Source organism: Polypterus senegalus, chromosome 3, assembly GCF_016835505.1.
Source record: "Polypterus senegalus isolate Bchr_013 chromosome 3, ASM1683550v1, whole genome shotgun sequence".
NCBI lineage: Eukaryota > Metazoa > Chordata > Cladistia > Polypteriformes > Polypteridae > Polypterus > Polypterus senegalus.
This window is the reverse complement of record NC_053156.1, coordinates 195,952,176-196,024,264: the sequence shown is the minus strand read 5'-3', so window position 1 is coordinate 196,024,264 and position 72,089 is coordinate 195,952,176.

Genomic DNA, 72,089 nt, shown 5'->3' with positions numbered 1-72,089 from the left:
CTTACAGTGTGAGATTTATTTCTTTTGTCCCGACACTTGGCATCTCTTGTTAGTAACCAATTTGGCAATATCAGACTTGAAATCTTGTGCAGCTGCAACTTTTATGAGGAATGAAAGGTGCTTGACAGTAAGTCTTGAGCGATGTGGGGTTTTGGTAGCTTTCATTAACGAAAACAATTGCTCACAAAGGTAAGTGCTTTCGAACATAGACAGTACTCTCGATGCCAGCTTACGGATATGCACATATGAGGGTGGAAGGTACGCATACAAGCCTGGCACACCAACTTCGTTGTATTTTGCCTTCAGAATAGAATCTGACTGCAGTTCAATCAATTCCATTTGGATATTTTCAGGCGCATTCTCAACATTGTAAGAGTATGGTGAAGTAAACAGCACAAAGTCCTGTTCGTGTGAACTGAAATCGTGAAAACGCTTACTGAATTCATTGCTCAGTAATACATGTTGGAAAACAAATCCTCCAAAAATAAAATTTTACTTTAATAAGTTTATTTCAAAGTTTATATTGTTAAATAAGCCGATATGCAAAAAGCCCCCTACACTAATTATACAAACTCAAAATCACAAAAATTTGTTAATAAACAACCTACCAATTTCTCGTGTCCACTTCAGATCTTCAGCTGTAGTCTGCACTAACTGTTCGTTACAATACTAGCACAAAATTACATAAAACTAGAGCAAAAAAAGTGAAAATATGCGAGCTATTACTACTCGTGATGGTCAGTTCTACCCAGTGGCCAGTCTCAGCAGCCTAGCCAGTAGTGTAGCCTAGTGGTCCGCAACCTTTTTGACACCAAGAACCGCTTTACTAGAAGCAAATTTTTCCAGGGACGGTGGGGTTGTTGGAGTTTGTGGGGTGATTATGGGAGGGTTCGTTGGGCAGTTTTACACACAGTTAATTTTCTATTATTGTTATAATATAGTAATCGAAATTATACAGCTTACCATAATGCAGAATCAAAGAGAGCCCTGAACTTGTTTTCCTGCAACCAGATGATCCCATCTGGGGAGGATGGAAGACAGTGACACGTGAAGTGTGTTGCTTATGTTCAGTCTACTCCGTAATGTCGTTTTGGTTGCTGTCACTGCAGAAAACGTGCATCACAAAGATAGGATTTTGAAAATGGAAGCAGCTTCAATAGCTTCTTTCGCGTTAGTTTAATCTTCTCCTATCTACAAGTTATGCTGACGAGAATTTTTCTTAGCATTTCCTTGCAATAATACACTTTCAGGGTGCGAATGATGCCCAAATCCAATGGCTGAAGCACTGTCGTGCAATTGGGTGGGAGGAATTCAACATGAACATTATCTAAATGCGGAAGCATGTTGTGGTCAGCACAGTTATCCTTTTCTTCATCTTCTTCATATTGTGAGGTTTCTGAACTCTTTTGGGATCTGGTATAAACGAAAACGGGTAAGACATGCTGAAGTGAGACCCGAAGCGCTATTGCCACATGTGAGATTGTTTGTCCGGGTCCCAAGAGAGTTTAAAAACCACATATTTTCTTGAATGAGTGCCGCATTAATAATAATGTTTCTTGAACAAGCATCACTGCAACCACATAAAAATGTTTTTTTCGGTGTCTTCAAATGCAGCAGTTCGCATACGTTTGCAACCCGAGATTTTTCTTCTTTTTTGCATATAGCAAGTATGCCGTTTCTATAGAAGGGTGACAATGAGTTAAATTCCAATGGATGTTTTTCAAATGTTGACGAGCAATAAGGAAAAGGTATCACTGAAAACCACACAAAACAAAAATTGCAAAAAAACAGTACGAGGAAAGTTCAAAGAAAGAACATTTTTTACAATGTTTCTGTTTGGGGATCGTTGTGCAAATGTCCACAACTGAGCTGTGACCACAGAACTAACTAATCTGTGGATGATTCATTCAAGCATTTCAAGGTCACTTTGTTGTAATAAAAGTATCTGCTGCTGAATGGACTTCGTAGTAACAAAATTTCTGTGGACTCGTGTCATATGGGATAACTGTCAGAAACATAAAAATACTTTGTTGTAATGCTCTCTCACCGCGCTGCTGCAAAGCCCCGTCCACCTAGCATTCTGAAAAGTGCCCTCAGTGAAGGGGGCAACCTTTTTGCTGTAGCCCTTCACTGAGTGAGTCTCCTTTGCTGGCAGTTTTCGCGGCTCGGTAGTGGGCAGAGACCGCAGCCTAACACTTCAGTTGTGACTTCGCAGCTGCAACTATACTAGCAGATGATGTTTCTGGTATTGTAATGCCATGGGAAAACGTGCTTTTGTCAGAAGGCAGAAGTAAGAAAAGTCAATAAGTAATGTCGAAGATGCAGAATGATTCAATTACAAACGATAGCAATCATTTTGTACAAGTTTAGTGCTAACTAGGATCTGTCATGCGGGCCGCACAGATTTCTGTTGTGGGCTGCATGCGGCCCGGGGGCCACGTGTTTGACATGCCTGTCTTACACCATTGAGAAAATGATCCAGATTCCAGGTGTAAACCAAATACTCAGGTAAGCCTTGAAAAGGTTATCATTTGATTTTTCCACTTTTGTAACATACAGTATTCCAGGCTGCTCATTAGTTCATTTCAATGCACAACAATATGGAAATTTAACACTCATGGACCCTATAAGAATTTCTTTATTTGATTCATAATCAAACCCTCAGGTAAACAAAGATAATCAAAACTGAGCCTTCAACAATAGCAAGAAAACTGATTTAGGAGGAAATACTGTGCATTTGGAGCATTACACAAAACATAATTTGAAAGAAAAAAACATGACAGCAGTCATAACATATTGTCATAACTCTCAGTTAGCACCACTAAACTATAACAGATGTCACCAACTTTCAAATTCTATTAACTTATCATATGACCTTTTTCTGCTGAAGGTGTCCTCAGATTAAGGCAAATGGTAACAATCGTAAAACATGCAGTTTCCAAGCAAGCTTAGTATTATTCATTAAAAATAACAAAATGACAAATTAATACAGTTACAGATAAACATAATTAAGGCATATGTGGCACCCCATCTTGTTATTCACAAAAGCCTGATTTCTAAAAGGTTATATAAACCATTGTTTGGATTAGAGAACTCAGGTTATTGGCCTTTGAGAAAAATGATTAACAGAGGTAGATCTTTCCACAAATAAACATGTGGCCATGCAAACCCATAACTGGGTTACTGTTAAGGATTTTGTAGCGTGCGCATTTATTTGCTTCGATTATGCTTTCAGCAGAATTGGTAGAAGCGTCCACAAAATAACATTTCCAGAGGCAAATGTTCAGGCGATCACATTATTTTTTCTCCTGTCTGAAATAATGTCTCAATATTTTAGAAATCGCTAAATTTATGATGATGATCTGAACGTACAGAGCTAGACTTGAGAGCAGTAGAGCAACATATTAAAAGTAATCTGTGTTAAGTAGTCCAATTACTCTATAAAGTAATGAGTAACCTACTGTAACACCTATCTTATTGAAGTAAAAATACCAATGTTATTATTCATGCAGCATTGAATATAAGGGAAGAAGCACACATAGTGTGTCCTTTACAGTGCTCAGTCTCACAGTCAAGCAGAAAAAAGTTTGCAGCATGCACTCCAGTAACAAACCTATAAATAAAGCATCAATTTGACTAAATATATTTATAAAAAAAAATTATCACAGACACCATGCTTATTTTTGGATCCACAGTGGTAAATGAGGATGTTTAACTCTTATATGCATAGTTTAATGACATTGGAGCATTTTGAGAGACAACCCCAAAAGATTACATGTGCATGTAAACGTGGATTATTAAGAAACAAGCTTTCTGCCTGGATTGTTCACTTAAACCGATTACGTGTGTGCATGTAAACTCACTCAGTGTAAGTTAGATTTTCAGATTCTTATTCTGTTTTCAAATTATACACTAAAAAATATCAAGAACTCACGACCCGCAAGACAAGACTTTGTGCCAAAAGATTTAACCACGCCCAGGGCCAGAAAAAAAAGACAAAGAGTAGGACAGCTGCTGTAGAGGTTTTTAAATGTTCGAAGATGCAGATCACATGGCACGTCAGGAGCAGCAAGCCAGCAGTTGATCGAGCAAAGAGGAGGTAAAAAAAAAAAAAAAACTGTTTCCCATTGTATCATTGTTTAAGAGGAGGTTTCGGAGGAGCAACCGCGTCCCCTAGTGGCGTGTTCAGCTTCCCTCATCACAACACAAGCGGCACAGATGCAAAGTGGCTGACACATAACACAGGCTTCTTGGTGAGCGAAGCGAGTAGGTGGAAACCCCCTAGTAAATAAGTAAATTTTAAATTTAGAAAATCCATTCAAATCAATTATGTAACTCATTTGAACAGATTATTTGTATTTTTTCTCTGACTCTTATTTCAGTAGTATGGAACCCCGTTCTATATTAATTTATTTGAACAGATTATTATTTTTGCCCCTTGCAGTCCAGTTCTTATTACAGAGCCCCGTACAGTTTCCCTGGCATACAGTTCAGTGACCCGTAACTGAACTGTAAAGTGTGTGTTAAAATCAGTGAACTAGTTGGAAATCCAGTGTGGTTGAAATGAGTCTGTTGAGGAGGCCTGAAATGAGTTTCAAACACAGGAGAAGTTATGATAATGGATTTATGGAAATTTCTCCAAGAATGTAATATTCCAGATTCAGTGGTGGAAACAGTAATAGAAGAAAGGATAAGTTTAAAATATTGTCGATAACGGCATTGAACAGTGTAAAATAGACTGAAACAATTGGCTGGATATACTCTACTGGTTCCAGTTCACTAAAATGCATACCAAGAAAAATAAATAGCTATGGCATGGAGCCCCATAGCTGTATAGGAAAAAAAAAAATCGAATTATGTAATTTATTCGAATGAGTTACATAATTTAGATTTTTTTTTTTGCCTGACACCTACAGGAATCCATAGAAAGCAGCTCACATCACGTGTGAAAAAAGCCAACAATGTTTATTTCAGGTGCAAAGTTGGCAATCAGAATAAAGTTTGGGCTCCTAAACTCACTTTTTTTTCTCTAAAATAGTGGGGTTTTTTTTTTTTCATTTTAAAGCTCACAGATTTTGATTTAGCACCCTCACATCTACAATTAACGTCTAAAATCTTTGAAAAAAAAAATCTGCAGAGCAGAACTACCTACATCTATACAAAATTAGGTTTTAAGGAACCAAATGACAGGAAACATTTTTGAAGATAGGTTTTGGCATGGAAGAGTGATTGTAGCCCCTATTTCAGACAGTGACCCAAACACTGATTTGGGGACTGATATCTTTAAATGAATCTTAGTGACCCTCCTGGTAGGACTTCCTAGCAACCTTCTTTTGACCATAGCTCCAGGTTTTGATGATAGTGCTTTCAGAATTAACATACCCATCCCATACTAATCCTTAGAGATGTAGAAGAAGGTGTAAATGTGAGATTTTAACTTAGAAAAAATAGGTAAATTTAGAAATTTAGGGAACATCCTTACTACTTGTTGAGCTCTCTTGATTCTTTCTTTACCAAGTACATAGAAAGTAGAATTTCATGTCAAGGAACTTTGCTACAAAGAACGATCTGTGCTCTAGAATGTTGTAATACTCTGCACACTTATTGAGTTATCACAGTAGTTGTAAAGAATCAGTATCTAATCAAGAAATCCATTAACAACCCATCATTCAGAATTTAATCATAAACTGTATTTCTCCCAGTCACAACCTTACAGTTGTCATTGCCATTCTTCATTATTGTTAAAGTTTACCAGTAGGATTGTTACTTTAAATTCCTGTTATGATTTGAGTGCCCTTCGATATCAAAGAGGATGTAAGGCCTCCTAAAAGTGTCCACAAGCTAGACTAGGCCTTCCTAAATAATAAACTTACTTCAAAGTTCAAAACAAAATATAAAGTCCAAAAATCTAAAATACACAAACGTGCCCTTCAATGTAAAGGAACCCCAAAACCTTTGGCTAGAAAGTAGTACATAGTCACAGAGTAGTAAAATATACAGCAAAGTAACACAAACATAAAGTATACATATAAAGTATGTGAAGTATAAAGTAAACAGCAATGTAATGTAAACAGTAAAGTATACACTCACAGAGCAGCATCTTTATAATTGAGAACACATTTTAATAAAACCTCAAAAAGAACAAAAAAGGCAAACATGAAGTTGCCTAAAAGTCAATCCTAGATGAACCTGTTTTGTCACAATTGTTCTAATGGTCAAAATGTTGGAGAAGATCATTGTTACCTGGAATAAGCCAAAAGATGTACAAACTTGACACAGACAGTGACAGTATCAGAACATACCAGCACCCTGTACAGATCTTTTTTTGCCTTGCATCGAATGCACCTTAACCTCCTACTTTGGGATAAGTAAGTAAAAAATAAATACAAGTGGAAAACTAAATGAAGAAATTTGCAATTCATCTATGTGGCAAATTCACATGGAGTTGGCATGGTGACCATCCTAGAATACAGAGGTTTTTAATGCATTTACAATACATTTGTTTAAGATATATTTTTTAATGCATACTTATTTAATTATCTTGACAAACAACCAAGGATATTTAAGCTTTCCTAAGCATTGCATGTCCACTACCTCTTATAATTGTGAAAAGTTAAAGTAGTTATAAACAGATCAGTTCTGTTCAGAGGAAAAAAAATGTGAATCGCTTCAATGATGAATACAGTCCAAACTTTGCCGCTTTGCATTTAATTAGGCTCTCCAGTCTGTTAATTCTTTCCTAAAAACAATGCAGTATTCATTCACTGGAAAAAATAATCTCACTGTGCTGGGTTGAGAACTGTGTGGCTGACACTATTATCATAACAGGTGTGCGGCAGAATTTTAATTTCCTTTCACTCTGCTCATCTAAACTCAAAGGCAGGTGTTCTTAAAGTGCACACTTAGCCAGTTCAACAAATGCTAATGGAGAAGGGGAATATAAATGTCATGTTTCTACTGATTCCAGACTAAATTTATATAAAAAAAAGACTTTCTTTCAACCAGCAGTGAATAATAATATTATACTTTTAACATTATGATAACTTTTATTTTTGCCCATTTAAAAATTTCATAAATAAACCACCTAGTTCAAGTATCTAGTTTCAGCACCACTTGACAAAGCTACTTATCAAACAGAACAGATGTTAATATCTGCTCAAAGAGAGCACCAGGAGAGTGTAATTAAAATGGTAATCAACTTAGAAATAATTTGGGATGAAATTTCTGAAAAGTATGGTGATGACACTGTTTTGGTTGCACATGCATTTTACCACATCTAAGTGCATTTAAATATTATGAGTCTTCATTTTCTTATAACAATATGCATGCTTTTAAACATTTGTAAGAAGCCATTTCATTATAAAGGACATAATGAATGTCATGATGTTGAGGTGTATGGACCCTACAGTGCTGTTTGCTATGTAGACAAAAGAATGTTATGTAAGAAAACAAAATATTGTGTAAGCTTCTGCGGCCTTTACAAACTTCAACTATGTCAATGTCGATATCAGTTTATTTATAGAGCGCATTTAAAACAACACCAGCAATGCTGTAGCCAAAGTGTTTTACAATAAAACTAGGGGGCTTCACCCCATGCTCGCTTCGCTGCCAACCCCTTTCCCCCCTGCCAGCAGCTGCTTCTCTGAAAACCCTGATACAATGGGAGACAAATACATTTTTTTAACTCCTAATTGCTCAAGCAGCTGCTGCCGTCACACGTGACCTGCAATTCGCTCGCCTACCCCTCCCCCCCCACCAGCAGTAGGCACCGTTGTGAAGAGGGGGACTGAAGGCGTCTTCTCCTCCGAAACCCCTCTTAAATGGTGATACATTGGTGTCTTTTTCACCTCCTCTTTGCCTGAGAAGCTGTTGGCTTGCTGTATGCCGCGTGATCTTCATTACGTTCAGTACTTTGAACGTTTAAAAGCTTATACAGCACCTGAATATTCAATCTCTTTTTGCTGTTCTGTTATGTCCTCGAGTAATATTTTCAGTTTGTTTGCACTAATGCGATCTTTGCTCTCATTTTTTGAGACTTTTGAATTTTCCTACTTCCATTATCTCTAACCTGCTCTACATGTGTATTACGGGACTTCCATCTGAAGGTTGTAAGTATGACGTGACTTGTCCATCTTGCGGGAAGTCAAAGTGTCTCTGCTTCTCTTCAAAAGATCATGTCTCGTCCCCAGGAAAAAGTCTTGTCTCGTTTTGTTTTTTTTTAATAATAGAGAGATATACAATAAACATAAACAAAATAAATACAATAAAACACAATACAAACCAGCAGTACATTGAAACAAAATGAATGATTAGGAGGAAGGAACCATAAGTATCACTGAAGAGTCATAGAAAGCTAGAGAAGAGAAATGTGCCTTCAATCTAGTTTATAACAGTTCATTGAAGGTGACTCCTTAATGTAATTGGGTAAAGAATTCCATAGAAGACAAGCATCAGCTGCAAAACCCTGCCCCTCTTAGTTTTACACTTAGTACAAGGGACAGCAAGAGATAAATGACTGGTAGGTATAAGCTCTTTGGATGGCTAGTGTATACCACACAATTCAGATACATAGGTAGGCACATATCCATGTATTGATTTAAATATCAGCAGCAAAATTTTTAAATCCATTCTGAAACTAGTAGGCAGCCAGTGTAAAGAGTCTAAAATTGGAGATACAGAATCAAACTTTCTTGCCCAGACCAAAAAACTGACGACAGAATTCTGGAACAGCTGTAATCTGTGTATTAGAGATTTGTTGATCCTAGAATACAAGATCTAATTCTACTGTTTTAAACATTTAAAGTTCAAGTCTGGACAGGAAAAATTTACCAGCAAAGTGGGCATGACTTCCGCATCAGCATCGGGAGCATCTGCATCTCCGAGGTGCACTCATCTCACTCAAACAAGTGAACACCAGTGTCTAGGATAAGAACAGGAGATGGATAAAACAAGGGTGGAGATTCAAATACAGGCCCATCAGAAGAAGAAAATGGAAAGGATAACATGCCAGAAAAGATATTAAATGAGAAACATGATCATAGGACAGTAGCTGCTGGGATATACTAACACATAAAAATTAAATTAAAACGTAAATTAATGAGACAAGCAGATGGCCTGTCACACCAGTCAGAGCCAACAGTCTACCTTTCTGTTTAATTTGCAGTTTTTCCAAAGATCCCCACAATGTATTTGACACACAATAGAATTATCTTACATGTGCAAGAAACATTTAGTGTATTGGTTAAGCAAGTGTTAGATATTGTTTAGAGGATAGCATGGTGACAAACTGGGATCTAGACTAACATCCAAGAAAAATTACTGTCTTTATATAGAGTGCTCATTCTCCTTATGTATGTTATAGTTTTTCTCCGAGTACGCTTTTTCATCATATTCCTATAGACTTGAGTATAATGATAATGTTGATTCTAAGTTGGTCATGTATGAGTGAATGTGGTTGTGTCTTGAACCAAAAATGATGCAGGCCTCTAAAAAGAAAAAGCCAAAGCTGCACTTACTCAGGGTTAACCCCAAAAGAGTATGTTACTTTTACTGAAAAGAAGATTACTTTGAATGACATAATCCTTTAAATTCTATTGTTTCAATTTTTATCAGTATTGAACAATTGAGTGGGGAGGTAAATATAAAATTATTCAAACGTGAGCGTCAGTATGCTTTGCACCCTAGGAATCCGTCAGTAGGCTTTGCACCCTAGGAATCAAGTTACCTAACTATTCTATAACATTTCAGTAATTATTTACCTCTCTGATGCTGATCTTTTTGATCATAAAATAGGTCACTGTGAGGGCAATTAACAAGAAGAATTCATAGTTAATTGCAGAATTAAGGTATTTGTCATAATTCTCAAGATATTATCAAAAATTAATTTGAGGGTTCCTCTAGAGTGTCTCCTTCTCTTGCGTTATTTAGTTCAAAAACTAATCAGCACATCGTCATCTCATAACAGGCTTAAGTTACGAGTTTGGTATTTTTCTTGTTGAACACATAACTAAAAAAAAAACGTTTTTCATATTTTAGTAATAATTGATAAAATGTAGACATAAAGTGTATAATGTGTGAAGACTGAAGTCCAAATATTAAATAAACACTTTCGCAAAAGGTACAAGTATAACAAAACAATTCAGTCAGTCCTCTACTTCTAACAGCAACAGATGCAAAAACAAGCAAAAACCTTACATTTAATTGTTTCCTCTTCCATGAGTTCAGCTCAATTCAGGTTATTGCGGTATAGTACTCTTCAGTGAGTGCAGATGCAGAAGATACAGTGTAGAGGCACACACAAATTTTACAAATTACTAATAACACAATGACCACAGCTAAAGACACTGATTTGTTTCATCAGATAGGAAAACCACTCCCTCCATGCCATTATAACTCACTATGAAATGAGGGGGCAGATTTCCAGTATTTAGTCAACAGCTCAGAACAAATAGTAATCTGCATTGATTTACATTTGTAAATGTTCAACAGGTGCGGATGATATTGACAAACGAATTGAGATGCCAAGTGAACAGTTTCCTGAAAGTTATGAAAGTTTTGTTCTAGAGTGTTCCAGTTGTTACAAGGGATATCCAGAAAAAAAGGTTATAACAGCTGTTAAAAATCGAAAAATGAATATATTTCAACCAAATTTACAGGGTATGTTCCAAAATATGTGTTTATTTCTCAACATAATCGCCGTCAACTTCGATGCACTTCTTCAGCTTGGGCACCAGCTTTTTTATACCCTCGTCGAATACGATCCGCTCCACCTCTGAAAGCCACTTCTCCATTGTCTCCTTCACCTCCTCATCGTTGGAAAAACGTTTCCCACCCAAGAATTCTTTCAGTTTGGTGAAAATCTGAGGGCGCAAGGTCCGGGGAATAGGGTGGGTGGGTAACAATATCCCATCCCAAGGACACAAGCAGGTCCTGAGTCACACGAGCGGTATGGGGTCTGGCGTTGTCATGAAGGAGGGACACACCACGAGTCAGCATTCCCCTCCTTTTGTCTTTAATCTTTTTTTTCAATTTTTTTAGGGTCTCACAATATATTTCAGCATTGATGGTGGTCCCTTTGGCCATGAAATCCACCAACAAAACCCCTTTTCTGTCCCAAAAGACAGATGCCATAATCTTCCGCTCTGAAAACTGAACTTTGAATTTTTTGGCTGATGGGGAATGGGTATGGCGCCATTGTTGGGACTGCCTTTTGGACTCAGGAGTATAGTGACATACCCAAGTTTTGTCTCCAGTCACAATAGAGTCAAGGAACGCCTCACCCTCGATTTCATAACGCTGAAGAAATTCACGTGCAGCCAAAATGCGATTTTGCTGATGTTCTGGAGTCAACATTTTTGGCACCCATCTTGCACTCAGCTTCCTGTAATCAAGTTTTTCTGAGACAATTTTACCCATGAGACTTTATGAGATGTGTGGGAACATTTCATGAAGGGTGTCAATTGTCACACGACGATCACTGCGAATTTTTTCATCAACTTGCTGCAGAAGCTCTTCTGAAACGAGAGACGGCCTCCCACTCCTTTCTTCATCATGAGTGTCAGTGCGACCTTCTTTGAACGACCTAACCCACTTGTAAACATGCTGACGTGACATTACCTCAGGTCCATAAGTTTCCACAAGCTGACGATGGATCTCAGCCACGGATTCACGACGCAAAGTGAGGAACTTGATGACTGAACGAATCTCGCATCGGCGGTAGGTGGAGCAAATGGCCTCAGCAGAGGTTGACAAACTTGCTTGCTGTGATGACATTTCACAACTGACTGACGCGGTCCCGGGCTTATTTTGACTGTTAGGACCCCCCTACACGCAGGTATGCCAACCTTCGAAAAAAAAAAATTCCCTGCACCTTCCAGGGCACTTGTAACCTTTTTTTCTGGATATCCCTCGTTTATGAAGATCTGTGTAAGTTAGGTGTGCTATCTGGATGAAGACGTTTACCAATACAGACAAAATCGCACAAGCAAACAGGCACAGGTCAGGCACATCAGTTGTATTCCAAAGGATTGGTGAGAAGGGTAGAAACAAATAAACACAATTGATTGTAATTCGTTCTGCATCTTTTTGGCTTCTTTTAAAAGAGAGCACAAAATTATTTTCCTTCCCAGTAACCATAGCCACTCTGAACATGCCCAATGGTTTAAAACTACTGGGGCTGCTGGAAGTTGTAGGAGATTTAAGTAGCACTACTACAATTTCACTTGCCCATGGAGGGCTCTGACCAATGTTCGCTATATTTTTATTGTTTGTTTTAGCTGATGAGCAGATGGCACTTACCGATTACCAACAGATTTATTCAATCCTTCTTTGAAATTGCAAGAGGCGCATCAACAGACAAATGACGAGTTGTTTTTGCATTACCAAAAGATGAAAGATATGAGAACAGCTGTGCTGCACAGCACTTCCAAACTGCTGCATGGGAGGGGAAAATGAGCATTGTGAGCCTAAAGTGCTGCAGCGCAGCTTAGAGGGAACTTAAGCTCTAATGCCCTGTTGGCAAATTGTCATCAACCATCATCACCCCCAGACCTGAGTCCATTACTCATTGTGATCTTTGCATATTCTCCGTGTATAGTACCTTTAAATTATAGCAGAGCCTCATAAGTGGAGACTAAAAGCCTGCGGTTGTTGCTGTTTAATAGCTAATGCAGGTATTCTGCTGGTGGAACTGTGCACAGACTTTATTTCATGCACACAATCAAACATTGTATTGAATCAATTACAGGTTATGTGTACAAGATGTATATGAAACAAATATAAATAAATTTTGTTTTTAGGCTTTGATTCCATCCCTATTATATTTCATCATGTATGTGCAAATATTCCAAATCCAAAAATATAAAACCGAAAAACTTCTGATCACAGGCATTTCAGATTAGGGATTCTCAGCCTGTAGTATATTGCTGTGTGAAAGAAATATATTGTTAAGACTTGTATGCATCATCTTCCTAGTAACAAAAATATTTGTTAGAATAAAAGATTATTTACCAATATAAGCAGATCGCCACAAAACTCTTGCAAGCTATACAAATTTAATGAAGGCTGCAACTGCTAATTGTGACAACCCGTCTTCTCCACATACCAGGCAATAGTTCAACTTGAGGCATCAAGTAGTCAAATCTAGGATTAACCAGAATGAGTGAGCAAGACACAGAAAACATGTGACAAAAATACATAGATCTTTACTTTAAAACAAGTAAAAATATGTTTGTGTGTCCAATTTGTTTACATAGTGAGAGAAAGACTCACATCCATAAGTCCAGTCATTTCCAGATTATATGTTAAGTGACACAGAAATAAAAGTAAACATAAAAGCAAATAAACACTAGAACTCTCGTCCATCTCATTTTTCCTTTCTTTAAATAGTGCAGAAGGGACTGCCCAGGAGTTTTAAGAGTCCCCAAAAACAATATGTGCACCAATTCAGACACTCTAAATCGGATCACTCTCAGGTAAGCAGCCTGTTCTAATTCATGGGCCCTCCTAGCTCACACAGAAAAGGTTTGTTTTTTTCCCTTTTCTTTGCAGCATGGCATCTGTTGCTTGGATGCCTTCACACATCCCGGCAAGGGATGAGTGGAGAAGCACTCCTCTAGTCGCACCCATATCACCAACATGGTTGTGTTTGCTTGTGGAGCTGCATCACCATTTTTCACTCCACCAAAGACCTCTAGGCACTACTTTTCATCCCCCAAAGTAAGCACAAACTCATGCAACTGTTTACCCCCTCATTTAGTTCTATAAACAGATCCACTTGCACTCATCATACAAATAGGCAAACACCGCCATGACAGTGCGTCTAATGACACTAATATGAAAGAGCACCCTAGTAAAGGAGGGTTGTGGGATGTTAAGTCCATAAAGGTTTATTGTTAGCTGTTAACAGAGAGCTTGGTCAGACAGAAAGTTAGGAAGGCTCAGACACCTCACTGTCCTTTTTCAGTTAAAGAGAGAAGCTACAAAAGTTGCAATACTTAAACTGAGTAGATGTTGTCACATGCATGGAAGAGTTAGCAAGTAATAAAACTGCTTACCCATCTTGAACTTATACCTAAGACAAGAAGACAGTAAATCAATCAACATTTATTTATATAGCACATATTCATACAAAAAAATGTAGCTCAAAGTGCTTTACAAAATGAATAGAGAAATAGAAGACACAATAAAAGATAAACATAAGTCAACATTAATTAACATAGAATAAGAGTAAGGTCCGATGGCCAGGGTGGACAGAAAAACAAAAAACTCCAAAGGCTGGAGAAAAAAATAAAATCTGTAGGGGTTCCAGACCAAGAGACCGCCCAGTCCCCTCTGGGCAATCTACCTAACATTAGTCAAACAGTCCTCTTTGTATTTAGGGTTTTCATGGAAGGACCTGATGATGATGGTCACGTAGACTTCTGGCTTTCAGTCCATCAATGTTGGTGCATCATGATGCTTTGAGTAGGCGCAGGCCGCCACCACAAAGAAACCGGAAAAAGAAACAAAAAAAAAAGCTGAAGAACCACCTCTTACAGTATTAAAAAAAGACTAGCAACAGAAAGTGAATGTCAGATAAACAGCATAACAGAGCAGAAGTCTCATCATGGGTGTCTATGTTTTCCATCTTTTCATTTTACCTTTTTTTAATGCATAGGAAGCAAGTAAACAAGGTTTCCTTGTTATCCCAACCCATTTTACTTCTCCCTTGTCGTTACACTGCATTTTATAACAATGTAAGGTAATCTTTGTAAGTTATATCATTTTATCCATTCTATTTCTCTAATTAATTTGATCCAAAAGAAACTTTACTTTCACATGACAAAAAGATTTTTTTGTTTATTTATAAAACTGTCAAGTTTTTTTTTTTAATTCTGTAATAAATTTGTTTGTCCTTCAAAACTCATTGATCAAGTAGAATGATTTCTCCAAGGAAGTCTGCAGCTTAACAATGCTGTCTATAAGTTAGTAATTGCCTCATTAGGTAAAATTAACTTGACATCTTAGCAAAATTAAATGCTAATTAGCTTTAGATGAAATGAAAATGTAGCTTGTTTGCAGACTGCTGATCTTCCTTCAAGCTATGGCATGTACACCTCAATGCTCAAATTAATTTGACAACTTCTGTATTTTTTAAATTGGTGTATTGTATAGTGTAGTGTATCAACAATAGAAAAGGTATTAGCTTGGAAAGTCTTACTGGACTTTAAGAATGCGGTCTTTGTTCTGTTTCAGCCATGTCTGAAATACTGTACTGTACTGCTATAATGGTTAACAGCTTCTCTCTAGTCAAACATACTCAGCAAGAAACACTGAAGTTAACTGTTACTTAAACCATGGAGTGACATGTCAAATAATGAATGGACATGATTACTGCAGTTTAGAAATGGGTAAAGAAGAAATCTGGAACTGAAAAAAATAAAATCTGTCTAATTAGCATCTGTTTAATATTCTAGTTTAATTTACATGTAATTATAACAGCAGGGGTGACTGTATAAAATATTTGTAATTAAATACGAAGCGATTCATAGAGTTCTGTTAAAATTACCACATGCAGTAAACCACTGGGAATTTACACTGCCTAATAAATAACCATTATTTGTTGGCAAACGTGAATATTTTCTGCCAGCTTGGTGCACACAACAGGCAGACATCTGGGATAGTAATGACAAACAATGTGCATCCAGTTGACAAAGACACAAAACAATACACTAGAGAAGACATTAAAAAGAAGGCATGAATTTGCAATAGCTGTACCATAAGCCATTAATGAGTCATTTAATGAGATTTTTTTATATTTTGATTGCATAAGGCATTTTTGAAGTTCCTGCATGCATATATGTAATGGAATTGTGCTCCATTTAAAAACAGTTGTGCACTGTTGTGCCAGTGGTACTGCATATGTTGCAGTCCTTCAAGACCTTATGCTGGGCCATGCATGGTTCTAAAAGCGATGTATGGTTACTTTTTGTATAATTGGCTTGCACTAATGAAAATGTGAACAGCGAAAGCTTTTGTTTTTGCTATCGTTTACCCCAATTTTTCAAATGTGAATGATTAACTATGGTGAATGTTGTCCATTCTGAATAACCAAACCAAAGCCATTCATTGGAATTCAGACCCAGCTAATAGGATGGCCAGTTACAAGAAGACAAATTTAGCAATTCCAGTCAAAAAATACCACACTACATTGTGCATTTTTCAGGATAGAGTACTGCCTTCATGACTGAATATGCATTTACAATGACACCAAAAGTATTGCACATGTTTGTTAACTTTCTGTTTTTAGGCTTTGCAAAACACTTACCAGATAGATCTGCATATTAGTCGGGTCTTAAAACCTGAAAAATCAATCATAAAATCAGACCTCGACTTATACGGCCATTCAAAAACACAAAAGAGTGCAAACGTCACTTCAGAATAGTTTGGGTATTACCACGTGGTCACGTAGGCACAATACATAGAAAAAAAGGCAGTGTGCAATGTGGGTATTCTCTCAGGTGGCCGTTAGCATGAGTCTTCCGCATTCGACTTATACGACTAACATTATAAAATACCGGAAATTATCCAGTAAAATCAAGCCCTGACTTATCTGTGGGAGAACTTAAACGTGACTATATATGGTAACTATTGTAAAATATATTTTTAAAAAATGGCACATATTTGGAAGACCTTATATCAACATTACTCTATGGAAAATAATATTCTGTAAAATCAATGTGTCGTTTATTCAAAACCAGATGTGTATCCCACAATTCTTCCATTTCTAAAAAAGTTGAGATGCGGTGTAATGTGTAAATAAGAACAGAGAGTGATGATTTGTCCTATATTTAATTCAAAGTAGTACAAAGACAATATATCAAATAATGGAACTGGGAAGTGTTGCTGTGTTTTGAAAAATACATGCTCATTTTCAATTTAATGCAAGTTTATAAGACATTAACAGAAATAAACTTTACCAAAGCAAAACCTTACATTTTTGTAAAAGCAAATGCTATCATTAACCTGCATGCTGTAACCAAGTGTGACATTGAAACCACAATGAAACAAATTGAAACAATTTTTTAGCATATCCTGTGTCACTGTTCTGAAATTAGTAAAAAAGGAATTACTTAAGGACATTGTTAGTAACTTTTATCACTTCTTGAAGATATTTAAACATCTTGGTAGACATTTATTCAAGTTAATTTTATGATGAGATTTTTAACTTTAAGACTTCATCCCAATGCTGTGTTATTCTTTGTAATAACTAGGGGGCTCTGCCCCCTGCTCGCCCACCCTCGGTTTTTGTTTACCGGATATACAATTAAAAAAGATTGTAACTTTAACGGGGAATTGTTAAATATGCATTATTTTCACTTTTATTTTAAAACTTTTGTAAAAACAATACTTTATTTCTGTCCCTGGGTGTGGTTACATCTCTTTCTTGCAGGACGTATAACGCTGCTCGCGTTGTGAAGGGGGTGCGGCTGAACGCACGCTAAGGAGATACTGTCAGATCATCTGCTGTCTTTCTGCTGCTGGCGAGCTGCCTGTTCTGCTTGTCTCACTGCTCATTTCAAAGCCTGTACAGCAGCTGTCCAATTTGCTGCCAATTTGCATCTTTGTCGCTCACGTTGTGATGGGGGTGGGGTGGGTTTAGCGAGGGTTAGTTTGGCTGAACGCACGCTAAGGAGAAGCATTCTGATCATCGGCAGGCTTTTTGATTTGTTTTAAGGGCTGGGAGCACATGAAGCATGTCCGTCAACAACAATCCAATAACTGCTAGGTTACATGTCCGTGGACTTGTTTTAAAAGATGTCTCACTGCCTTGTCTCCCGTGATATTTTAAACACAATACTTGTCCTTTATTTCCTACCCTGGGCATGTTTAAATCTCTTTCTCAGGACGTATAATGCTGCTCGTCTTGTCTAGGGGTAGGCGGCTGAACACATGCTAAGGAGGTGCCATCGCACTATCAGTCTTCTGTGCTGTACTCCGCCTTCCCTCAATCAGACCTAACAGTCACTTAAAACAAAATAGGCTTCAACCTGGCTGGGACGCTACAATACTTTCGAATATTACTGCTTTCATATTCTTTACCTTTCTCTGCATGTGTCTCGTGCCATCGTTTGTTTGAGCCTTTCGAATTCCACTGCTTTCATAATCTCTTATCTGCTTTTTTTCTCCAAGGCTTTTGGGTCTCTTTTCTCCACGCTGCTCTTTTTTCTACTTTCGTTGACGTTTCATCTAGAATGCATTGTCCTTATACGCTTTATATGTGCTGAGAGTACACGATCTGTGTGTGCTACGTGTCTTTACACGACCAAGTGTTATTTGATATTGTTTGCATCTCGCGGTCTTTTAAGTGTCTTCCGAGAAGATCACATATCGTTGCCCTGCTTTTCCTTTCCAGGATTTTTTTTTATAATAGAGAGATTTGAAATCTACACTGAATTAGCTCTGATTTATCTTTATAACATTATTGAATACTGGTACTGGTACTGTCTCATGGTAATATGTAGACCCTGCAGTGAACTGTATGACTCCCATCCCACCTCACTGTAGATGCTTTTCACTGTCCATAGATCCCATTATTCAACAGGCTCTCTAGTTTATTAATGAGGGACTAACACTAGAATTACCAGAGCATACAAAAAAACTCGTAATTCCGTCCCACCTTAAATCGCTTCTTAAATCCCTTCACACCTCTCCGCCAGCGCCCTTTGTCTTCTAAATGTGCTGATAAAGAGAAGCTAGGAGCAGCCGGCTATTCCATCCCCCCAACAATTTAGAACGTGCACGAACTTCTCTCAGCTCATGCCTTGATTGAGTATCTGGAAGTGAAGTGGAGTTGTAGAGTGGAAATAATAGATCGTTATTTGGAACACACGCATTTCATGTCTGTTCCGTTTCTACAGTAATCTGTGTCAACACATTGTTAAAACAGAAACGTTTTTTATATTCTAGTAGTAGATGACAAAATGTAGGCATAAACTATATAATGTATGAAGCCTGAAGTCCAAATAGCAAAGAAACATTTTCACAAGAATAACACAATTGCGCTTTTATTCAACATTCATACATTATATAGTTTATGCCTACATTTTGTCATCTACTACTAGAATATAAAAAACGTTTCTGTTTTAACAATGTGTTGACACAGATTACTGTAGAAACGGAACAGACATGAAATGCGTGTGTTCCAAACAACGATCTATTATTTCCACTCTAAAACTCCACTTCACTCCCAGATACTCAATCAAGGCATGAGCTGAGAGAAGTTCGTGCACGTTCTAAATTGGTGGGGGGATGGAATAGCCGGCTGCTCCTAGCTTCTCTTTATCAGCACATTTAGAAGACAAAGGGCGCTGGCGGAGAGGTGTGAAGGGATTTAAGAAGCAATTTAAGGTGGGACGGAATTACGAGTTTTTTCGTAGGCTCTGGTAATTCTAGTGTTAAACATCTATTAATGAAACAACACCAAACCAAGAAATAAACAAAGAAACATTGTTCATGGTTTCTACCCAGTAAGGAGTTAATCCAATTATGGAATCCAAGCATACAGAAAAAGAACAAATTTGTGACTCATGAGAGCAGAAAGGTTGTGTTGATGAGACATGTGCATTCAGCCAACAATAAAAAAAGGGTACATTTAAAAAAAAAAAACACAAATATATTTGCTTTCTTACCTTAACCCATTATAAAAATATACACAAGCCAACTGAATATGTTTTATTTTAGAGTGAACATTTGGAGCAGCCCATCCATTGATGAGTTGCTACAGGTACAGAAATAGCTGTACTAGCGGACACTCCAGTTTTCCCCAGTAAACCAAACACATGAAGGTTTTATTTTCTGGTGACTCTAAATAAGCCAATATGACTATGTGTTGATGTGAGGGACTATCAGCGTGGACCCTGATCTGGATAACCATGTTAGACAATGAATCGATAGTTGGACAGAAACTGTTGTCATGTTCATTACAATCAGATGATTGATGAACTGTTTCTTTCATTTGGCAGGGTTATGAATAGTGCTTTATTAAAAAGTGATTAATCTTTCCATCATTGTACTTCACTCATTCAAATGCGTACACTACAATTTAAAAATACTGCAACTTAAAGCTTAAAGGTCTTATCACTGCACTGTCAACAACATGAATGAATCATGCATTTTTGTTTCTCAGCTGCTTCTGAAATAGGATAAAAATGACAGTAACAAAGGCCATTTTTCCATTAAAAGAGCAATGGAAGTTTCCTGTTTAAGATACAACCATGTGATTTTTTTACAAAACAAGCACTTTTTCCTGAACCTTGCCCCATTAAGCATACATAATAAAACTACTTCATAGTAAAAAGTTAAAGGCATAATTATAAAAGCCTTGTTCAATGAAAAGACTTTCTCACAATCATACTACATTTACTTGTAGCCGAGAGTATTGTGCAGTGGTTAGCACTGAAGTTTAGGCATTAGGATTAGAGTCCCTGGCTGGGTCACTGTGTGGAGTTTGCATGTTCTCATTGTGTCTGAGTGGGGTTTTTTATGACCATTCCATTCCTTAATTTCCCCAAAAAATTGTACATTAGGTAAATTGCCAATTCCAAGTTATCCACAAGAGCGCCTGTGTGTTCATCAATGAAATGATGTCTCATACAATATTGTTTATTGCTTTGCCAGCATTTAAGATTAGCTAGGTTTGGAAAAAGAGATGGGAATTTATGTTGTTCTGGTACTTATTTGGTTTGTTATATCTTCAATACAAATGTTGAGGGTACCTTCTATTTTCACTTGGGCCTTCACACATGTTGATGCACCAACAGGAAACCCTTTGTGAATTTCTTTTTCTTTCTTATAAAAATAGCAGACTTTAACCTGTTTCACTATTTCATGTTATATCTAAGGCCCACAGAGTGGAATTTCATGCTTTTACAACATCTGCAAGTGATACTTTTTCTGCCAAAGTTATCACCTCCCTGGTGATTTTGGCTACATGCTCACTTGTACTTTAACTATTCACACAAGTAAGACCCATACTTACTGAAAGTTGTAAGTAACTGAACTGAAGAACAGTAGAAAATGATTTTAAAGAAAGTATATAGCAAATTATAAAGCAAAATAATTATATATTTATAAAAACTGCATTACTTACAATTTATTCGTACGAAAATATGATAGGGAAACGTCTAGACTTTTGCAGCCATCTACTAGAATACTTCACCACAGCCCGATCAATTTTCTATCAAACACATAAAGTACTTGGCACACAGAAATGGCGTTTGCAACAACTTAGACAATGATACACTAATGCCTCATGTCAGTCGCACAACCTGTTTAAGAACGTTAAAAATGTTTCTGGTTGGGAGTCAAGCATGTTAGAGTAGTGGAGGGGATAAATTATTGTCTGTTGGGTATATAGAACTAATACGTGCTTCGAAATCAGAAAGAGACAAAAAACATAGGAAAAAGATATCCTCATACTGATGGAGTGATGGACTGAGTATGAAAATGTTTTTTATTTACTTTTTAGTGCATTTAAGAATGGAAAACATTTAATTCTAAAATTTCGTAACATCAATTTGGCGCCCCCTGAATGCTGCGCTTGAGGTCAGATGTCCCCCCTTGCCCACTCCCAACCCAGCTACCCTACTGCACGAGACAAGACGTTTTGCCAATAGATTATGACAAGTCCCGTCCTCCTCTCAAACATTTACAACCATGGTCCAATCACTTCTCATTCGTGTGAATGCTATTGTCAGACATAGTTCCTGTGCTCTCAGCTCCATGCAGGGTCGGAAATAAAAGACAAATAGTAGAAGACAAAGTAGAGCGTTGTAAAGAGGTTCAAAAATGTTGGCACGATACACATGCAGAGTAGGTTAGAGATTCTGAAAGTACTAAAATTCGAAAGTCTCAAAAAACTGATAGTAAAGATCGCATTAGCGAAAACAAATGGAAATTATTAACCGGAGAAATAATGGAACAGCAAAAAGAGATAGAATATATGAACATAGGTGATATGACAGAAGTATGCAGTTATTATTCGGCTTTAAACTTTAAGTCGGAGACTTGTAGATCGTCTAATTTGTGTTGCCATCAGGGAAAAGTAGTGTTTCTTCTCAATGAAGAGGCGTATATGCAAGAATTAATAGATTTGTTGTTTGGTGAAAGTGAAATCCACCTACATGTGCAGCAGAGACGCAAAGTGACTGACACACCCACAGTTCACTCACTTCTAATTCGTGTGAATGCTATTGTCAGACAGTTCCTGCACTCTTGGCTCCAAGCGGGGTTGGAAATAAAAGATAAAGAGTAGAAGACAAAGTAGAATGTCCTAAAGAGGTTCAAAAACATAGGCGCGATACACATGCAGAGCAGCTTAGAGATTCTGAAAGTACTAAAATTCGAAAGTCTCAAAAAACTGATAGTAAAGATCATTATTACTCGGTGAAATAACGCAACAGCAAAAAGAGATTAAATATATGGGCATAGGTGATATCACAGAAGTATGTCGATATTGTTTGGCTTTAAACTTTAAATCGTAGACGTCCAATTCGTGTTGCCATCAAGGAAAGGTAGTGTTTCTTCCCAGTGAAGGGGCTTATCAACGAGAATTAAAAGATGTGTCGTTTGGTAAAAGTGAAATCCACATATGTGAGTGGCAGAGACGTGAAGTGGCTGGCTCGTAGTGCAGGCAGGGGGATTGGAGAGTGAAGCAAGCAGGGGGCAAAGCCCCCTAGTTCAATTGTAATAAATTATATTAATTAAATTATATACTAACATGCTGATAATTCATGTCATTTAATATTAACCTCTTTGAAAACATGAAGTTTGATAATAAAGTAAAATGCATAATTAAAATAATACACAAAACCTGACAAGTATAAGTTAGCAACAATTGTGTGATTCATTCATAGGTGATGATTTTGGTTGGTTTTGATTGAATACCTCATTCAAACCATGTGCTCATTTCCCACTGGTCCTTGTGCTCTCCTGCTGACAGATGGGAATGGAAATCATCTCTCAACAATACTGTCAAAGGACTTTCCTGTTCTTAAAGATGACAGTCAATGTCTCCAAATTAATATGAACTTGGAACAAGAAATGGGTAGCTTAGGCTTCTTAGTATTACTTTATCAGCAATCACTGTTATGCTCTTTATGATCACAGAATACAGGGAAGTTTTAATGTCTGTGTGGAGTGCTACTCAAATATCTCACTTCATTCTGTGAAGCACTTACATGTGTCTTTCAGTTCTGTACCAAGAAACACTTTTTAAAAGATAAATCTAACAGCTGGTTTACTTGAGTTTGAAAGTCACAACTCAGTTAGCAAAAATTCACAAGTTTGTTTTATGAATGGCATTTATGTGAGAAATACTAAGATTCAAATCCAGTGTTGCTGAATTTTGGTTTTAAAGAGCAAGATATCACCCAGTGGTCCATAATAACTTAACTTTATACATGTAGATATGACAGAGAGAGAGAGAGAGAGAGAGAGAGAGAGAAGCGACCACATCAAGCAAAGTGGAGCAGAAAGTCATGGAATTTATGTAAATGTTGTTACTGTCCACAAGAATGTTAGATGGTAGGCATTGTGCTGGTAGTTTGTCATGTATCAAAGTATAAAGTAACACTTTAGTTTAGGCACTGCAAAATTGCATCTATTACTCATTTACTATTATTTAACAAGACCTTAAGAAAGGCTTTTTGGGTCTTGGTAACATTTATAAAGCATCAGTAAAGATTCTATTCGTCTCTGTATTGTGATCTACTAACAAAACTTCACTTTGGAGTGAATAAGGTGGCTTAACTGAGACACATTTCTCTTGATGTTACACATTTATTATCAGACCTGTGGATCCTTCATATTGACAAATAAGTTTATCATCATGTCAATATGCCACACTGCACAGAGATGAATAACCCGTCTACTGATGTTTTATAAGTATTGAAGACCAAAAGAAGTCTCATTTAAGGTCTTGTTATGTAAGACAAAATGAGTAATAAATGCATTTTTGCATTACATAAACTAAAGTGTTACCAAGTATGTAGATTTAGTAGCACCAATATTGGCTAGCATTTATAATTGTTACAAAAAAGTAATTAACTGAGATCTGAGTGATTCAAACGTCAGTCTGCCTGATGACTTTCAGCTTGCAAAACACTTGACTCACACTTGGGAGTGACTGGTGAGTAGTGTTGAGGGTACCGTGTTAAACGTCACATGCATAACAGAGTCAGATTACTTTTTAAAGCAACAAGTAAGTTAATGTAATACTTATTTCATTTATTTTGTTGCTTAAAAAAAAGATTTACTACAGAAACGTGTTCCCATCACTCAAAAAACAAAAAAAATTGCATTATTTTGCAAAAGTATTGAGTTTTTTTAGCAAAGATGTTGCCTGGTGGTGTTCTGACTATGTGTGACAGCTAGTAGGAAGATGGTTAAGCACATATGTAGTGTGCAATCAAATGAAAAATACTGAACAACTTATAGCGATGCATTTAATCCTTGATGTTCTGAGAGGTAAATTTAGTCAGCCAAGTTTAGGGTCACAGGGAGCCAGTGATTATCACAGCAGCACTGAGTGTAAGGCAAGAAGCAAACATGGTGGATGGTATGCCGATGCTTTGTAGCTCTCAGTCACATTGTCAATCAGAAAGGAGTGTACTGTGTGCAATCCAGTACAGAAACCTATTAGTAAAGTGTCAGTTGAGTTTTAATCCAGCTATTGCATACTGATATGTTGAAACAGTGTGATCTAGCACAGTGACCAGTACTCATACGTTGAATCTTTGGGTGCTTGTGTTAGGGATGGAAAAAGAGTATGAATGTTATTTACTTTGTAGCACATGAAGAACTTAGCATATTAAATTTAAAACAAGCTTTATTGTAATTTATGTTCTGCTTTATCCAGTCAGAGAACTGACATATTAAGGAACAAAAAAAATTGCTTAAAATAAAGCACTAAAAATTGCATAATAAAAATAACAGCATTAAATCCTACATTATGTTATCTTGACCCAAAATTGTGCAGTAATGAATGTTTCAATATTCATTTTCTCTTTGTTTAAGGAAAGAGATTTATTTTGATTACAAGTGTGGGTTTCACATTTCTACTTTATGTAGATTAAGAATAAAACTAACTAAATAAAATGCAAGAAAAATATAAAATCTGTCTGTCTTTCTGGTCAGTTCTATGAAGGTTCATATATAGGCTTCGGATTTAATAACAAATGCTTGCCAATGAAATGTGGAGTTTTTCATACTAAAGAAGGAAAAGTAACTCAAAACTAATGCACAATTAGTCACACATTACATTTTGTAATAACTATATAAAATATTTAGTTACTTTTTATTGAGTAATGAGGAATGTAGCTACAGTATGTTACTTTTAAAAGTAGAATTGCCCAACACTGTTTGTCATGTTTGTTGGGAAGGGTAAAGTGCTTAATTATTGACCATTTCCATTTGTGGGCGGTTGTTGTGTTCAGATATGCATGCTTTGTAACGTTTGTCCTTCCTGAGCCGCCTTAGAGTGGGGCATTCCCGATGTAGGTAATGTATCTGCCACAAACACATACTGTACAGTGAAGTTCATCCTGCCTGTTTAATCCTATAGTAGCATAGCTGGTAAGTTTATATTTGTAAAATGTTACCGTTCTGTACTGCTACTTATAGTTTAAATCTATTATCAAACTGTTATTTGCATGCTAAATATTATATTTCTTTACTTGTAGTTTCACACCTGTTCTTTATTAATAAACTGGAGATTTGTACACCTCGTATCAAATCAGTCTCCGGGTCGTCATATTGATGAAGGGAGGAGTTTAGCTGCCTGAATATCTATTATCACGTAATATTGTTGGTGAGAGCCATTGCCCCACAGTGTGGTCTTTTTCCACTTTTCAGCCACAGCCCAACAAATGTCTACATAAATAACCTAATCCTGCTTCTTTCGTAGGAAAATCGTGCATTAAAAGAGATGGTGGCAAAGTTTATCGTATCTGTATTAAGAATGAGTGTTACACCTTTGCGCACATATTGCCAAGATGACGTAATTTTTCATCTACTAGGGAAAAGTATATTGAAAGAACAGAAATAGACTTGTATCTTTCAAGTCACCAGACAAACAAGCACACCCTACAATCACGTGGGACTAACGCTAGGTAGAAGAATAAAATGGCAATACACACCACATTAAAAGTTAATGCAGCTTAGGAAATAAATGTTACTGTATGGTAAGCTTGAATTACTTGATATTTCGACTCAGTAATGAAAGTGTTTCACTTGGTCTTGTCCCAGCAAAATCATTTGGATAATCATCGTGATCATTATCTGCACCTTCAAGTAATTCAGGAGTGTCAATGTTAACTCTGATAGACTTGGTTTAGATTGCTCAAATCTCTAAAGCTATTAATTAGTCAGTATTGTAAACTATATTTTTTATAATAGACAAATATTACAATAGAGAGTCTCTATTCATTGTGCCACTACTTCTGCAAGTTCCAGAAAGTTAAAGCAACTGCAAATGTTGCATGACAGTTTGGAGAAATGTTTTGAAAGTAAATTAAAGTATATAGTACATTCAAAAGCATGTTTTTTGACAAACCAACACTGAAAGTATAAGATGCCAAATAACCACAAAATTCTATTTTTGTATGTGAAAGAGTCATGTAAGATCTAGAAAAAACAACCTGAAATTCTGGGAGAAGTCAAGCACTTACTGCTTACAGATATGACAAAAGACTACTACTGGAAATACTGGTACAGGGCTTTCACAGTAGTTTTTGGACATATGTGAAAGGGAAGATGGGAGGCTTTTAAAGGTGTTATATCAATGGACTGAAAATTGCATTGATTTCCTGTAATTGTAATTAGCAAATTATCGCATTCATGTTTATGTTTATACCATTATATGACTAATATTTTTTCAAGCTTTGTAATTGCATCTATCTGTGAACGTGTTATTGCTCTCTAAACCTGCACTCAATGAAAACCACTATGCAAAAATGAACTAAAATTAACCAAAGTTTAAAAATGATTTATATACTGATGCTTATATTATTTATAATACAAATTAGCTGATCTTTATAGACTAAACTCTTACTGTATCTCAATATCATGTTTTAAAATGCAAAATTCGGTCTGGTTACTCTCCATGATTGAGGGGTATCTTTCATTGTGGTTGGCAGTGGTGGCCCTGAAAAATGAAAAGATCTCAGGCTTTGCCTGAAAATTATTATTTCATCCCAGTTGCAATCTCACCAGCATGTTGTTTTGAGCCTTTGAAACTGCTTTGGCTTTCATTTGTCAAAAAAGTGGAAGGTTTATTTCTTAATTACTAAATTTACATTCTTGTAAGGTATACATCTGCTTTTTAATATTTACTTTAGGGTGTCACTTAAGACTAAATTTGAAAGAACATGGGGAAAATTGACAAACTGTGTCTATGTTCTGACCATCGGGGGGATTGCAGCCTGCCACATTCCTGACACAAAGGCATAGACACAAGTCCCAATTAATACAAAGTCTTTAATTATTTAAATACCTTCACAATACAGGCTTCAAAAGGCACACAGCATGCATAATACACTTCTCAAAGCCTTTTTCTTTCCTTGTTTGGTTCCTCCCAACTTTGGCTAGCCTGGATGAAGGAGGCTGCTCCTTTTATGTAAAACTCGGGAGCACTTCCGGTGTCCCGATACTGTGGCTTGGGAGTACTTCCTTTTACAGAGCTTGTAAATCCCCTCAGCACCCTCTGGCAGCACCCATGGGACCCAATAGGGCTGGCCAAAAAGAACTACAATTCCCAGTATCCCCTGTGGGTCTCTGTAGCAGTACAAAGCCAAGGAAGGTTGCCAATTAGGGTGCTGAGGGAGACAATGCCATGAACAAATTGTCTTACGCTGTCCTTCCACGCTTTTGACATCACTGCCAGCTAAGGATCCTAGTTTTGCTCTGGCCAGGATGCCAGTCTTATCTTGATGTCTCTCAAGACATATCCCTTAATGGTACAACAGAATCACTTGCCATGGGTGCATAACTCAGGATTCCTTTTAAAATCTGTTGTCTAGCATGAGAAACAACTTTTCGATACCTTAGTAGGGAAACAATCTATTATGTTAGAATCCCTAACATGAATAATTTTTGAAAGTAACTGATAGAAAAGATGTTGTTAGAAATCAAAAGAGTTGAACACCGGGAGATCTAACACAGTGTTTCCAAAAAGAAAGACAAAAATCAAAATCAAAATGTCAAGCACAAGTCGAAACTAGGAAAAAGAAATGACTGAGAAAAGGTATGACCTTTTAACTTGCAACTTTGTTATTGGGAGTTCACGAACTCTGAGGACATGCCCGCTAGAAAAATGGAGCTGTTGTAACAACAGGATGGTAAAAATAGCTGCAGTGTACACTACCAAAATGGAAACAAAAATAGGTGAAATAAACTAATGACACCAAAAATGAGACTAATCACAAAAGTGAAGTTTCAGAATCAGAGGCAAAAAAACAAAAAACAAAAAGAGTGATCAGACTCACAAAAAGATGAAGAGAAACACAGAAACAAATTAAAGATCCTATTCTTAACATTTTCTTTGGTAGCTCAAGGCATATTTAGCAAGAGCGGTGCATAAAACATCTCCCAATTTTTTCCATAGATCTGTCAAGCAATTTACAGCATGAGGCCATTCTCAAACATGACAACGGATCATCAAAAATACCATGTAGCACAAACCATGGTGTTCTACAAAACTTCTTTAAGATAAACAACATAGTGAGGAGACCGAAATCAAAACATAGAACTTAGAAATTTCAACATGATGATAAATCTTTAAAATTAGCCCTATACATTGATGCATTTCTTAGAAATTTACTTTGTACATTTCTGTTAGACAGACATCACTTACTGTTAATTTGTGAAAGAGGTAAATTTTCACAACTCTTTTGGTGGTGTAAAAAGATGTTGTTCAGAGTGCACAAGCAGGATAAAGTTTTTTTCTTGGCAGATGGCATTGATGAACTAACTTTTCTTAAAAGTCTCTCAGAAATCACAAAGGTGATTTTTGTCCCAGAAAAAAAAACTGTCTAAAGATCAGCAGTAAGGAAAGAGTTCTTACAGGCTGGTAACAACAACATTTATTTATATAGCACATTTTCATACAAAAAAATGTAGCTCAAAGTGCTTTACATAATGAAGGATAGAAAAATAAAAGACACAGTAAGGAAATACAATAAGTCAACATTAATTAACATAGAATAAGAGTAAGGGCCGATGGCCAGGGTGGACAGAAAAAACACAAAAAAAAAACTCCAGACGGCTGGAGAAAAAAATAAAATCTGCAGGGATTCCAGACCATGAGACCGCCCAGTCCCCTCTGGGCATTCTACATAACATAAATGAAACAGTCCTGTAGGCTAACAAGGGGGCCTCTGCCTTAGTGCTTCTGGAGATTTTACCTGATAGGAAAATACACTTAAAATATGAGAGTTTTAAATAAATCTGATCTTAAACTAAGCAATGATTAATAAGTTCATGACAACTGGAAGCTGCTTTAGTATTTTATAAAATAACTATATTGTAGTACTGTTGTTTTTTTACTTAAGTGTCACTATGTATAGGATGAGAAATTAGTGTTGGTTGAGGATGATTGCTGTTGCCACAATATCATGCGATATTGCAATATATATAGTACATACATAAAAAGAATCAATAATCTTAACTGCATATCATCCAAAGGGCCTTTCCTAACTATATTCTGCAATATTTATACAAAATAGCACTCTGTCTGCTTTGGCTCCTGCATTACGTCTAATAGGTTCTGGCTTCCTATTAAGAGAGCCAAGAAGATGATTTGTGGAACAAATTCAATTAATACTCTGTAAACCTCATCTATTCACCCTAATTTAATTCTAAAAGCTTTATTATAAACATGATATACACTCACAGGTGTGGATGGTACAGATTTACCATGAGTCTTACCCCTCTATCATGCCAAAGACTTGAACATTAGGGTTTTTTTTGACAATCTAGATTGGCCAAGCCTACATTAATTGTGCTCCTTGAAAACATGTCACCCCATTCTACTCTAGATTCCTGCATTGTACTTAGTGTTGCCAAGGATAGTTTCTTACCCACAGCAGCTCAATTGGATTGATATGTTGCTATGCATGTTGGGGTATGCAAATGTCTGTGTTTTCAATCTGTTAAAGAAAGCCTGAGCTTGCAGGTGTTAAGTAATTGTCGAACATTATAGATTGGTAAATTGTCTACTTTTGAACGTTTCTGCATTTGGTTGTGGAGACAGCATCAATAGAGATATTCAGTAATGTTATAATAATGATTCAAACTTGATTTAAAATTGCTACAAACTACATCACTGTATTAGCATCAAATATGTAAAGACAAGAGTAAAAGGAGATATGGCGGAAGGTGGAGAGAGAAGGCTAAAGAAAAGGCATATGATGAGTTGTACGAGAAGTTGGACACTAAGGACGGAGAAAAGGACCTGTACCGATTGGCTAGACAGAAGAACCAAGCTGGGAAAGATGTGCAGCAGCTTAGGGTAATAAAGGATAAAGATGGAAATATACTCACAAGCGAGGAGAGTGTGTTGAGCAGATGGAAAGAGTACTTTGAGAGGCTGATAAATTAAGAGAAAGAGAGAGAGAAGAGGTTGGATGATGTGGAGGAAGTGCAACAAATTAGCAAGGAGGAAGTAAGGACAGCTATGAAGAGGATGAAGAATGGAAAAGCTGTTGGTCCAGATGACATACAGTACCTGTGGAAGCATGGAGGTGTTTAGGAGTGATGGCAGTGGAGTTTTTAACCAGATTGTTTAATGGAATATTGGAAAGTGATAGGATGCCTGAGGAGTGGAGAAGAAGTGTACTGGTGCCGATATTTAAAAATAAGGGGGATGTGCAGAATTGTAGTAACTACAGGGGGATAAAATTGATGAGGCACAGCATGAAGTTATGGGAAAGAGTAGTGGAAGCTAGGTTAAGAAGTGAGGTGATGATTAGTGATCAGCAGTATGGTTTCAAGCCAAGAAAGAGCACCACAGATGCGATGTTTGCTCTAAGGGTATTGATGGAGAAGTATAGAGAAGGCCAGAAGGAGCTGTATTGCGTCTTTGTGGACCTGGGGAAAGCATATGACAGGGTGCCTCCTGAGGAGTTATGGTATTGTATGAGGAAGTCGGGAGTGGCAGAGAAGTACGTAAAAGTTGTACAGGATATGTACGAAGGAAGTGTGACCGTGGTGAAGTCTGCGGTAGGAATGACGAATGCATTCAACGTGGAGGTGGGGTTTCATCAGGGATCGGCTCTGAGCCCTTTCTTATTTGCAATGGTGATGGACAGGTTGACAGATGAGATTAGACAGGTGTCCCCATGGACTATGATGTATGCTGATGACATTTTGATCCTAGCAATAGTAGGGAGCAGGTGGAGGAGACCCTGGAGAGGTGGAGATATGCTATAGAGAGGACAGGAATGAAGATCAGTAGGAACAGGACAGAATACATGTGTGTAAATGAGAGGAAGGTCAGTGGAATGGTGAAGATGCACGGAGTAGAGTTGGTAAAGGTGGATGAGTTTAAATACTTGGTATCAACGGTACAGAGTAATGGGGATTGTGGAAGAGAGGTGAAAATGAGAGTGCAGGCAGGGTGGAATGGGTGGAGGAGAGTGTCAAGAGTAATTTGCGACATACGGATATTAGCAAGAGTGCAAGGGAAGGTCTACAGGATGATAGTGAGACAAGCTATGTCATATGGGTTGGAGACGGTGGCACTGACCAGAAAGCAGGAGACAGAGCTGGGGGTAGCAGAGTTAAAGATGCTGAGATTTGCATTGGGTGTGACAAGGATGGATAGGATTAGAAATGAGTGCATTAGAGGGTCAGCTCAAGTTGGACGACTGGGAGACAAAGTCAGAGAGGCAAGAGTGCGCCACTGTGTTCACATGTTTAATAACATGCTTTATCTACTATCATCATGAAAATGATATGAAGTACACATCTCAGTATTTTAATTATTCAGAGAGCTGTAATATCACAAATGTAATGGATTCTGTGTCCGTTTAAGAAGCACATAGTGATTCACACACATAGAGCACATAGAACACATACAAAACAAAGCATTTAATGTGCTACTTTAGTTACGATGGTATTTGAGAAACTAGTAAATTAAACGATTTAAAGATGAAGTTTATGATGTTCTACTTTAATGACAAAATAAACTACGAGATTAAAGTTGACATTTTGAGCTTTTTTCTCACTGTATCCCTATTTTTTTTCTCTGTATCCTAATAAGCTTTCATATGACACTCAAATGGTAGGGTATGGCTCACCTTTGATATCCGACCACATTTTTATTTCGGGCACTGTGTGAACTTGAGCTTCCGAGTTTCTCCGACACTATGTCACTTGATCAAGTTCCTTTTGTTGCTTATACAACTTTTTAAACCAAAAAATAGTACATTTTTTCCTTGCTTCCACTTGGTATTCTTGTATTTTCTCCCCGTGCTTTTGCCATTGCCTTTTCACAGAACGCTGAGCTTAAGGGCTATTTATATTGATTTGCATATTTAAAGAGGTGTAATTATGGGAGGAGTTTGGGTGGGGCAGCAGGTGCGTGCACATGTGTTACTTTTCATGCTGACAGAGATTTATGTAGTGGAAGAATGTGAAAGTTGGCAAATGCACAGATTTATGCATCTGGATTTTTTTGTGCGTATGCACATTTCCATTTTGTTCTTACATCATGTTTTAGTGTGAATTCTATGCACGGCGTTATCCATGAGGCCCCTGGTGATTTGATGCCAGCTGTTCTGACAGGCATGTTCGTCACAATGGAAATATTGATAGTAAACAACGATGCTGAAGTCATGTACTAAAAATTGAAAACACACGCCACCCAAATCTTTGCTGGTACTAAAACTTGCACACACGTCACGCTAATTTCTGACAATGTGCCCAGAAGATGTGTCAAAAGAGCGCTGGGAATGCTTCGCAGCCATGATGTGTGTGTGTAAGCATTCCGAGTGTGTTTTAGCTTTAGATGTTATGCTGTTTGAACTGTCATCCTGGGTGAAAGCAACCCATTTTACAAACAGCACAGCTGACCTGTCTGATTTAATCTCTTACTCTTCATACCCATGCTCTATATTTTTTCCCCCTCACACTCATCTCCATCATACAACATTACCATTGTCGATGTAATTACACAGATAAGGAATGCTATAGATTTTTTGCATCTTATTTAACACTTAGAAGAAGTTGTGACAAATTTAATTGCTGAACATCACTTTTTATCAGTTTTTGCACATTGATTTTTCTTAAATATCAAATTGAAAATTCAGAATATTGCCCAGCTCTACCACTTGCTCTAATTTTATTCATAGCAATTTTCCAGTTGCGGTGTTCCTGTATACGTGTTGCGATTCTTTTTGAAGTTTGTCCTATTTATACCACCGAGCACAAACTGCATAGAATGCTGTAAACTGCGTTTCGTGTTTCTGCTGTCAATTTCTTGTTTTTAGCATTAAAGAGGACCGTGTCGCTGTCAGATTGTTAAAGAGGACCGTGCAGGTTTGTTTGTGTGCTATTCTGACGCCTTGTGGTGATAAGGAAGTGAGTTCCAGGTGGGGTGGGGGGGTTCTGATTCAAGTCGATTGTTTGCTGAGTTTTTTGACGTCTTCTGTGTAGGCTTTGATTAATGAATGATTTTGAGTATCCATTTGAAGTGAAAAGATGGAAGAGATAGCGTCTCTCATTCATTTGTGTTTCCTTCGTATTACAATGGGTGTGGACTCTTCTAAATAGAGTTTTAACACAGCTCCATTTATGAGGTATCAGGTGGTTGCTAGTGAAGTGTAATATCTTCTCTCCGTAGCATTCTTTACAGTAAACACTAGTGGTCAGGGTGGCGTCATTATTTCTTTCGATGTAGATGTCCAGGAAGCTGATGTGTCGATTAATTTCTTTTTCCATTGTGAATTGGATTGCAGGGAATATTGTGTTGATGTGGTTGTAGAATTCATTCAGATGATCATTTTTTAGTATGACAAATGTGTTGTCTACGTAGCGTATCCAAATTTTAGGTGTGAACTGGGATAGAGCCACGTTTTCAAATCGCTGCATTATCAGTTCCACTAGAAGTCCTGATAACGGTGATCCCATTGGCATGCCTTCTTTCTGAGTGTAGTATTTGCCATTGAAATGAAAGTGAGTTTTTTGGCAAAGTGATATTAGGTGCATGATGTCTTTAATGGACAGTTTGGTATTTGTCTCTATGGTGGGGTCGCTTTCCAGTCTCATTAATAGTGTTTCTGTGGTCAGATGAATCGGTATCATGGTGTATAACAATACATCATCAAACGAGACCATGATCTCGTCCTCAGTGGTGAATACATCTTTCAAGTGCTGTAATGCCAACTCAGCGCTGTTCACCGAATATTCTGAGTCATAAGTTAAATGTTTGAGTAACTAGAAAAGTCTTTTTGACATGTTGTAAGATTGTCCGCCTATTAGGCGGTCCACTGGTCTGAATTTCAGTGGTGTTTTATGTATTTTTGGGAGTCCGTAAAATTCAGGGCAGTTAGCATCGTTGGATTTCATTTTGTAATAATTCTGTGCATCCAGGTGGTTGTTATTTCAGAGTTTGGTCAGAGTATTGCTTATTCTATTAAGTGTAGTTTTCGTTGGGTCATCACTCAGCTGTTGATAAGTGTTAGTGTCAGAAAGCATTTCTTCCATAGCTGTGGTGTATTGTTCTTTGTCGGCTGGTGTGATAATGATGCTGTTGTCATTCTGTAGCGATCATAGAGCTTTCTGTTCACTTGTCGAAATATGTGTGACTTAGACCACCCCCACGTAATTTTTTGCTATATATTCTTTTTGATTCTTGTAAGTCTAAGCATTATCCTCTGATGAAGACCCCTGGCAGGGGTTGAAAGCTCAGGAATACGTACAACCTTTGGGCAGGATGGCCTCCAATGTGTTAGACGATGGGAAACTTTGGCAATCTGTGAAGCACACACCTATAAAAAACTCTTCTTCCTCCATAGTTGCATCAGGCATGATGTAACTCCGAAATGTTTACAATTCTAGCCACCAACAAACACCCCGATGTGAACCATCATGCAACAATTTACAAAATAGGTTTTATATGAACTTATTATGGAAGCACACCGCCAACGAAGCTTTTACAGAACTGAAACTACAAAGTAACGTTCAAAACTCTTCACAACATGTGGACAAACGATTACAGAGGAATGGGCCAAACAGATCCAGGACACAGCTTCCAAAACCCGCATTTCTAAACGACATACACTCAACAAAAAATGGGATAAACTCACAGGAAATCAACCTACTAACAAACCCCAATCCGGAGTACACAACCTATCCAAAAAACAGCTCTCCACCACAGAACACAATATTCTCTCCAGAGGATTAAAATTCAACTACAAAGACGCATCTGAGATGAACTTCCTAGGTTCCTTGCAACACATCTTATTAACCAAAAAAATACTGACAGAAAATGCACATGAAATAAGGTGCAATGTCACCAGCCAGCTATACACAGGACAACCGACCACACATATTTGAACAAGTGAACAGAAAGCTCTACGATCGCTACGGAATGACAACAGCATCATTATCACACAAGCCGACAAAGGAGGCACAACTGTTGTCTTAGACAAAGAACAATACACCACAGCTATGGAAGAAATGCTTTCTGACACTAACACTTATCAACAGCTGAGTAATGACCCAATGAAAACTACACTTAATAGAATAAACAATACTCTGACCAAACTCCAAAATAACAACCACCTGGATGCACAGAATTATTACAAAATGAAATCCAACGATGCTAACTGCACTGAATTTTACGGACTCCCCAAAATACATAAAACACCACTGAAATTCAGACCAGTACAACTTGTCAAAAAGACTTTTCCAGTTACTCAAACATTTAACTTATGACTCAGAATATTCAGTGAACAGCGCTGAGTTGGCATTACAGCACTTGAAAGATGTATCCACCACTGAGGATGAGATCATGGCCTCGTTTGACGATGTATCGTTATACACCATGATACCGATTCATCTGACCACAGAAACACTATTAATGAGACTGGAAAGCAACCCCACCATAGAGACAAATACCAAACTGTCCATTAAAGACATAATGCACCTAATATCACTTTGCAGGGCGGATCTACTGGGGTGGCACGGGGTGGCAATTGCCACCCTGAGAAAAACCTTGCCACCCCATTTGCCACCCCAGCACTAGTATCTCAGTGTTCTAAAAATAAAAGAGTTTCCTCGACCGATTTACAGCAGCAACGCTCTATTATGATGGCATACCCGTAAATAATAGAACAAAATCGTCTTTCTATTAAAGCGTAGTCCGAACAAACGACTCTTATGAACTGCTTCGTTTTAGTGAATCAAAGACATTTAGTGCAACCAGCGGGATCATCACAGACAAATTCCGGCATTTTTAACAAACCGAAGCAGTTAATTTTGATATCTTTGCGTATATCAATGACTAACAGTTTAACTGTAAACTATTTTCAAAAGTATGTTGTTCAGTAGCTTGCATCTTCAAGTCCGAACCTTTGATAAGTGGCGTCACGTGACAACAACGCCGTGTCCAGTCCATCGATATGCTGGAGTTGAGAAACAAAACCAGGTACTGTATTAACAAATGAATGTTTAATTAAACATGTCTTAGTGTTGCCTGAGGTAGATGCTTGCTAGTTATATGACAACTAAACAGCAAGTATGTCTAATCAGTTCTATTTAACGTTAACCTGTATTACCTTGTTAGCTAGTGCAGCAATCAAAATATTCCATAGGAGCACATGAATTTACTGAGTTATTGTATAGCTTAATGTTTTCATATGTATTCATTAGGGAGGTGAAATTGTTCAGTGTAGTGTATGTTTAGAAAGCTATAAAGTCTAAACTTCATACTTGTTGCATCTCCCAGGATACTATGAAAAGAAAGGCTGACATCCAGAGTTTTTAAACCAAAAGAAAAGGAAAATCAGAATCAGATACTGTGGGAGTGGAAGGTGAAGATAAGATAGAAAAGGGTACAAAAGAAGTTGTGGAAGACAGAGGAGGTGATGGAGTGTTGGACGAAAGAAATATAGAAATGGATGACAAAGAGCTAGAAAGAAGTGAAGAAGCAGAAGATATCCAGCATGAAGTGAGTGAAGAGGTGGAAGAAAGAGGGTTAAGAGAGGAAGAGAGCTCAGACATTGAAAGAGAGAGAGAGAGCTTGAAACGCCAGCACCCTGTTTGTCAGGTGTCCATGGTATGTTGTTCATTGTGCTTTTCAAATATTTCTTTACATAAATAAAAATAAGCACAACCTATTTGATTTATTTAACCTATAATCATTTAAAGAACCATAGCTCAATGTATGTTTAACCTTGCTTATCGTGGTTACAGTCAGTGTTCTTTATTAGATATTGTTGAGATATATGCCTAAAAAAAAAAACCTTTAGACAAAGGTTGCTGCAGTAGTAGCTGTACATGAATGATTAGGTGTTAAATGTTTCATACTGTAACATTTAAATATAAGTGATTTTTATTTTACTTTACTAGGTATATCAAAATTTAGGTCAGAAGGCCCGACCCAGCCAAAACTACATACCTTCCCAAAGAAGACCTTTCCAGGCGGAGTCCGAGGAGCTTCGTGCTGATTGGTACCAAACACATCCATGGCTTGAATACTCACAGTCTAGAGATGCCTGCTACTGTTTTGCATGTAGACATTTTTCTCTTCCTGATGCTCCAAAGAGTGTTTTTACCTCCTTTGAGGGGTACAGTAATTGGAAGAAGGCTACGTTTAAAGATAGTGGGTTTTCTTCTCATGCCAAATCTGAGAACCATGTAAACGCAATGGTAGCATGGGCAGAGAACAAAAAAATGCAGGACAAAAATACTTCGCTGTTGGGTGTCATGGATGAACATTACCAGAAAAAGGTAACAGAGAATCGAAAATACATCAAAACATTGGCCGAAATTCTTGTCCTAACTGCTTCTGAAAATCTAGCCCAGCGGGGTCACAGAGAGTCTCCAGACTCAGACAGACGAGGTGTTTTTCTGGCCATGCTAGATTTGTTGGGCAAACATGATCCCATTGTTAAAAAGAGACTTGAACAGCAAGCTAAAAATGCTAAGTATACAAGTAAAACCATCCAGAATGAAATACTGTCTTGTCTGGCAGAAATGGTGAAAGAGGAAATCATGAAAGAAGTTAAAGAGAGTGTACAGTTTTCTGTGATCGTAGATGAGACTAAAGATGTTCAGAAAAAAGAGCAAATGTCAATTGTTCTGAGATACTATTACAATGGTCTGATTTACGAAAGCTTTCTAGAATTTCAAGAGGCAGAAAAGCTTGATGCTGCTGGGTTAACTGAGAAAATAATTGGCTGTTTGGAAAAGTATGGTTTGGAGTACAAGAAAAATCTTGTAGGTCAGGGTACGATGGAGCTGCTGTAATGAGTGGGGCCCATTCAGGTGTCCAAGCGAGAATAAAAGCAGTGGCCAAGCATGCATTTTATGTGCATTGCAGTGCACACAGTCTCAACCTGGTCATAGTAGACAATGTGCCAGACGCTGGGAATTTCTTTTCTTTGTTGGAAAGACTTTATGTGTTCTTGTCTGGATCTTATGTCCATCAAAAATGGCTTGAAGTACAGCGGAACATGTATGATGGTGTATCAAGGGAGCTCCAGCGACTCAGTGATACACGCTGGGCTTGCAGACATGTAGCATGTCGCAATGTCATGGATAGATTGCCTGCTATTTTGCAAGTGCTTGAAGAGCTCTCGGATGAGAACAATCCTCAAAGAGCCGTTGAAGCAAAAGGCATATTGGCCCAAATTGATGTCAGTTTTGTTGGATGTCTTGTGCTCTTTCGAAAGGTGTTGAGTGACTCTAATATTTTGTCTGAGATGCTCCAATCTAAATCTGTTGACCACTCTAAGGCTGTTGAACTCATTGACGCACTAAAAGAAACACTGACAAATTATCGCAGTGAGGCTTTTTTTGAAGACCTATGGTCAGAAATACTTAATACGTGTGAAAAGAGTCACATTTCAACAACATTTCACACCCGAAAGAGGTCAAAACAGATGGCTACAAAATTTCAAGATTCCATCGTTACTTCCACACTTGGACAGCATGTAGAACCAGACAGCAAGGAGACTTTTCGAGTCAAAGTGTTCTACCCAGTCTTGGACACCATGATTGGGGAAATGGAAAGACGTTTTTCAGATACCGATTGCAACATCATGAAAGGCATTCAGGCTTTAAATCCGTCAAGCTGTAGTTTTTTAAGGGAGGAAGAGATTGTCTCTTTGGCTAATGCTTATGAGTCAAGTGTTGAAGATATTAAACATGAGCTTCACCAGGTAGGGAGAGTCCTAGATAGACTTAAGATGAATGGAAAAGAAAGTCCTACTACTCTGATGGAGTTTGCTCATTTTCTGGAACCATATAAGCTTGTTTTCTTTGAGCTGTTCAGGTTGTGCAAAATAGCTGTAGTGTTACCAGTTAGCAGCGCAACATGTGAAAGGAGTTTTTCAGCTCTGAAGATAATCAAAAATTACCTAAGGTCTACAATGGCAGAGAGTAGATTGTCGAGTTTGGCTATTCTCAGCATTGAATCAAAACGGCCTTGAATTTAGATGACTTTGTTAAAAGATTTGCTGAACAACATGGCAATCGTCGCATTCAGTTACAGTAGGTTCAGTTACTTGCATTCTTTAGATGTGAGTAGTAAATATGTCTGCAACTGTACACATATACTCCAAAGCTGTTTGTTGGATGGTTTAATAGACTGCTGGTCATAACCTTGTTACACCAAAATTTGTAATTTAGTTTTCGGTCCATCCAAATTTGTTGGTTTTGTTAAAAAAAGAAGAGATACTTGGATTTAAAGGGACTTTTGTTGCTTTACTTGCACTAAAATTATTGAATTTGTTTTTATGTCTCATCCAAGATATTTGAATACTTTAAAATGTCATTTTGTTGCTCTTGTTGCACTGAATACTGTGATTTATTTTATTCATTTTGAAGACATATGTTGGTGATTTAAATGTGGTTTCTGTATATTTATTATGTGTTTTTGACTTAACGATCCATTGAGATTTTGTATCAATGTGCAGTCTGCATTGTTTGTCATGCTTAGTAAATTAAACTTGGCATAGACTTTGCGTAAAACGCATAGGTTTGCGTAAAACACAATAAAGAGAAGTTAAATATACCGTACCATCTCATTTAATTTATCTGACTTTCCAATCCAGATATCAGATTCAAGTCAATCACAAATCAGCCTTTATTTCATTTTATAGAACAATGTAAAAATGTGCACCCTAGTGTATACACCGAATAAAGAATAGCATTCCTTGAATCCACAAAAACCATGCAAGGATGCTTGCTTCAGTGTTGCCACCCCTCATAATTTTAATGCCACCCCATGAATAATTTTCTAGATCCGCCCCTATCACTTTGCCAAAAAACTCATTTTCATTTCAACAGCAAATACTACACTCAGAAAGAAGGCATGCCAATGGGATTGCCATTATCAGGACTTCTACCGGAACTGGTAATAAAGCGATTTGAAAACGTGGCTCTATCCCAGTTCACACCTAAAATTTGGATACGCTACGTAGACAACACATCTGTCATACTAAAAAATGATCATCTGAATGAATTCTACAACCACATCAACACAATATTCCCTGCAATCCAATTCACAATGGAAAAAGAAATTAACCGACACATCAGCTTCCTGGACATCTACATCGAAAGAAATAATGACGCCACCCTGACTACTAGTGTTTACCGTAAAGAATGCTACGCAGACAAGATATTACACTTCACCAGCAACCACCTGGTGTCTAAAAAATGGAGCTGTGTTAAAACTCTATTCAGAAGAGTCCACACCCATTGTAATATGAAGGAAACAAAAATGAATGAGAGGCGCTATCTCTTCCATCTTTTCACTTCAAACGTACTAAAAAATCATGCATGAATCGAAGCCTACACAGAAGACGCCAAAAAACTCAGCAAACAATTGACTTGAATCAGAACCCCCACCCCACCTGGCACTCACTCCCTTATCACCACAAGGTGTCTGAAGGTGCAGCGTGCATCCTGGCCAAGTCAGGCGTCAGAATAGCACACAAACCCATGAACAATCTGCGCATGGTCCTCTTTAATGCTAAAAACAAATCGACAGCAGAAACACGAAACACAGTTTACAGCATTCCATGCAGTTCGTGCTCAGTGGTATTCATAGGGCAAACTTCAAAAAGAATCGCAACACGTATACAGGAACACCGCAACGCTGTCAGAAGAAAGGATTCACTATCATTGATCTATACGCATACTAAATCAACAGGACATACATTTAACTGGGACAAAGTACAAGTAAAATTCAAGGCCAGTTCGAAAAGTGCCAGAGAGCTGGCGGAATCCTTGTTATCAAATGAGAACGCCATCAACAGACATTTGGATATAAATCCTGCATATGTAAACTTAAGAAGAATATATTCATAATAAACAAGACTTTACACCCAATACCCTAACCCCCCCCCCACCCCCGACCACACTGATTTAATCCACCTCCAAACGTAATTTTTTGCTATATATTGCCTTTAATTCTAGTAAGTCTAAGCATTATCCTCTGATGAAGACCCCTAGCAGGGGTTGAAAGCTCAGGATTAAAAAACTACTTTTGACACGTCATTCATTTTGTCCCTTTGTGGATCTCCAGCTGCAAATATACAAACCGTATCACAGACCTTCTCTTCCATATATATATATATACTGTATATATATATATATTAAATATATACTGTATATATATATATATTCACAGCATATGTGTTTTCCTGCAATTACACCATGCAATACTTATTTCAAGAGATTGTAATTTTGGTCTGAGCATCAGTATCTATGGGTAACAAACACTACAATTGCTCTTAAATTTAAGACTTAAAAAATAATTAAAACATTTCCTGTTATTAAAACATTTTTAGAAATGACAGTATCGTATGTAGAAAAAAAAACTAAATCTAAACTGCTTTCATGAAAATATTTAATACAAAATATGACACCACTACATGAAAGTAATATCAAATTTATGTTGAATAGAAAAACGATTGTACACTTTTTATTTTGCATACTGAAATTAATCTAATTGAAGCGAACACTGGTCACAGAATATGCAATGAGAAAAAAATCCAGCAAAAACATCTGTTATAGCTGAGATATGGCTAACCTGCTGGGTTGGGTGTTTTCTTTCTGATCTCTGAATTATTATACTTTTAATAAAAAACACAAAATGTTGTTCTTAAAATGCTCTGCTGGCACATTTATTCACTACCATAAAGCATACAAAGTACAGCTTTAATGTTATGGTATTATGGTGTTAAGAATCACTTCTACTCAAAGAAGGTTTACTTTTTAATGATATGGCACTGCAACTGTCTCTGAAATTTAAATAAAAAATTATGACAAAATTTCATAGTGACTTCTGTAAGAGCTTATCCTCATTTCCAACAATGGGAAAGTGGTACTGATTCTCAGTTTTATTCCTCTTATTCCAAAACAGTGCAATGTTGTTCAACGGACTTCATGATATTACACATTCTCAATATATCACACATTCTGCATTTCAAATACAATGTAAAAATACAATGTGTGATACGATTAGAAATACACTGCTTAATGTACTATATGAATCTTAGATTTGCAAATCATTGCAATACAGAGTTGAAACTTACATTTTACTTTTAAAGATAGAAATAGCATCTTTACTACTATAAGCAAAAACACCAAAAACAAAAGTACATTTATAAGCCTGTCATTTATTATGTGTATCTCTAGACAAGTAATTTGTAAGAGCTTTATCATTTTATACACTTAAATGAAGGACTTAATTATATACAATCAAACAAGAAGTATATCTCTCTGCCAAGCAATACCACTATTGCTCACTGTCTGGCAAAGAGTAGACCCGGCTACAGATTATGATCTATACTACAAATTGGCATTCAAACTTCAAAAAAGACTAACCTATTAAAACCAACCCTTGCACAGCTACAGATCTTTGCCACACTCAGATTACATATCATTGTATCATGGCTGGTGGAAGAATATGTGTAACCTTAACAAGACTTTACATTAAGTCAACTTCTTCTTCTTTATTCTTCTATTTGATTGGGCAAGCTTTGATGTTATCATCTTTTGTTGATCAAGTTCTTGTTCTTGTTCTTCTCCAGACACACCATGTCAGCCTGTAAACAAGCTCACCATTTACAGATGTTCTGTAAGTAAAGAGATCAATGCATTCATTTGAAATTTTGCCTAAATGGTATAAGTACAAGACCTGCCATGAGCTAACATGGTCCTCCAACTTGTAGGGAAAACTTGGCGGTTGGTGGCAGGATCGGCACTCCAGCCACTATAAAAAACCTTGCAGTGTGGTGCTGAGTTGTGACCTGTTGCACAGGTGCACTCGGATGTCAATCTGAGTGGTTTTCCGTGTGGTGGGTGCGGCACACGCTGCCATCAGCACGTGCTCCCAACAACTATACTACAGTATACCATTTTTAAGACTGCTTAATGAAGAGCAAGATTGCAGGCCCTGGAGACTATGCCAGAAAGCTTAGGGTGCAAGGCAGGAAAAACCCTGAAGATGGTACTGGTCCATCACAAACACACACACACTCCAGAGCCAATTTATTATTACCAACTCACCTAACCTGTATGTCTTTGGACTGTGGAAGGAAATGAGAGCACCCAAGAGAAGCCCACAGAGACACGTGAAGAATATGAAAATTCTAAGCAGGGAGGGCCCAGGACACAAACCCTGGTCTTCTTACTGTGTGGTAGCAGCTCAACCTCTGCACCACTGTGCTGCATTGCTGCAAAATATTCAGTTCCCCAAAGCCATAGACCAACATGCTGCAATTAAAAGAAAAAGCAAAGATACTACAGGCTTTTCTTCATGTAACATTTCAATTAACTATCTACATACTTTTGAGAAACACTAGTGATCAATGACTTTGTATATGTTATTATGAAAAAGTTGCTAGACAAATCATTTAGGGCAAATTTTGCTTTTCCAAAAACAGCTGTAAAATTCCCCTTTGACATTTTACAGTATATAGTTCAGAATATTATAATATTTAAATTCTTAATTTGGTAAATCCATCCTTACATATTCTGCACCCACTTAGTCCATTGCAAAGTTGTGAAGAACCTGAGCTGTAACCTAACCCAGCAGCAGCAGTTTTCTTCTTCCACTTCATCTTTTCCCACTTTATGTCATGTCAATGTGCTTGATAACCTTCTCCATAACAGCTTGGCCCTGCACCTCCTTACCAGTCAAGCCCTTTTCCTTCAGATCTTCTTTTACTTTATCTATCCAACTCTGATTTGGCTTCCATTGCTTCCTCTTTCCCTGTACTTCCATTCCTATTACTCTTTTGCCTACATAGCCATTTTCTCTCCTCATTCCTCATCAAATGTCCATACCACATCAATCTACTTTCTTGTACTTTCTTAGATATCTCTCCCACTTTTGTTGTACCTCTGATTGTCTCATTTTTTTCTGTCCTTTTTTGTAACTCTACACATCCATCTCAATATTCTCATTTCTGCCACATCTAATTTTTTTCTCCTGTACTCCATTTACTGCCCATGTCTCAGCTTCACACATCATTACTGGTCTTACCACGGTCTAAACAAATGCACCTTTAAACTTTGCATTAATTCTTTCATCACACAATAATCCTAATGCATTCTTCCAATTGTTCCATCCACACTATAATCTATGAATTTATTATCTTTGCCTCAGCACAGTTTCCCATCTTGGGCTACTACTGATCCTACATATTTAAATGTATCCACTCTTTTCAATAGCTTTCCTTGTAGGCTAACCTCTGAATCCTAATCATCATTGAACTTCACATATCCTGTCTTCTTTCTGTCTGTAATCCTCTATCACCCAAAGCCTTTCTCCATTCTCCCAACTTCTTCACCACATTTTTTTGGTACTACACAATACAATGTCATCAGCAAAATGCATGCACTGGGGGATTGGTCTTTTCTTCCATGGCTCATCAGCATCAGTAAAAGGTAAAAAAAAAAAAATCATATCTGGATAGGGTGCCCGTAGACTTTAAGGATCCTTCTGTCACACACCTAGGTTTACTTACACTCAGTTTATAGAAAGCTGAAAAAGTCTGGGAATACAGAAATCGATTTTCTCATAGCCAGACCAAGATATGTGAGGAAGCAGTGGTTACTACTGTAGCATCATGTTGCCTATAAATCAATAAAGTTAAATCTCATTATTCTCTGTAGACCATCATTTAGTGTCAATTTCATAGTTATAAGTATTGCAGTGGGCACTGTTGAGTTTACCTAAGTAATCATCAGTCCATAGAGCACAAGCATTTTTATTTCTTTTATAAAAAGTGCCATTTAAAAACACCATGAGGCAGATATTGCTACAATTTTTCACCTTACATTGTAGTGACATATACAGTTTAAAGTATGTTTGTAACTGAGAAACATGAACTACTCAGAAACAGACATCCACATAAATAAATGTATGTATATTTTTTGGACAATTAAGATAACAATAGCTTCAGAATGAGACATAATTTTGTATAGCCTTAAACATTACTGTACTTAAATTACTGTTTCAGGGCTAACACTCAAATGGCACAGCACTATTATCCATTTAGATCTGGGAGACTTCCAAATAATTTTGTAAATGAGCAAAATTCTGTTTCAATACATTCCGCTTCAGAATATCTTTGAAATCCATCTACCAGCAAAACAGTTGATAAACAAATATCTCTCAGTCTATAAAGCACAATTTTCATTTATTTGTTCTTGATGTTTTCATTTTCAAACCACAGGCTTGCCCAACATTCCATCCTACAGCCGCAGCAGGAGAAGCTCAGGGTTGGAATGAGTGATATGAAATCCTACAGTGTGAACTATCAACAGAGAAGCACAACTACACAGGTTATGATGGTAGTGTAATTATGTGCAAGCTAAATATTCAAGTAGGGAATTCGAGTCTGATTCCTCCCCATTATATTAAAAGTTTTTCTTATGTTGAGCATTTCACTCACTATTTTGATAGCATGATTATCATATTTACAGAAGTGTCAGTTACAAGACTGAATGAGTTCTTCATGTGCAAATTGAAAGAAGAAAGCAATGAAGAATGTCTGGATGAAAACAACAGGAGTTGTTCTCAATTAGACAAAGTGACAGTCGAGACAGAATTAAATTTGGTGGTGAAATACTTAGGTACCAATTGAAGAAAAGAGGAGACGTTATAAGGAGTAACAGAAAACAAAGGCAGAAGGTGATCATCCAATCCATAAAGAAACAAAAATAATTGGTAGAAAAGCAGTTGTGAGGGGACAAGTATCTAAGAGAAGGGAGTTTGCAAGTAAACTGCAAAATGAGGAAGGAAACGGAAATAGGTTCATGATTGTGAGGCAGATTGCAAAAGAAACTAAATCCAGTACATGGTTTATGAAGTGAGTGCATAAAACATGTAATGGTATAGGGGGCTGCAGGCAGTGACTTTTGTTTGTAGAAAGTGTGCGAGGTTTAGATCGCCAATGTAGTTAGTGTAGATATTTTGGAGAAAGGAGGGAAATTCTGCCTCTTACTTTAGGTGACACGTTAAGTGCAGATTTGTGTGGAAGAAACTACTGCAGCTGTCCCAGTTTCTGTCTTCTAAAGGAATCTCTCTTTGGTAAAAAGTTTATGAGAACTGTGGAAGGGGATTAGTGAATGTTGTATTTGAATGGAAAGAACAGAAACGAGAATTATGAGTTGCTGAGCATCACTGAGAAAAAGAAGATGGTGAATGCTGAGATAGGAGAATCACTTGGTGAGGAGGCACTGAAGAAAAACTAACAGGGAAGAATTCTTGATCTCAAAATTCTCTTCATCCCCAGTTCATTTTGTCAATAGAATACAAAGGGCCTCAGGGCTCCAGCAGGTATACAAGAAATTTATTTAACAAATACATTTCTGGAGCACACCAAGTAAGTTATATTTCCTTGCCCTATTATCATACATATGCTAACAATTCTTTGTTTGTATAAAGCTTTTATAGATTGTAAAACACTTGAGAATTTTTAGCATATGGTTGATAGCATGCAAATTATTGGTAAGATCATCTACTTAAAAATGTAAAAGAGGACAAACTAAATATGAAAAATGGCTAATATTGTAGTTGCTGAGACTTATGGTCAGAGGCTTTTGAAATAAATAATGATTAGGTGAACAGATACACCAAATTACAGTGGAGGGGATTATACTAAGACTAAAGCAGAAGAAGATATGGTTGAAGGTGGTGTCAGATGGTATGAAAAAAATTGAAAGGACCCAGCTCCATGGAGGGGCAAAAGATTTGGAGGCAACAGGTAAACCTAGAAAATGGACATTAAACTAGAGGTTTATCATGGTGAGAATAAAGATGATGATACCTTAGAGATGCCCTAACTGAACAATGCAATTCACAGTACAGAAGTAGCACTAAATTATGTTGTAAAGACATTTTAAAATCTTCTGATAAATGAAGTGATACATTTATTATGTTGTTAGATTTAAGTGCAGCCTTACATGCCATTGTTCACTCTGTATATTGGGCTTACATTCACTATCCATGTGTGTTTTAATTCATATTTGTTAAATTGATTTCTGTAATTTACACAAATGTGTCGACACTACTATCTTCAGAAGTCAGATATGGAAACCAGCAGGGCTCAGCACTTGGGCCTCCACTGTTTTCACTTTATATGCGTCTGCTGAGAATCATTATTAGAAAATAATACATTAACTTTCATTCTTATGCATGTGATACTTAGTTGTCCCTTTCTTTCAAGCCCAATAACATTTCTCCTTTAGCATCCTAAATTAATTGTGTCACTAAGAATAAAGAGGAGATTGGAGATAACTTCTTGTGTATGAATACAAGAATACAAAAAAAGCAGAAATTATACAGTTCTACAGTAATGTACACTGAGAAGAGTGATGAAGACTGCAATAATATCCTATCACCTTTTAATTTAGCAAGTCTAAATATTAGCATGACTGAATCAGCATTCAACTTTCGGTGTTATCTTTAGAACCAGTCTCTCTTTTAAAACACACATTACAATGCTATCTAAAACCTGTTGTGCCAGTTTAAAAATAATGAAAATTTTAGTTGGTTTCTAAATAAGAAACATGCTGAGGGATTGATTATGATTTAATTTCTAGCAGAATTGACTACTGCAATGTGTTGTTCAGACTGTTCAAACCATTCAAAATATTGCTTTTTTTTTTCAAAGTGGTGCAGCAAGAAACATTTCTAGAACTAGAAAGTGTGACCTGGTCATTATGCTGTCTTCCGATTAACTTCAGAACTGATTTCAAAATCCATATTCTTGCATATAAAGCTTAAAAATGACAAAGGCCTTACTTACTATCACATACAAACCAGAGAGCACATTATGACCTAAAGATGCTTGACTACTAAAGATTCCAAAGATTAACAAACCAACAGTGGGAGGTCAAACCTTTAACTAGTGTGCATCCAATCTGTTGAATAATCTGCCCTCTTATATAAGAGACTCCTCCTCTTCAGTCTCAGCTTTAATTCCATGCTGAAGACTCGCTATTTCAGTCTACATACCCTAATTAAAGCTGCTGATTAGCTATGCTTATTATATTTATGTTAGTTAGTTAGTTATTTGTATAAAAATATGCATATTACAATAACTATAAACTGTTATTGACCATTGTCTGTTTTGTTTTTCTTCTTGGTAGTCTGTCGCTGCACTTGGTGTTTTTCTACCCAAGGGAGGAAGGAGCCTTGGGATCCTAGGATGAAAGTTTTTTGTTTTTCATCTTAATAGATTACCTAGCACAGTTTTATACAAAACCATAGAATGCCTGGGAAGGCATGGCTGGTCAGTTGTCACCAAGTTTTAAGTCTATCTATGGCAAACCCTCAGAGGTTTATTTTTTTTACTCCACTGTCGGCTGGCCATATCTGCAAGTAAATATTAATAGATATGTATTTTTTAGGATTGATTTATTTAAATCAGTTTGAAATTGTTTTGTTTTACTGTGTGCTTAGCCAAATCTGTATTTCACGTGTATACATTATGTAGTTGGTAAAATGTATAACTTATAACTTATATTTTACCTGTAAAAGTGTTATAGCCTAACAAGTATTCAGTGTACTCAGTGAGCAGAAGTGTGTAAAAATAAATTGAACTGAACTGAACACCAGGTGGGTGGCATGGTGGCACAGTGGTAGCACTGCTGCCTCGCAGTATGGAGACCTGGGTTCACTTCCTGGGTCCTCCCTGCATGGAGTTTGCATGGTCTGCGTGGGTTTCCTCCCACAGTCCAAAGACATGCAGGTCAGGAGCATTGGTGGTCCTAAACTGTCCCTAGTGTGTGTACACACCCTGCGGTGGGCTGGTGCCCTGCCCGGGGCTTTTTTCTGCCTTGCGCCCTGTGTTGGCTGGGATTGGCTCCTGCAAACCCCTGTGACCCTGTAGTTAGGATATAGCGGGTTGGATAATGGATGAATGGATGAATATCAGGTGGGTGACACGGTTGCACAGTGGTAGAGCTGCTGCCTCACAGTACAGAGACCTGGGTTCGCTTCTTGGGTCCTCCCTGCGTGGAGTTTGCATGTTCTCCCCGTGTCTGCGTGGGTTTCCTTCCACAGTCCAAAGACATGCAGGTCAGGTGCATTGGCGGTCTTAAATTGTGCTTGGTGTGTGGGTGTATGTGTGTGTCCTGCAGTGGGGTGGCGCCCTTCCTAGGATTTGTTCCTGCCTTGCTCCCTGTGCTGGCTGGGATTGGCTCCGGCAGACCCCCGTGGCCCTGTATTAGGATATTGCAGGTTGGACAATGACTGACTGACTTACTGACTGACTGAATATCAGATGGCCAGTGACATCAGTGCTGACAGGATGCCTGCTTTTACATCATCTGCTGGTATGGATGATTGGTTGAAATTCGGACCTTACAAATGCAAATCAGCAACACTGGATTAGAATTTCAGTATTTTTCACATAAATTTCTTTAGTAAAACCAATATTGGAATTGTACAGTAGAATTACACCAACCACTGACTGTTGGCCATCTATAGTAGGCTGTATGTTTCACTTTACCAAACGTGATCTTCGTCCTCAAACACTTTCACTACCAATCACTTATATAAAACATGTTTTCTGTGGAGAATATGTCTGAACCATAATTTATCCATTTCCATATCCCTAATTTCCTATGTTTTGTTAATGCGTTGTGCATTTGTTTTGTTTAGATCTGAGTTGGGTTGCCTACTCCATTCTTAGTTCATCATTATCTGCTGTACACATTGTCTTACTTTTTTTCTTTACTCTGCTCCAGTGTTAAAACTCATTCTCGGCTCAGTAGTACAAAAACATCAAGGTAGTCTGTTGAGGCAGTAAAGGAGGCTGAAGTCAAAACTTATCACTATGCTTGATGGTTGATGTGAGTTTCATCCTGACCAAAATGAACCAATAGAGCATTTATCCTCAATTCTTATTTTATTTATATCACTCATTTGCTGCTTGGGAAGTTTTTGTAAAGCAGTCATTTAGTCATGGTTATATTTCCAAGTCTAAAATGAATTCCTGATGTTGTCTGCATAAATTGTGATAGTTGCCATAACAAGAAGTATGTGTGTACGGAAATGGATCAATAACAGTGTGTTCATAAACTTTATCCATATACATATTAGTGTTGCAGATATACTGGTAATAAAAATAGTCTTAATATGGCACTATACCAACATTATGCTACATTTGGTAGTCTTACTACATTAAAATCTGACTCAAATTGCTTTACACCTTCTTTTTTGAAAAGTAAATGCTGTGTCTTTAAGACAGGATAGGTATGATAATTCTCTGCAGGCAGGGCTGTTTCTGCGTGTATCCTGTGTGACTAGCAGCAAAACAAATTAGCTAGCTGATCTTTATTACATAGTTATCAATTTGGCTACAAAAAAAAAGAGATAGAAATGGTTGACATCTCTGTTGTTCTTTCCTGCCTGAATGTGGTCATTACAATATTTTAAAATAATTATTAGAATGCACCACTATTCTGTTAGAACAGTCAGTGCTCAGTTTTGTAAAAATGTTTTGGTGGAAAAACTTTAATTTGTAAACAATTTGAAGTTATCTGTGTTGCAAAAGCTGGTATTGGTACAAAAGACAAAATTATGGCATAGATTCAGCACTATTTATACTGTTAAAAATCCTTTTTAATTGTAGACACTTTAATTGTGTTGAACTAAGTAAGCAATACCAGCCCTTACAGGAGGGATCACTGATGCCAACGGCTTCTTCCTTTTCACTCACAATTCTTGAGGTGTATACGGTAGAAAACGCCTAACCCTGTCTCAATGCTCAGTTGCCACAGTGTGTATTCCAACTGATGGCTGAAAGAAGGTCATCGTTTGGTCCAAAGAAACTCTAGGAGTCAAAGCTCCCTAGAACCTTATGTTCAGGAAAGAGCAATATGTGGGCAACAAAGTCTTTGTTAATGCAAAGCACTAACTACTTAATTTTGTTTATTTTAAATGGGGATTCATCCGGTGTGTAAAGCTTTTTCCTTTTAGAAGGGTTTTTTTGCCTGCATAAGAGCAAAAGTAGCAGGGTGTTTGGAGGTGTGCTCGAAAATGTTACTTGTACTTGTATGGGTATGTGTATTTGTTCTTGTTATCTGTATTTGAACTAGCATTGAGGAGGCAGGGTAGAAAGCAGTAGTTACTGATATCAGCATCTGTAAGTACAGTTGTGCTTGAAAGTTTGTGAACCCTTTAGAATTTTCTATATTTCTGTATAAATATGACCTAAAACATCATCAGATTTTCACTCAAGTCCTAAATGTAGATAAAGAGAAACCAGTTCAACAAATGAGACAAAAATATTATACTTGGTCATTTATTTATTGAGGAAAATAATCGAATATTACATATTTGTGAGTGGCAAAAGTATGTGAACCTCTAGGATTAGCAGATAGTTTGAAGGTGAAATTAGAGTCAGGTGTTTTCAATCAATGGGATGACAATCAGGTGTGAGTGGGCACCCTGCTTTATTTAAAGAACAGGGATGTATCAAAGTCTGCCCTTCACAACACATGTTTGTGGAAGTGTATCATGGCACGGACAAAGGAGAGTTGTTGATGCTCATCAGGCTGGAAAAGGTTACAAAACCATCTCTAACGAGTTTGGACTCCACCAATCCACAGTCAGACAGATTGTGTACAAATGGAGGAAATTCAAGTCCATTGTTACCCTCCCCAGGAGTGGTCGACCAACAAAGATCACTCCAAGAGCAAGGCGTGTAATAGTCGGTGAGGTCACAAAGGACCCCAGGGTAACTTCTAAGCAACTGAAGGCCTCTCTCACATTGGCTAATGTTCATGTTCATGGGTCCACCATCAGGAGAACACTGAACAACAATGGTGCGAATGGCAGGGTTGCAAGGAGAAAGCCACTGCTCTCCAAAAAAAACATTGCTGCTTGTCTGCAGTTTGCTAAAGATCACGTGGACAAACCAGAAGGCTATTGGAAGAATGTTTTGTGGACGGATTAGACCAAAATAGAACTTTTTGGTTTAAATGAAAAGTGTTATGTTTAGAGAGAGGAAAACACTGCATTCCAGCATAAGAACCTTATCCCATCTGTGAAACATGGTGGTGGTAGTATCATGGTTTGGGCCTGTTTTGCTGCATCTGGGCCAGGACATCTTGCCTTCATTGATGGAACAATGAATTCTGAATTATATCAGAGAATTCTAAAGAACAATGTCAGGACATCTGTCCATGAACTGAATCTCAAGAGAAGGTGGGTCATGCAGCAAGACAACGACCCTAAGCACACAAGTCGTTCTACCAAAGAATGGTTAAAGAAGAATAAAGGTAATGTTTTGGAATGGCCAAGTCAAAGTCCTGACCTTAATCCAATCAAAATTTTGTGGAAGGACCTGAAGCGAGCATTTAATGTAAGGAAACCAACCAACATCCCAGAGTTGAAGCTGTTCTGTACGGAGGAATGGGCTAAAATTCCTCCAAGCCGGTGTGCAGGAATGATAAATAGTTACCAGAAACGTTTAGTTGCAGTTATTGCTGCAAAGGGGGGGTCACACCAGATACTGAAAGCAAAGGTTCACATACTTTTGCCACTCACAGATGCATAATATTCGATCATTTTCCTTAATAAATAAATAAATGACCAACTATAATATTTTTGTCTCATTTGTTTAACTGGTTTCTCTTTATCTACTTTTAGGACTTGAGTGAAAATCTGATGATGTTTTAGGTCATATTTATGCAGAAATATAGAAAATTCCAAAGGGGTTACAAACTGTGCACAACTGTAAATAACCAAGTCGTAATGCAATGCCTTAAAAAAAAGGCTGTAGACTGACTTCAAAGCAATAAAGGAGAAGACTTAGTGGTGTGTAGATAAGTGGCCAGCTTTAAGAAACGGATCAGGCACAAGGGGCTGTAGGAGCAGATAAGATAGTAAAGTTTCATTTATTTGTTCATTTTAGATTGAACAGTTCAAGAGATAAGGGTTCATTAATATGGGGCATACAAACAATGCGAGTGGAGAGCTTTTAAGTAAAGCATAAGAGAAGTGTAAAGTTAGGAGAACAGACAGAGAAAAGCAAAGTTAACCCTATAGAAGGACAAACAGCAGGCAGCTGAGAAGGAGAACAGTACAGGAGCTTAAAGGGACAGAAGGTGTAAAACAGCTGTAGCAGTTCTTAGTGTTACCATTTAATTTTAAGGAAAAAATAAAGTTAAGCCAGTTTTACTAATCCTAAATCAAGTTTTAATAATGAGGCCAATGCAATGCAAGTCCTGTTGGATGTTGGATTTTTTAGATGATGGCTTGAAGAAGCCAGTTGTCTATGCAGGGCTACATCTGCAGGAGATGCCAACTGATCCAACACCTATAGCTCAGAGTCCCTGAGTTAGCTGGACTGTGTTTTAGTAGAGAATTGGTGGACTTGGCCCAGGTGTCCTTTAGAGAGATGGTAATCACCCCTAAGGTGGCACGGGAGGAGATTCCAGACCAGACAGGTAGAAAAAGGTGGGTCACAGTCACCAGGCGTAAGGTAAAGGGTGCACACTGTCTGGAGGCATCAACCCCAGAATTAGAAGTGTCAAACCGTTATCAGGTCCTTGTGGAGCTGGACAGTGTCTCTGATGATTCTGAGGTGGTAGACAGGGATGAGGAGTCCCAAAAGGCTACCTCAAAATCAATTCCCAGAAAGAGAGAGGTAGTGATAGTTGGGCACTCAATCATTAGGGGGATTGAAGCACAGGTGTGCTCCAGAGATAGAGAGCCTTGTACGGTGTGTTACCTTTCAGGTGCACGGGTGGGGACCTCCCTGGAATGGTGGACAGGGTCTTGGCCAGAGTGAGTGTGAATCCAGCTGTCATTGTCCATGCTGGAACAAATGACATACATAAGAGTAGTCTGTCAGTTCTACAATCCAAATTCAAAGAGCTATGTGCCAGGCTGAGGAACAGAACTGACAAGGTAGTCTTCTCAGAAGTTCTGCCTGTGCAACACACCAATCCAGGTAAGATTGAGATTAGAAGGCTTAACACGTGGCTGAAATCTTGGTGCAGGGAAGAAGGGTATAGGTTTATGGGGCATTAGGACTCCTTTTGGAACAGATGGGACCTATTCGGCCATGTTGGGTGACATCTGAACCAGAGCAGCACCAATGTATTGGGGAGGCATCTGAGTAGGCTGGTTGAAGATTGTTTAAACTAGGGAATGACAGGGCAGGCAGTTTAGGACAGGCCAGGTTTAGATCTATACATGGAGGAAAAAACAATGATCTAAAAATAAAAATGCGTAGTAATATAAATTTTAGCCCAACATTTAGTGTAGAGGTGACTGAACCACTAGGGTCAAGTGACCATAATTTAATACAATTCTCAGTATTTTGTATTAGTGTAGATGCAAAGACTAAAATTGTTAAGTTGGACTTTGGTAGGGCAAATTTTGAGCAGATGCGACAATGTCTAAGTAGGACAGACTGGGATAAGCTTTTAAGTGTGAAGACAGTCAAGGAACAGTGGAACGGGTTTAAAAATGTTTTACATGTAATGCAGGACAGATACATACCTAAATATGGAATAGGAAATTAAAAAATAAAAACTCCACAGTGGATTAGTAAAGGTTTAAAAAAGAAGGTGCAAAGGAAAAAAAACTGCTTTATAAGGCATTTGAGACTAATGACTGCAAAGTTAATCGTAGAGCGTATGAGAACATGAGGGCAACCATTAAGGAGGATATCAGGAAGGCTAAAAGACAGTTGGAGAGGATTATAGCAGATAAGGCGAAAGAAGACCCTAAGAGATTCTTTCAGTATTTTAGGAGTAAAAGAACAGTCAAGGAGGGGGTGAAGTGCATTAGGAATAGTAAAAGGGAATTAAGATTCAGGCAGTGTAATAGCAGATGCCCTAAACTTGCATTTTTCTGAAGTGAGGAGGTGGATAACAACCCAGAGGTAAGCGGGACTACTAAGGAGGTACTGAAGGATTTGGAAATTGTAGAGGGAGAAGTACTGCTCATATTAAATAGGCTGAAATCAAACAAATCACCAGGACCAGATAATTACACTTGAGTTCTTAAGGAGGTTAGCGGTAACCCTTGATACATTTTTAGGATGTCACTGTGCACTGGAAAAATTCCGAAGGACTGGAAAATGGCAAATACCATCCCATTATATAAAAATGGTGACAGGGCAGATCTAAGCAACTATAGGCCAGTAAGCGTAACATGCATCACAGGAAAATTAATGGAATGAATTATTAAGGATAAGATTATGCAACACTTGGCAAGGACAGGAGTTTTTTGGAACAGTCAGCATGGGTTCAGAAGGAGGTTGTGTTTTACTAACATGCTGGAATTCTATGTGGAGGCAACAAACGTATATAATCAAAGTGGAGTATACAGTATGATGTTATTTATCTTGACTTTCTGAAAGCATCTTATAATGTGTCACATGAGAGCTTGGGCATCAAGCTAAAAGAAGTGGGAGTTCAGGGTGATGTTTTTAGATGGGTGCAGAATTGGCTCAGACACAGGAAGCAGAGGGTGATGGTGCGAGGAACCTCATCAGAATTGGCTGATGTTAATAGTGGTGCTCCACTCTTATGATGTTAGGCTTGAATACACAATGGGAGGTCTGAAAATCAAGAGTACACCTGAGAAGGATTGAGGAGTCATAGTGGACTCTAAGGTATCGAGTTCCCAACAGTGTTCAGAAGCTATTAACACTAGAATTACCAGAGCCTACGAAAAAACTTGTAGATCCGTCCCACATTAAAATGCTTCACACCTCTCCGTCAGTGTCTTTTGTCCTGTAAATGTGTGGATAAGCAGCAAGCAGCCTGCTATCACATCCCCCCATACCGCACAGTTTTCTTAGCTCAAGTCTGTTTACCTGCGTGTCAGTTGCTTAGAGTTGTATAGAGTGAGAAGTCAAGCAAAATTACACCTTTTATAAATACTGTACTATATCGTTATTTGAAACACTTGCATTTCATGTGTGTTCCGTGTCTACAATGATCTACGTAAATGCATCGTTAAAACAGAAATATTTTTCATGTTTTTGTTTTGAGAAGTGAGCTGCACGTATTCTTACTAGTTTAGAATAAAAACATACATTTGATTCCAGTCTGTAACAGCCGGTGTAATTTATGATACTTGTAAAGTTTAGCTTTGTTTTTTTTTTGTTTTTTTTTTATTCAGTTTCATTCTCTCACGAACACAACTCTGCCCCCCACCCATCCCAACGCATTTGACATTGCTGTCTTCACATAGGCTCTGGTAATTCTAGTGTTAAGGCGGCAAAACGAATGTTAGGTTATATAGCACAATGTGTGGAGTACAAGTCGAAGTAGGCTACGCTTAAGCTTTATAACACACTGGTATGGCCTCATCTGGAGTACTGTGTGTAGTTTTGGTCTCCAGGCTACAAAAAGGACATAGCGGCACTAGAACAGGTCCAGAGAAGAGCAACTAGGCTAATTCCAAGGTCACAGGGCATGATTTATCAGGATAGAATAAAAGAGATGTGGTAGAGAGTAAGAGTTTAGGGACTTTCAAAACTCAATGTTTTTTTTTTGGAAGAAATAAGTGGATAGGACTGGCAAGCTTTGTTGGGCTGAATGGCCTGTTCTCCTCTAGATTGTTCTAATCTTCTAATGTTCTAACACAGTAAGACCAGCGGACAAAAAAGGAGAAAATCAACTGGCTGTTGAGAGACAACTTATCTCTGTGTGAGTTGCACTGGGATGGCACCCTGTCTATAGTTAATTTTTGTCTAATTTTTACCTTTTAAGCTCTTTGAGCTTGGGAAAGGTATTATTAAGATAAAACATATTATTATTACCCTTTGATTCAAAAATTGAATACAAGAATATTTCTTCTTATGAATTACACCGTCATTATATATTATCTGACTGATAGGCAAGAGTTTGTTAGTCTTGGCAACAGCAGATCCAGCTCGGCGCCAGTCGCACAAGGAGTTCCACAGGGCTCTGTCCTCAGCCCTTTTCTTTTCTGTATTTATATGCTTCGCCTTGGCCATATTATTCCTAGCTATGGAGTGAGCTATCATTTTTATGCAGATGATACTCAACTCTATTTCAATGTTAAAAGTGGAACTTCATCAGAGCTTTCTCAGCTCACAACCTGCCTTAGTGAAATTAAAACCTGGATGGAGCAGAACTCTTTAAAATTAAATTGCAATAAAACTGAACTCCTGTAAATTGGAACTAAAATGCAACTTAATAAAATGAGCTCTTTCCCAGTCCATCTTGGCGGTGATCTCATCAGACCTGCCTCTACTGCAAAGAATCTTGGTGTCATTTTTGATTCCTCCCTTTCTTACTCCGCCCACATAAATCACATTAAGAAACTTTCTTACTTTCACTTCCATAATATATCATGTGTTCGCTCTTTACTCTTCTTTTCTAATGCTGAGAAACTTGTCCATGCTTTTATCATATCCTGCATCGATTATTGTAACTCGCTGCTGGCAGGTGCCCCTTCTAATCTTATATCACAGCTCCAGCTTATTCAAAACTCAGCTGCAAGAGTCCTTACTCGAACCAGCAACAGTGAACACATCGCACCCATCCTGCTCCGTCTTCACTGGCTCCCTGTGTCTTACAGAATCGAATATAAAATCCTACTAATAACCTACAAAGCCTTAAATAACCTCGGCCAAACTACATCAGTGACCTTCTCCATCACTATGTGCCTGCCCGCCCACTAAGGTCCTCTGATTCTGGCAATCTTGTTGTGTCCCACACTAATCTACACTCCATGGGTGACAGGGCCTTCAGCTGTATAGCACCCAGACTCTGGAATGACCTACCAAAATTAATTAGATCAGCTGACTCCATGAATTCTTTTAAAAAACAACTCAAAACGCATCTGTTCAGGAAGGCTTTTAGCTCTACTTGACTTTATTACCCTTCTCTCAGTTTACCTCTCAAAGATGCTCATGTAACCTGTATGTGTGTGTACTAAACCATCAATTATGTTGTCTGTTAGGCTTTTTTTCTCTGAATTCACTATCGTAATCTTCTTTATTTATTTGGTTTCTACAATGCTATATACTGTATACCCCGCCATTCTTTCTTATATTCTGTAAGTGCCTTGAGCATGGGAAAGGTGCTATATAAATAAAATGTATTATTATTATTATTATTATTATTATTATTATTATTATATTCTTTGCAGTCTTCACACTACCTTGCATCAAACTTCTGGGTTCTTCTTTGGCTTGGAAGGATTTGATACTTTTTTCTGACATGTTTTCTTCTCTATTGATTAGTGCTCTTCTCGCAAGATTTTCTTTAATGAACTCAAAACAGATTTTGAAATATGCTTCAAGAAAGTGTTGCTTATGATGTCATTTCTTTTTGTCTTTAATAGCAGAGACGTAATGCATAATAAATTTGGGCATCAGTTACATTATGTATCATATGTATACCATAATGTAGTGCTCGCCTGTCATTTTCATAGAATGTAACAATTATACTGCCTTGTTTTACATAAACTCATCAGAGAGAAATTTTACTAAAAGGAACAACTCCATTACAAGATCACATGAAAAGTAATATCCAGTTTGTTGGAAAAAAAGTTTTGTTTTCATGGTTGTTCTTAGGGAGAAAATCTTGTAACTGCACATTGTGCTCAGTTTTCCATGAAACATAGACTATGAAAAATCATGGATAATACATCCATAGGTAATGCATCAAATTATGATGTTATGCTTAAAGTAAGTGTCAAGCACGAACTGTAATATATATTAGTAAGAGTATTTACAATGCAAGGAGCAATCACTCTCACCAAAAAAGGTGTCACCTATAAAATATTTCTTGACTGTGATTTTTCACATTCTATATTTTGTTATTTCCGCTTCATTACTATAAATGTACATTAAAAGAATTGCTTGTTATTTATGTTCACTGCAAGACCATCTGCTGTTCTGTCCAGGATTAAATGTATTTGGCACCAAACAATACCAAGCTAAGAATTTAGGCCTGTTTCCAATCATTTTGCAGACACTACAGGGAATAACTTATTGAATTTTGAGCAATTTATAACATGTTAAGCAACCTTAAGAGCAGCCTCAAGTATCAATGCATTTACTCATTTTTCTGTCTGTAAGCAATTAGTGTCATATCTTGTCAAATAAACTGCTGATCCAGCCTTTGAGGTTCTCAAGCACTGTAAAATAACCAACTCATAAACCTTTGACCGATGTTTCATTTTTAAAGCATAACCATTTGCCACAACAAAAGTAATGCTCTTCTCCAAACTACATGAGGAGGTGGATGTCTCCAGAGACCATTCATCTGTTACATTTTCTTTTTCATTTTCTCCTTCAGTTTACCCAAACAGTCATGAAGGACAAACATAAATCTTTGAAAGGAACATTGGAGTACAGTATATATGTGCAAAGGGTTTTTTCTTGACATGGAACTAAAAAATAATAGAAAAAAAATCTGAAACTCTAACTCAGGGAATATTCTAAAGTCATTTTGAATAACTGTTGACTGATATGTCAAGTTCTTTATTATAGTATAACCCAAAATGTATAACTTTCTCAAAAACACACACACTTACACACAGCTAACAGAATTGCAAATCAAATTAACCAGTTTGTCTTTGGTGACGGGGGAGGACAGAATGTGCAGATTTCATATAGAATATGACCTATGGCATAGTAGTAATAACTGAGTAATCTTGGTGGATCAAATCTAAATTCTACCCTTTTTATTTCAGGGCATTCATTTACTATAGTGATGACAACAGTCATATTTGCCTAGTGCATAGGTAGGATAGATTTCTAGACAAAACTAGATCTAGTTGTCATTGTTTACCCTGTTCCAAATGACATCAGTAAGATAGGCTGACAGTTTAACAAGAAACATTTAGTAAGTAGGTCAAAAGTTTACAGACTGAATTGACAAGAAGGCTCTCTTTCAGAAACTGTAATGCTACTGACAAGATGAAAAGCTCAACATATAGATTAAATTTTCTACTACACAACAAAATTAATTAATCTGGAGGAAAATATGCATATAAAGTTAAATACAATAAATATAAAGTTCACTATCCAGGTACTTCTAAAAATTAAAACCCAGGCCTAGTGGATGGTGCACTGGTTAGCGATGCTGCCTCATAGCTCTACACTGTTATTGCCTACCATTATCAAACAAGTTTTGATACAGTTATATATATATATTCACCTAAACTAATAAGATGTTATAAACGTTTAATTACTTTAGTAAAATATTTGTAGTGTAAGTACATTCAATCTGAGTGTGGCTTGTTACTTGCTAGGACAGGCTCCAGCAACCCTCTGCACCTGTCAAACAATACTATGATCTGTCCTGCCCAAAGCAGATCTCACTTACATGTCGGCCAATAGTTAAAAAATACCCATCACACATACACCTGTTGTAAAAAAAAAAAAAGTTATATCTGTCTCTTTAATGAAGCAAGTAAATACCAAAATGCTCCAATTTTCATAATCAGTTAACCAAGTTGCACCTGAATGGTATGCTATTTTAACTTCTTAAAATAATAATGTGCTTATTTTATCAAATTTAAAATTTGTAAACAAACAAACAAACTTATAAACATAGCATATCTTTCATTTAAATATACTTTGTGGTATTTGTGTTGTTGACTGACTATTAAGTCAATTTAGATGGCCTAGAGCCTTTCTCTTGGAGATGTGTTCTGAACCACAACCTACATTACAGAGACCATCACAGTAAAGTTACACAGTCCATGTTCCGTTACAGGTTTAGAACAACTATGTGTAGAAAATGGATGGATTTGGATGGACAGATACCAGATTGTGACTGATATGTCAGCTAAATTTGCAATGAAACTTTAAGCCAATTTTCACACCAAGTTTGTGTTTTATAAATCTGGATTTTTGTGTAAGAAATGGCGCATGCACATTTCTGAGCATAAGCAAGTTTTATATATTAGGCACCTGGTCATTTCTCAGAATAATGCTCTGTGCCAAACAACTATATAAAGTTCTGGTAAAGTTTCAAAAACATACTACTACTACTACTACTACTACTAATAATATACTCTATTTTTAAAACACCTTTTGATTGTTCAAAGTGCTTCACAGAAATTTAAAATGATCTACACAGCAATGTTACACATGTGCATCAGTCGATCACCCTGGGGGGTTTGTCTAAAACAGGTAATACCACCCTCGGCCGAGAGGATGCATTTATGCTAACCTTCTTCTCTTTTTTTCGCCGCAGAGGTGAGAAAACTCCTGGCAAGGGCAATTATTTCTTCCCTTTCCCATCTTCTGGCTTTAAAGTCAACCGCTGCAGAGAGAGAGAGAGAGAGAGAGACGGTCAGTTTGGACTTAACTGAGCTGAAGGATGGAGTTTTGTGTTCATTAGAATTGTTGACAGAGAGGCTTGAATTAATTTGTTTACAGTTATTTGTAGCGGAGGTGTGAGTAGAGGCCCTGTTTGTTTCATTTTTGGACTGAAATTAAACGGAGACAATTAGCTTGGTGTCCCAATATTTCTTTTGGGAACTGCAGTAGCTTATTCGACTGCAGCATATAAAATATTGGATACAAATAATATCTGCATTAAATATTAAATAAGTTAAATACAGGAAACACAAAGGTTTGAATTAGAATAATAAACCATAAACCAGTATAAATATATAATAATGTACAAAACACAACAAGAATCTCTTGAACAAATAACAAATAACATACCAGTAATACATATAACATAACAGTCAAGAGATGTACTATAATTAATACTGTGACTTACCCAGGTAAGCATCTATAAAACAAGGTAATACAACCTATTGTGGAGTGAAGCTCCACTAACTAATTAGAAACAACTCAGGATATAATATGATACCTATACATTCTCTCTCAACAAACAGTAGTGTCCTTATCTAGAAACATTCAGGATGTTACAGGGTAAATGGTGAACCAACTGTCTATTAGGTTGTTTACTCAGTAATGTGACAACTAACTGTAAAATATACAATAAAATAAACAAATCCTCACATTCACTCAGCACAAAGAGTTGCAGCTTTTCCTTTTTGGCTTCTTATGCCAAATACACACATTATTAGCAAAGTTGGGAGTAAAATGTAATGCATTTCTGTATTCTGATTACACTTTCTTCTTAAAAGGTGAAGTAACACACTAGAGGTTAAATTCTTCATTTAGTGACTAGAGTTTCATTACTTGTGTTACACACGTTTCTAAGCAAATAATATTTAAATGTCGTAAATGTCTCGAGGGGCAGTAATTTCATTTCACATAATATTTAAGGAGGTGAATGTGGCTACCTGATTGGCATCTCACGTCCAATTTGGCACTTGTCATGCTCCATTTTATGTAGGCATACAGTACATTGAATTTTATGATTGTATTAGATAGGGGTATTATTTTATGATATTACATGATAGTTCATGTTACTGTGGCAGAATGTGAGTTTATTCAGAAATAAGTATTACTTTGAAAGATAACATGGCTTTAGTTTTTCAATGCATTTAAAGGATATAATTAGCAGAGAAAATGTAATTATAGTTTAAGATGGAAAAAATGTATACCTTGGTGAGTGGTCAGGATTTTTTTACAATTAAACATGTATTGGCTAGGCTAATACTTTTGTTCATTGTGATGTACATCCTCTTCATCAAAGAGCTCAGAAGGAGTTATATTTCAGAAGAAAAAAGAAAATTTTGATATCTGAATAAATGAAAGCACTGTAAACGTCATGCATTATAAAATGTAGAGACGTATCCCAGCATGTGATTTTTTTCATCATATCTCTTTAACAATGGAAGATAAGCTAACGTGTAAGACAGTCAATTACAGACTGCAAATATTTCTTTCTGATCTCCAAGTGCACAGAGATGCTGGGAGAGATACATCAATGTGGGTACTATATTGATTGTGCTACACGATAAATACTGCAAGTAGCAGGCCACATCCAATCCATAAGCGCTCTTGTCTGCTGGCTGCTACACTAACAATAATTTTACTATTTATCAGCTTCAGGTTTGAAAGTGTCCGAGTGGTTAAGTCAGTTTTATTTTTACATTATTAAGTCTTGTTTTTTATTGAGAAATCTTTTTGTGAATTAAAGGCGTCTACTTTCTTATCCATATGTTTGAAACAGCAGAATGCAAATGTAAGTCAAAGTTTACATGTTGTGGTGAGCGGCTAGGGGCGGTACTCAGCCGGAAGGACCGGAAGAGGTATTACGCCTCCTCTGGACCTCGAGGGGGCAGCCGCCCTGGTTGGTAAGGGGACCACAGGAACAGAGCATGGAAGCTCAACCCTATAAGAGCCCGTGGTCACTGCCAGGAGGCACCCGGATGCCTGTGAAGCCCTGAACATCAGCACTTCCACCACACCCAGAAGTGCTGGGGAAAGGAATACCAGGAACACCTTGAATGCTTCCAGGTGCTCAGCCAGCACTTCCTCCACACCAGGAAGTGCTGACGGAAGTTCATCGGGAGGCACCTGGAGCACGTCCAAGTGAAGATAAAAGGGGCCACCTCCCTCCATTCGATAGCTGGAGTCGGGTGGAAGAGGACGAAGCCTGGAGGAGAGGAGTGGAGGCTGTCAGGAGAGAAAGAGGCATTGGAAGAAGTCTGGGTGAGTGTCGGTGGTTGAACCTTCAGTGTCCGGGCCAGTCTCCACAATAGCATCCCAGATGGGACTCTCCGCCTGATACAAGGCGGGGACCCATCTTTAAAAATAATTTTGTGGACGGCCCGGTGCAGCAGGTGATCCCAAACATCCGCCACAGGAGCGACTCGCCCAAGGGCCATTACCAGGAAGACAACAACGGGCATAGTTGGAGTGCAGGATGGCATCGCGTCTACTAAGGCCATGCCGAGGAAGTCGCCTTGGACAGGCGCAACCCGGGAGGTAATTTCCCTGCCCAATGACAGTTGGCCCTGGGGGGCCGGACTTGAGTTTGTGTTGCAGGCAGGGACTGCCCGGATCTGTGTCGGTGACAGACATGTGACAATTGGCAGGGCTTCGGCAGCGCGGCAGCAGCAGGACAAGCTGACGAGGAGGAGTTGCTGCAGCTGGAAAAACCACAGCAACTGCGGAGCTGCCCAGAGGCTCGTCACCGCACCAGGAGCATGGGAAGCAAGATGGCTGAGGACCGGCAGTCACTCCCCGAGGCAAGCAACGGATTGGACGGTGTGTGTCGTGTGCCCGCCGATGATTGATTGAAGGCGGGACCTACGAATGTCCGTCCCGAGCTAGGAAAGGACCCAATTGGGCCACGGAAGAGGCCCCATGGCACGCAGTTGGTGGGTGTGGCTGATCGACAGGTAAGTCCACTGCCGGCTGATGGATTGTGCTTGCTGGCGGCTCTGCGCGAGCTGGAGGAGTGCCTTCAGCCATCAGAGTAGTTTTTTTCAGGTGATATGCGCTCTCCAAAAGGGATTAAAGGAGCTGGGGGTGAAGGCGGCCGCATCCGTGATGACACTGAGACAGTGGGCAGATCGGCGCGACACTGGAATCTTCGGCCAGAGCGGCTCTGCGGTGCAGGTAAGTAATACTGGCACTGTAAAGAAAACACGAGACCCCAGCGAAAACAACCGTGAGGATTGTGATCAGATTCAAGTAGTGGGGACTCAGACAGTGGATGCAATGACAGTGACCGATCGCGTAGTGAGGGGAGAGAGAGCGAGAGGGCAGGCAGGACACCGGCTGAGTGCCGCGAGTCCTAGTGCCCTATGTCCTGAGCCAGCGTCAGTCTCACGTCACTCTACAGGGACACAGACGGCATGGGGTCTGGGAGCTCACATCTGGAGAGTTGGATGAGGTGATGGGGGCGCGAGCAGTCCCGTCTGAGGTCCCAACTAGAGGGGCATGGAAACCTCGGAGGGGGTGCCAAAGTGGCAAAGGCCGAGGTGCCAGTAAAAGTGGGGAGCGTTGCCTGTGTGTGACATATATGGACGCCAGGTGGTGGTGTCCAGGCAGCGGCTCTGCCTGTTTCTGCTTGCTGTTTTGCAGAACCGGGCGCTGGGTATGCGAAAGTAGGACCCACTTCGTGGGAGACCTGCCCTCGCAGGATGGGCCACTGGCCCTTATGGGTCTCAGTTTGCGGTGGGGCAGTGTGGCGAACAGCTGGGGGTGGTACCCAGCTGGGATGCCCGGAAGGACCGGAAGAGGGATTACACCTCCTCCGGACCTCAAGGGGGCAGCTGCCCTGGTTGGTATGGGGCCATGGTAGCACAGCATGGAAGTTCAACCCTATAAGGGCCCGTGGTCATCACCAGGGTGTGCCTGGATGCCTGTGAAGCCCTGGAGGTCAGCACTTCCACCACACCCGGAAGTGCTGGGGAAAGGAAAACCAGGGACACCTGGAGTGCTTCCGGGTGCTCAGCCGGCACTTCCGCCACACCAGGAAGTGCCGATGGAAGTTCATCGGGAGGCACCTAGAGCACGTAGGGGTGAAGATAAAAGTGGCTGCCTCCCTCCATTCGATAGCTGGAGTTGGGTGGAAGAGGACGAAGCCTTGAGGAGAGGAGTGGAGGCAGTCAGGAGAGAAAGAGGCATTGGAAGAAGCCTGGACTGAAGGGTGATTGGTGCGGGAGCACTGGGTTGTGTGTGGGACTCATTTTATTGTAAATATAAATAAACGTGTGTCGGTGGTTGAACCTTCAGTGTCCGCCTGTCTGTGTCCGGGCCAGTTTCCACAATGTTTAACTGCTAATTTTATGTTCACTACAATTGATTATTTTCTTATTATGAAACTACTGAAAGGACATTTAAATTACATTTTTGTACATATCAACTGGTACATATTGTATGGGTTTAGAAAATAGTGAAAAAGTTAAGTAATTGCTAATAGGCTTGCTTTTTCCATAAATGAACAATGTGATGTTGTTATACTATTAGAGAAGTAATTAGCAATTTGAAATATATTAATATCTTTGGGTAATCACTCCAAATTTTGTTATTTGCCATAATACACAAGATAGAAGACAGAATACTTTAAAGAACTCCTGAACAGACCACCGCCAGAGAGGCAGAGGAAGACCGCAAGATTAACATAGATCCACCATTAAACTACTCAAGAATGGCAAAGTTTCAGGAAATGACAACTTGAATGCTGAATTATTCAATGATGAATAGAGAGGTATTAGATTGACTCTCTTCACCACCTTAGAAGACCTTGACTTTGCAGATGATCTTTCCTTGCTGTCCCACACACACCAACACATGCAGGAAAAAAAGTGGATGCCTATGCCTTCGTTGGAGGTGAGATGGTACTAAGTGTGAGCCAAAATAAAACAGACATCATGATACTGAACGTGAAATATCCTGCACCAATCAAAGTATATGGTGCTGACCTATCCAGGATAAAGAAGTTCAATTACTTAGGCAGTGTCGTCTGCCAGGATTGTGAGACTGGTGAGGACATAAAGAGCAGAATGGGAAAAGCAAGGAATGCCTTCAGGACCATAGAAAATGTGCGGAATCATCCGGTATAGTATCCATACAAAATTAAAACTGTACAAGAGCTGTGTCCTGTCCACACTGCTGTATGGGTCAGAATTCTGCCGAATGACAACAAATGACCTAACTAAGCTATCAGCATAAGCCTGAAGATACTGGGCTTTTTCTGGCCCAGAAAGATATCCAACCAACCAAGCAATAGAAGTGGTTGGGCCATGTGATGAGGAGAGCCACTGATACCATCATTAAAACAGTACTCCACTGAACATCAGAAGGACGTAGGAACTGTGGGAGACCAAGAACAACCTGGTAATGAACGGTCGAGGATGAGAAGAAAGTATGACCTACATTTGGGGCATGATGGAGACGATGGCCAAAGAAAGACAGCTGTGGATAAAATTTGTTGCTGCCCTACATGCCAGAAGGTGTACAGGGCAGTAAGTGAAGTATGCCTAATGCAACAGTCTAAATAATCATTTCTGTGTTGCTCTTTTAATTATTCTTTGCAATATTATAAGCAGGGTGGTCACTACCATGTAGGTTAATGTGAAAATGCCCTGATTTTTCAGCAGCAAGTACAATCCTTTTACCATAATCATGAAAGTCTAGAAAGGGATACACTGGCAGCATGCTAAACACTTACTTATGCTACTTCCATCGAAACAGAAGTTTAGTGGGGTCGAAAATTGGCTTCTGAGTTAAGTTCAGATTCTGATTCTATGATGTTCAAAACATTAATAAGTGTTAATTATAGCATGAAATTGTGTTTTTTTCCATTGTGTAAAGCTTTTGGATGACTACATCTCAGCAAAGGTAAAACGTTTTAGCCCTAGGTTTTTGTGCAACATTTAGATGTCCTTCTTGTGTTTGTTTTTTTTTATATGTGGTACAACAGGACATAGTCTTTTAGGACATGTTAACAGAAGTCTTAAGGGTAAATTTTGCACAAACATTAGCAAGTTTCTATTTACACAGAGAACCAAAGACACATGCTACCAAGTAGTTTGGTAGGCATTAGTTATTTAGGGACTTTCAAAACTAGACAATGTTAGAAGAATTAAGTGGATAATATAGACAAGCTTTCTTGGGCTGCATAGCCTGTTCTCGTCTAGTTTTATGTTTTAAAAAGTCTGCAATATAATTATTAGGTTACATAAGCATTACTATAGCTTCTTAACACTAGAATTACCAGAGCCTACGAAAAAACTCGTAATTCCGTCCCACCTTAAACTGCTTCTTAAATCCCTTCACACCTCTCCGCCAGCGCCCTTTGTCTTCTAAATGTGCTGATAAAGAGAAGCTAGGAGCAGCCGGCTATTCCATCCCTCCACCAATTTAGAACGTGCACGAACTTCTCTCAGCTCATGCCTTGATTGAGTATCTGGGAGTGAAGTGGAGTTTTAGAGTGGAAATAATAGATCGTTATTTGGAACACATGCATTTCATGTCTGTTCCATTTCTATAGTAATCTGTGTCAACACATTGTTAAAACAGAAACGTTTTTTATATTCTAGTAGTAGATGACAAAATGTAGGCATAAACTATATAATGTATGAAGCCTGAAGTCCAAATAGCAAAGAAACATTTTCACAAGAATAACACAATTGCGCTTTTATTCAAAAATATAACTGCAGAAACAAAAAGCCGCCTTAACATGCGACATTGACAGCAGTTTATTTTAACTGCCTCCGTGGATCAATAGAATCACTTCCCGCTTGGGAATCAAAAGGTCACGAGTTTGATCCTGCGCCACTCCATTTTGAGAAGTAAACGGCTATTAGTCTTACTGTTTTAGAATAAAAGCATACATTTGATTTGTTTGATTTCAGTCTGTAACAGCCGGTGCAATTTATGATCCTTGTAAAGGTTAGCTTTTTTTTTAATACACTTTTCATTCTCTCAGTCGCGTTCAGAATCAATCCATACAACCCCATCTGACAAGGCTGTTTTCACTAAAGACGCGCTATAGCTCTGCAGTGTACCACGATGCATACTAACGCACCCCCACGACCCACCAACCGGGTTCTGATACACAAACGCTGGTGAAGCTCCCTACTTCGTATCTCACCGTCACTTGCTTTTCTTTTTATTCAGTTTTATTGAGTATTCTTGCCAGTCCCCGCATGTTGCTGTATGCTGTTTCTTTTGTACTCCAGGACATGCAGAGGAAAGAATGGTAAAGAGCAGTAACTTTGGCGCTATATGCAATAATCAGACACCCCCCATCTGCCCGTGTCGTTCAAACACAGGAACATATATTGGTGTAAAAGTGTAACAAAAGTGCACTTTTATTCAAGTGCACTTTTTCCATCGCCTTTTCCTGTAAGAAGCAGTGTACACACTTCTCTCTATGCTGTGGTTTCTATTACACACCTGAAAGAAAGAGACAATATATGTGAAAATATCCAGCATACAACAACACGCGGGGACTGGCAGGAACACTCAATAAAACTGAATAAAAAGAAAATCAAGTGACGGTGAGATACAAAGAAGGCAGCCAACGCTTGTGTGTCAGAACCCGGTTGGGGGATTAGTATGCATCGTGGTATACTGCAGAGCTATATCGCGTCTTTAATGAAAACAGCCGTGTCAGATGGGATTGTATGGATTGATTCTGAAAGCGACTGAGAGAATGAAAAGTGAATTAAAAAAAAAAAAAAAACTAACCTTATCATAGGATCATAAATTGCACCGGCTGTTACAGACTGAAATCAAACAAATCAAATGTATGCTTTTATTCTAAAACAGTAAGACTAAGAGCAGTTTACTTCTCAAAATGGAGTGGCACAGGATCGAACTCGTGACCTTTTGATTCCCAAGCGGGAAGTGATTCTATTGAAGCAGGAAGTGATTCTATTGAACCACAGAAGCAGTTACAATAAACTGCTGTCAATGTCGCTTGTTAAGGCGGCTTTTTGTTTCTGCAGTTATATTTTTCAATAAAAGCGCAATTGTGTTATTCTTGTGAAAATGTTTCTTTGCTATTTGGACTTCAAGCTTCATACATTATATACAAACTGGATTCAAAAAAAGTTGGGACACTAAAATTGTGAATAAAAACTGAATGCAATGATGTGGAGATGGCAAATGTCAATATTTTATTTGTAATAGAACGTAGATGACAGATCAAACGTTTAATCCGAGTAAATGTATCATTTTAAAGGAAAAATATGTTGATTCAAAATTTCACGGTGTCAACAAATCCCAAAAAAGTTGGGACAAGTAGCAATAAGAGGCTGGAAAAAGTAAATTTGAGCATAACGAAGAGCTGGAAGACCAATAAACACTAATTAGGTCAATTGGCAACATGATTGGGTATAAAAAGAGCTTCTCAGAGTGGCAGTGTCTCTCAGAAGCCAAGATGGGTAGAGGATCACCAATTCCCACAATGTTGCACAGAAAGATAGTGGAGCAATATCAGAAAGGTGTTACCCAGCGAAAAATTGCAAAGACTTTGCATCTATCATCATCAACTGTGCATAACATCATCCGAAGATTCAGAGAATCTGGAACAATCTCTCATCATCAACTGTGCATAACATCATCCGAAGATTCAGAGAATCTGGAACAATCTCTGTACGTAAGGGTCAAGGCCGTAAAACCATACTGGATGCCCGTGATCTCCGGGCCCTTAAACGACACTGCACCACAAACAGGAATGCTACTGTAAAGGAAATCACAGAATGGGCTCAGGAATACTTCCAGAAACCATTGTCAGTGAACACAATCCACTGTGCCATCCGCCGTTGCCAGCTGAAACTCTACAGTGCAAAGAAGAAGCCATTTCTAAGCAAGATCCACAAGCTCAGGCGTTGTCACTGGGCCAGGGATCATTTAAAATGGAGTGTGGCAAAATGAAAGACTGTTCTGTGGTCAGACGAGTCATGATTCGAAGTTCTTTTTGGAAATCTGGGACGCCATGTCATCCGGACCAAAGAGGACAAGGACAACCCAAGTTGTTATCAACGCTCAGTTCAGAAGCCTGCATCTCTGATGGTATGGAGTTGCATGAGTGTGTGTGGCATGGGCAGCTTGCATGTCTGGAAAGGCACCATCAATGCAGAAAAATATATTCAGGTTCTAGAACAACATATGCTCCCATCCAGACATCATCTCTTTCAGGGAAGACCCTGCATTTTCAACAAGATAATGCCAGACCACATTCTGCATCAATCACAACATCATGGCTGCGTAGGAGAAGGATCCGGGTACTGAAATGGCCAGTCTGCAGTCCAGATCTTTCATCTATAGAGAACATTTGGCACATCATAAAGAGGAAGGTGCGACAAAGAAGGCCCAAGACAATTGAACAGTTAGAGGCCTGTATTAGACAAGAATGGGAGACCATTCCTATTTCTAAACTTGAGAAACTGGTCTCCTCGGTCCCCAGACGTCTGTTGAGTGTTGTAAGAAGAAGGGGAGATGCCACACAGTGGTGAAAATGGCCTTGTCCCAACTTTTTTGGGATTTGTTGACACCATGAAATTCTGAATCAACATATTTTTCCCTTAAAATGATACATTTTCTCAGTTTAAACTTTTGTTCCGTGATTTATGTTTTATTCTGAATAAAATATTAGAAGTTGGCACCTCCACATCATTGCATTCAGTTTTTATTCACGATTTGTATAGCGTCCCAACTTTTTTGGAATCCGGTTTGTAGTTTATGCCTACATTTTGTCATCTACTACTAGAATATAAAAAACGTTTCTGTTTTAACAATGTGTTGACACAGATTACTATAGAAATGAAACAGACATGAAATGCGTGTGTTCCAAATAACGATCTATTATTTCCACTCTAAAACTTTTCTTCACTCCCAGATAATCAAGGCATGAGCTGAGAGAAGTTCATGCACGTTCTAAATTGGTGGGGGGATGGAATAGCCGGCTACTCCTAGCTTCTCTTTATCAGCACATTTAGAAGACAAAGGACG